General features: G+C 35.4%; 2 protein-coding genes and 3 long non-coding RNA genes across 6 annotated transcripts; 1 reads left to right on the top strand and 4 right to left on the bottom strand.

Annotated features, from left to right (window-relative positions):
* Window positions 1–29220: 29220 nt before the first annotated feature.
* Window positions 29221–30496, top strand: LOC113333638. Its single transcript, XM_026580062.1, has 2 exons — window positions 29221–29889; window positions 30104–30496. Exons 1-2 carry the CDS (start codon window positions 29221–29223, stop codon window positions 30494–30496), a joined length of 1062 nt encoding a protein of 353 aa, XP_026435847.1.
* Window positions 30497–40297: 9801 nt separating this feature from the next.
* Window positions 40298–46450, bottom strand: LOC113333710 (7-hydroxymethyl chlorophyll a reductase, chloroplastic-like). 2 transcript variants are annotated; one of them, XM_026580140.1, is made up of 20 exons: window positions 46268–46450; window positions 46115–46193; window positions 45962–46046; window positions 45689–45800; window positions 45529–45613; window positions 45359–45400; window positions 45139–45217; window positions 44887–44938; window positions 44729–44791; window positions 44464–44561; window positions 44289–44324; window positions 44140–44201; window positions 43906–43933; window positions 43563–43642; window positions 43358–43427; window positions 43209–43266; window positions 43049–43113; window positions 42877–42971; window positions 42673–42782; window positions 40298–40567 (listed from the first exon to the last, which is right to left on the bottom strand). In XM_026580140.1, exons 1-19 carry the CDS (start codon window positions 46353–46355, stop codon window positions 42692–42694), a joined length of 1368 nt encoding a protein of 455 aa, XP_026435925.1. In that variant the 5' UTR covers window positions 46356–46450; the 3' UTR covers window positions 40298–40567; window positions 42673–42691. The 2 variants fall into 2 exon arrangements, with proteins under 2 accessions (XP_026435925.1, XP_026435926.1); XM_026580141.1 differs by lacking the exon at window positions 40298–40567 and adding an exon at window positions 41196–42503.
* A 2559-nt stretch (window positions 46451–49009) lies between these two features.
* LOC113333779 lies at window positions 49010–51907 on the bottom strand. Its single transcript, XR_003352352.1, has 4 exons — window positions 51678–51907; window positions 51068–51509; window positions 49530–49625; window positions 49010–49428 (listed from the first exon to the last, which is right to left on the bottom strand). It is a non-coding gene; the product is annotated as an uncharacterized LOC113333779 (long non-coding RNA).
* Window positions 51908–55166: 3259 nt separating this feature from the next.
* Window positions 55167–55793, bottom strand: LOC113333708. Its single transcript, XR_003352229.1, has 3 exons — window positions 55728–55793; window positions 55568–55626; window positions 55167–55354 (listed from the first exon to the last, which is right to left on the bottom strand). It is a non-coding gene; the product is annotated as an uncharacterized LOC113333708 (long non-coding RNA).
* A 10767-nt stretch (window positions 55794–66560) lies between these two features.
* Window positions 66561–67922, bottom strand: LOC113333767. The gene is made up of 2 exons (XR_003352334.1): window positions 67496–67922; window positions 66561–66819 (listed from the first exon to the last, which is right to left on the bottom strand). It is a non-coding gene; the product is annotated as an uncharacterized LOC113333767 (long non-coding RNA).
* Between the last annotated feature and the right edge of the window lie 4167 nt (window positions 67923–72089).

Here is a 72089-nt window from a genome sequence, read left to right as displayed (position 1 = left end):
TTTCATTATATTTTTTGCGACTAGGGCAAGGCCATTTTACCACGAAATCGCCTGTCAAAAACTCACCATAAACAGGCGTATTTTCATCCTCCCTAGTTTTGTTTAGAGTTTTTTTTTGTGATCCTTGGTTACTTGTACCCGGATCATTTTTACTCTCTTCTCTTTTCTTTGTCTTTTCTCTCCCCTTTGGATGGGTATAATATTTTTGTACTTTCCTTTTTTGATCTATAAAATCTTCATTATCGTTTAAAAAATAAATAAATATGGTTATGAATCTTGCTCTTCACAACTACAAAATCTTGTGTTTTCATAAATATGATGTGGCATGCATTGTGAACCCTTTCAATGTACGTCATAAAACCTAGTCTTAATTTAAGCATCCATGCATGGATTAATCATGTTTGCCAATTTTTATGTTTTGAACATAGTGCTAAGTGATTTAATGGTTATCAACATTGCAATGAAATATATAAAAAGAAAAAGAAAAAATTAAAAATGCATCAACTTCTGTATTTGTGCTTCGACTAGTCCTGCATGGGCTATTAACAATAGCAAATTGCTAATGAAAAAGCATCCGGTGCCACTATAGTACGGTGGTAAAGTCACTGGGTGAGGATACCAGCGGCCTGAGTTCGAAACTTACTAGCATCAAATTCTTTACCAATAAACAAAAATTTGTTATAGAGAAAATTCAGCCATTCTTGCACTTCCATATCCTTCTCGATTAATCGTAGGTAAGGTCGCTAATGACTTTTGCAGGTGGAGGTACTTTAGACCTAGTGAGATGTGGTTCAATTACAAGAATGGCAAGGAAGTGAAGAGTACCGACAACATTCAAGGAAGGATGTAGACCCATCAGACAGGATGATCCCGTTGCGCAATTTGTATCTATATGCATTAGTGAAAAAGCGAGGGTCTAACAACCTCACCAAACATTTCTCTTAGCAATCTGTATGGACTAACTCAAATATACTTTCAAGAGAATCAACTAGACAGTCAGACTCAATCTTAAGAAAAGTATATCAAAGAGTTATATCTCAATCTCTTAATTTAATCCGCAATCAAACAAATAATAATTTGTGATCCCGATTGAATACAAGAGAGATAAACTTGAACGGTACCAAAGACCAATGTTCAAGGATAAATCAAGTTCAATCAACAACCAAAGGTTGGATTTACGAATTGATCCCAGTGATATTTCAATTTTATAACAAAATATAATGCGGAAAAAAATAACAAAGACACCAGAAGTTTTTTTAACAAGGAAACTGCAAATGCAGAAAAACCCCGGGACCTAGTCCAGATTGAACACCACGCTGTATTAAGCCGCTACAGACACTAGCCTACTACAAACTAACTTCCGCCTGGAGTGTAGTTGAACCCCAATCAATCTCACACTGATTCAAGGTACAGTTGCACTCCTTACGTCTCTAATCCCAGCAGGATGCTACGCACTTGATTCCCTTAGATGATCTCGCCCACAACTAAGATTTTTTACGACCCAAAGTCGAAGACTTTAATAAACAAATCTGTCTCCCACAGAAATACCTACAAGTTTTGTTCCGTATTTTGATAAATCAAGGTGAACAGGAACCAATTGATATACCAGGACTTATATTCCCGAAGAACATCCTAGAAATATCAATCACCTCACAACAATCTTAATCGACTAGCGAAACAAGATATTGTGGAATCACAGACGATGAGACGAAGATGTTTGTGACTACTTTTCTATCTTGCCTATCGGAGAAATTAATCTCAAGCCAATCTTACGATTGTACTCAAACGATAGAAACAACAAGATCAGATCACGCAACTACAGAGAAAATAGTTGGGTCTGGCTTCACAATCCCAATGAAGTCTTTAAGTCGTTAACCTACATGGTCTCGATAGAAACCTAAGGTTAAAGGAGAATCGAATCTAGCTTACAACTAGTATCACACAGGAGGTGCGGGGATTAGGTTTCCCAGTTGCTATAGTTATCCTTTATATAGTCTCCAAATTAGGGTTTGCAATCTAAGTTACCTTGGTAACAAAGCATTCAGTATTCACCATTAGATGAAAACTTGATAAGATTCAAGCTAATATCTCTCAACCGTTAGATCGAACTTAGCTTGTTATACACAAATGAAATGTAGCTTCATTTAGGTTTGAGTAACCGTACCTAAACGTGTACACTTAGTTGGTTCAACAATAGTTAACCAATGGTTAGCCATATAAGCACTTTCATATCAACCTTATTCATCTTCATAACTAGTTCAGATGACTCAAAAGAACTAGTTAGAGAGTTGTTCAATTTCTTAGATATCATAGAAGTATACAAGACACAATCGAAGCAAAAATGGTTTTGATTCACTCGAATCGATTCATGAACATTATAGCCACGGTTTGCAAAGATTGCATTCCTTAATTTATAAATGTCTTAGTTCACGAATAAACTATTTTTAGAAAATAACCCACTTAAGTACGCATACTTAAGAACCCGGATTGAGCTTGTTTTTGGTTCACAAACTCCAGCAGAAATTCACGGGATGTGAATTTCCAACAGTACGCGTACAAGTACGTGGACTTAGCTCCAGACATCTTAAGCCAGTAAAGTACGCATACTTTGGTTCAAGGATTTTGGACTTACACAAGTATGAGTTCACATACAATGTTTATATCCAATCATGATTATATATTATAAACTCTCATTTCAATCATTGAAACTTTCTTAGAGGATGTTATATAGTTGTTATTCTCAAACTTTTTTTCATCAAAGTGATTTTCAAGTTATTGAAATAATCAACATAACTTTCGTCACGAGTAAAGATGAACTTGGACAAAGCGAAAGCTTACCAACACAGATTTTGAGTAATAGATAAGCGAGATAAACTCGGCTCGAGATAGCAAATGTGTATAATCGAAGTCTATATAGCAATACGACTTTTGTCTCAAGATGGGAGATAAATTAGATAGACTTTATAGTGATGGATAAGTTCAAGTCTCCACATACCTTTTTTTCGATGAAGTTCTACCAGTTCCTTGAGTAGTTATTCGTCTTTGCATGATGAACGTCGTGGAGTCTAGAGCTCAACTACACGTACTATCCTAGTCCGAGACTTAGCTATAAGTAGACTGGATATCAAGACTTATAGTTTTGGCAAATAAACTTGAAAAACAAGCTTGAGATAGCAACGCTTGCGAGTTCGACCGATCAGTACTCTAATAATACCCACCTTTGTCAATTTTTGTGACAAAACTATCACTACATATGGAATACAAAATAAGTAAACTTTGCAGCTTCTCATCCACATGCTTGATCTCCTTGGTTCTTTTACATTTCTCGAAATCTTCGTCACTTCTAAGTACTTCAATGATTCCAAAGGTATTCAATTCAGCATCATCGTTGTTGAAGATCCGTAGCCATAATAATGAGAAAACAATAGCTCTCAATCATTTTTATACAGTGTCATAGCATTATTACACAGCATCAAAGCTCAATTGTATCACAACTTTGACAACAATACTATGGTGATATGTATCACTCCTCCTTAGTAAATACTTCATCTCACATGAAAACCGCTCCCCCTTACTTAATGATCCGAAAACCATATGTATTTGTAGTGTGAAGTACACATTAGTTCTCCCCCTTTTTCTCAATAAAATTGGCAAAAGTACGAAAACTAGTGGGATCCCAATGAAATTTCTATAGAGACACTTCATGACCAAAAGAAAGTACATATCAACTTTTTAGATGCAATCATATAGTCGAAACTAAATGCATTCATCAAGGAGTTTACAAAGATACAAGATAACCCCTATAATATTCCACAAACGTACTCCCCACAAAGTAAGAACTTTAAAAGTTATTAATTGACCTTCCCTATACGTTCAATTAAGAACTCTCCCCCATAAAATGTCGTTCCCGAAAAAACAACAAGAGCGAACTTACTTTCACAAGAAAAGAAGGATTTCTTTGGAAATTAACAAATTAAATAAGAATATGAATTTGTATCCAAAAATCTCAATTAAATTAACCACAAGAGAACCTATGATTAATTCAATCGGAAATGTTCACATAAGAGAACTTACGGAGCTGCACAATATTAACATAAAAAATATGGATCACGGAAGATCAATATTGCGGAATAAACAAAGATTCATTCTGTTTCTCATCATCATTTGCAAAATGACATATAATAGACTTAATCTTTGTAAACAAAAGTTCATCCTTTCTTCTATCAATATTTGCATAATGACATAAAAGGCTTAAGTTTTGTTTGTCAAAAGTTCATTCAATCTTTTATCGATACTTGCATATCGACATATGAAAGACTTAACTTTTGACCACATATGGGACAATCATAGTTCACGGACGCAAACACACATATCCCATAACAAGTTGCAATATATGAAATCATAAAGATTAATACTGAAATATCATCTTCCAAATCAACTTTAGAATTTAAACAAATAAATCTAAAAACATTGCAAGACGAAAACGTTGGACATAACTATGTGTAATCACAATAATGGATATTCCAAACCCTGGTTATCCTTCTTAAAACACAAGAATAAATTCTCATAAGAAGTTTTCCTAGACAAAATCAAAACGACTCTAAAATCAAAAACTGATAAAGCACGAAAAACTAATCATCATCTTCATCATCGGAGACCATAAGAGTGGCTTGATTCTTATCCATGTCATCCTTGATTTCTGGAAACTTAGTATCAATCACAAGTAAATGTTCTTGCACACACCTTACCTTGGAACTAATCTTATCAACACCTTTCACAATTTGATGAAGAAGTTTCATGGAGGAAGTATCACATGAGTGTCATATACCTACATCTTGAACTGTGGTATGCCCTGAGTAATCCATAAGGGTGTACTCAGTATTAGTTAGTGGCTAGTATTGAAGCGGCATGTGTCACTATTAGATTAGTCAAACTAAGGACAGGTGTCTTGCCCGGATTAGCCACTTCCGATCTGAGATATTTCCTCTTTCTTCTTTATTAGGTGTAAGAACCATTTTTTTATCTTAAGCTTGAATTATTGAATTGTTCCGAGGCTGCTTAAGAAGATTGTTACCATTTTCATTCTTCTTCAATTCCAGTTCAGTATTTTGATTATTGATAGCACTAAGTATAGTACAATTGGTATTCAGAGCTGTTCGTTGCTACCCACACATCAAATTTAGCTCAAATTTTTTTTCTCATCTCACCATGGTTGCTCAAACTTGTAAAGAGCTTACAGAGACAACTAATAAATTACAGCTTCAAATCGATACCATCAATCTCCAACTAGAATCGAAGCTTTCCATAGACGACTTCGATAACAAAATAAAAGCTGGACTGGATTCACATATGTTGTCAATTAAAACGATGATGGAGGAGCTCTTGTCTACAAAGCAATTCCACCAAGGTGATCATAGTGAAACTCAGGGACACAATCTACAGGTTGGGAAGTCGTTTCACAATCATTCATGGGCCGAGATTACAATCCTCATCATCGTCTTCCCAAAATGGATTATCCACATTTCGATGGCGACAATCCTAAAGGATGGCTTAATAAATGTGAGTATTTCTTTCAGATGCATGAGATTCCTGAATTTAACAAAGATAGAATGGATACGATGCATTTTGATGGCAAGGAAGCTAAATGGTTTGAGAATTTTAGATTGAATAGACCTCATATTTCTTGGCAAGACTTAAGTAATAATGTTTGTCTTCGTTTTGAAAATCCTGCTCATGAAAACATTGTGGGTATGTTCAATAAATTGTCCCAACTTACAACTGTGGATGCTTATTTTGAGGAATTTGAACATTTGAAGGCCTTACTGTTAAGCAAACATAACATATTTACTGAGGAGTATTTCATTAGCAGTTTTATTGGTGGGTTAAAGGAAGAATGAAGAGAGCCAGTGCTTATGTTTGATCCTACAACACTGTTAACTGCTTTTTCTCTAGCTAGAATGCAAGAGAAAACATTAGCTCTCCAACAAAAGTCTGTCAGACCTCCTACAAGAGCACATTCCACTTCCTTTTCCACTACTAGACATTTTACTCCACAGCATGCAGTCACACCTGCTTCTTCCACTCAATCATCATCTTCCACTTCAAACCCATTACCAAAACATAACACATTTATTCACGTTAAAAGACATACCCCTGAACAAGTGCAGGATAGAAAAGCCAGAGGTCTGTGTTATAATTGTGATGAGGTATACAAAAGAGGTCATATTTGTAAACAACGACATTTATGCTTAATGATTGGAGCTGAGAGTGAAAACAATTCTCTAGATACAGAAGAAGCTGCTCCTCTTAAAGAAGAGGACTCACCTATGGAGAGTGACATGGAAATATCCCTTCATGCCTTGACAGGTAATAATTCAGGTGAAACTATTAGAATTCCTGGCCTTATTAATAAGAGGACTATTTCAGTACTTATTGATACTGGTAGCACACATAGCTTCATTGATAGTGACATTGCTAGGAAACTCAACTGTAATATTGAGCCAACTGCTAGCATGATAGTCACTGTGGCTAATGGTGATAGAACTGTCAGTAATAGTGTTTGCTCAAACTTAAATTGGTCTATGCACAACCACAAGTTTTCTGGTAGTTTAAGACTCTTACCACTTGGTGGTTGTGATTGCTTTTGGGAGATGATTGGCTAAAGCAATTGGGCGATGTGATTTTTAACTTCTCCAATTTGAGTATTTATTTTAGACATAGATTACACTTACTGGTATTCAAGATAAAGCTTCTTGCAGCATGATGAGTGGCAATACAGCTACAATATTCTTCAAAACACACACTAATGGCCTGATGGGCCACCTATTTTCCATATCCTCTTCAACAACACCTACTCCACCACCACCACCTCAAGTTTCAGAATTACTTAATCACTATTCTGATGTTTTTTCTGAGCCAAAATCCTTTCCACCTCAGAGAAATCTAGACCACTTCATTCCTCTTAAACCAAATTCTGAACCAGTTAACATGAGACCTTATAAGTGTCCCTACCTTCAGAAGTTAGTGGTGGAACAACTAGTTCAAGATATGCTTCAGTCTGGAATCATTCAAAGCAGTCACAGTCCTTTTGCAGCTCCTATCCTTTTGGTCAAAAAGAAGGACAACACTTGGAGATTTTGTGTTGATTATAGGAAACTTAACAACATCACAGTCAAGGACAACTTCCCAATTCCCTTCATAGAGGAGTTGCTGGATGAATTACATGGTAAGAAAATTTTTTCCAAAATTGATTTAAGAGCTGGATACCATCAAATTAGGGTCACTTCTGCTGACATCTACAAGACTGCATTCAGAACCCATCATGGGCACTTTGAATTCAAGGTGATGCCATTTGGACTGAAAAATGCACCTGCTACCTTCCAAGCTCTTATGAATGACATATTTAAAGCACACTTAAGGAAATTCATCTTAGTTTTCTTTGATGATATCCTTGTGTATAGTTCTTCTCTGGAGGAGCATCTGTTGGACTTGCAACTTACACTGGATATATTGAGACATCATCAGCTATTTTCCAACTTTACCAAGTGCTGCTCTGGACAACAGGAGCTAGAATATTTGGGACACTTCATCACAGCTGAAGGAGTTAAAGCTGATCCTTCAAAGATTTATGCTATGCTCACTTGGACACTTCCTCACAACTTAAAGAGCTAAGAGGATTTTTGGGCCTCACTAGCTATTACAGGAAAGTTGTAAAGGACTATGGCCTCATTAGCAGACCAGTCACTGAATAACTCAAGAAAAATGCATTCCTTTGGTCCCCTGCAGCTACATCAGCTTTTCAACAGCTCAAGGAAGCCATGTCCTCTACTCCCATACTAGCTCTACCAAATTTCAATAATACATTTTTTGTTGAAACTGATGCTTGTGATACTGGTATTGGTGGAGTCCTGCTACAAGAGGACAAACCATTGGATTTGTACAGTAAACCTCTAGGACCAAAAGCAGCTTCCATGTCTACTTATGAAAAGGAATTGCTCTCTATTGTTCAAGTTGTCACCAGATGGAGACAATATCTTCAAGGCAACCACTTCATTATCCAAACTGACCACCAGAGCATCAAGTATTTTTTAGAGCAGAAAATTTCTTCTACCTTACAACAGAAATGGTTAGTGAAGCTTATGGGTTTTGATTATGAAATCAGATATAAAAAGGGGTCTGACAATGTTGTAGCTGATGCACTTTCTAGAAGACCTCATGAGAGTGGTACTTTCCATAGTATCTCTATTTCACAATCAGCTTGGTCTCAAGAAATTATTGATAGCTACTCTTCTTATGCAAAGGTACAGGCTCTCATTCCGCAGCTTGCACTACATCCAGCTACTCTTCCAAATTACTCCTACACTGATGGTGTTTTGAGGTTTAAGTCAAGGATCTATGTTGGCTCTTCAGTAGATGTTAAGGCCAAAATTTTGGACTGCATTCACTCTTCTGCAGCTGGTGGCCATTCTGGTATTCAAGCTACTTATATGAGAGCTAAATCCACATTCTTTTGGCCTGCAATGAAGAAGGAAATCCTTTAGTTTATATCGGGTGACCATAATTTTCCAGCTGGCTTGTTGCAACCCTTACCAATCCCTGACCATGCTTGGCAGCACATCTCTATGGACTTCATAGAGGGCCTTCCAATGAGTGAAAGAAAGTCAGTTATCATAGTAGTGGTGGACAGACTGACAAAATATGCACATTTCATTGGCTTGCATCATCCTTACATTGCTGCTTCTGTGGCAAGAGAGTTCCTTGCTCAAGTTTATAAACTACATGGGTTACTTGCATCAATTGTGTCTGACAGAGACAAGGTGTTCACCAGCCACTTTTAGCAAGATTTATTCAAGTCTCTTGGTACACAGTTGCATTTCAGCACTTCTTACCATCCATAAACTGATGACCATACTGAGAGGGTGAATCAATGTTTGGATAATTACCTCAGATGCATGTGTGGACATCAGCCAAAGAAGTGGCATCATTGGCTTCCTCTTGCAGAATGGTGGTACAACACCAATTACCACACCAGTCTCAAGGTGAGTCAATTTACATCTCTTTATGGTTACAACCCTCCTCACTTAGATTTTCCTTCTACATCCACCACTTTTGTTGCTGCTGTTGAAGAGTACTTGAAACAAAGTAGTGCTATGTTGGAATTACTGAAAGACTCACTACACAAGTCCCAGGAGAGAATGAAGCTCTATGCAGACAAGACTAGAGTGGATAGAAGTTTTGTTGTTGGTGATAGAGTTTAGTTAAAACTCCAACCTTACAGACAAGCCTCCTTGGCATTGATAAGGAATTTAAAGCTTGCACCAAAATACTATGGACCCTTCAGTGTGCTTCAGAAAATTGGCAGTGTAGCCTACAAATTAGTATTACCTGCTGAAGCGAGAATCCACCCTGTTTTTCATATCTCTCAGCTCAAGAAACAGATTGGCGCTCAACATATCATCTTTCCAACTCTACCAGTCATCAACAGTGAAGGTCAGGTACTGGTCATCCCTGCAGCTGCATTGGATTCCAGAATTATTGTCAGAAATGCTGTCTCAGTTCCTCAACTGCTCATTCAATGGACCAATGCCTTAGCTACGGATGCCAGTTGGGAGGATGCTGGAAACATCAAGAGCCATTTTCCAAAGTTCAATCCTTGAGGACAAGGATTTGGTGGAGGGGAGGGTATTTGTCATATACCTACATCTTGAACTGTGGTCTGCCGTGAGTAATCCATAAGGGTTTACTCAATATTAGTTAGTGGCTAGTATTGAAGCGGCATGTGTCACTATTAGATTAGTCAAACTAAGGACACGTGTCTTTCCCGGATTAACCACTTCCGATATGAGATATTTCCTCTTTCTTCTTTATTAGGTGTAAGAACCATTTTTGTATCTTAAGATTGAATTATTGAATTGTTCTGAGGCTGCTTAGGCTGATTGTTACCATTTTTATTCTTCTTCAATTCCAGTTCAGTATTCTGATTATTGATAGTACTAAGTATAGTCCAATTAGTATTCAGAGTTGTTCGTTCCTACCCACGCATCAAATTTAGCTCAATTTTTTTTTTCTCATCTCACCATGGTTGCTCAAACTTGTAAAGAGCTTACAGAGAAAACTAATAAATTACAGCTTCAAATCGATACCATCAATCTCCAACTAGAATCGAAGCTTTCCACAGACGACTTCGATAAAAGAATTAAAAGCTGGACAGGATTCACATATGTTGTCAATCAAAACGATTATGGAGGAGCTCTTGTCTACAAAGCAATTCCACCAAGGTGATCATAGTGAAACTCAGGGACACAATCTACAGGTTGGGAAGTCGTTTCACAATCATTCAGGGGGCCGAGATTACAATCCTCATCTTCGTCTTCCCAAAATGGATTTTCTACATTTCGATGGCGGCAATTCTAAAGGATGGCTTAATAAATTTGAGTTTTTCTTTCAGATGCATGAGATTCCTGAATTTAACAAAGCTAGAATGGCTGCGATGTATTTTGATGGCAAGGCAGCTAAATGGTTTGAGAATTTTAGATTGAATACACCTTATATTTCTTGGCAAGACTTAAGTAATAATGTTTGTCTTCGTTTTGAAAATCCTGCTCATGAAAACATTGTTGGTATGTTCAATAAATAGTCTCAACTTACAATTTTGGATGCTTATTTTGAGGAATTTGAACATTTGAAGGCCTTAGTGTTAAGCAAACACAACATATTTACTGAGGAGTATTTCATTAGCAGTTTTATTGGTGGGTTAAATGAAAATGAAGAGAGCCAGTGCTTATGTTTGGTCCTACAACACTGTTAACTGCTTTTTCTCTAGCTAGAATGCAAGAGAAAACATTAGCTCTCTAACAAAAGTCTTTCAGACCTCCTACAAGAGCACATTCCAATTCCTTTTCCACCACTAGACATTTTACTCCACAACATGCAGTCACACCTGCTTCTTCCACTCAATCATCATCTTCCACTTCAAACCCATTACCAAAACATGGCACATTTATTCCGATTAAAGGACTCACCTCTGAACAAGTGTAGGCTAGAAAAGCCAGAGGTCTGTGTTATAATTGTAATGAGGTATACAAAAGAGGTCATGTTTGTAAACAACAACATTTATGCTTAATGATTGGAGATGAGAGCGAATACAATTCTCTAGATACAGAAGAAGCTAATCCTCTTGAAGAAGAGGACTCACCTATGGAGAATGACATGGAAATCTCCCTTTATGCCTTGACAGGTAATAATTCTGGTGAAACTATTAGAATTCCTGGCCTTATTAACAAGAGGACTATTTCAGTACTTATTGATACTGGTAGCACACATAGCTTCATTGATAGTGACATTGTTAGGCAACTCAACTGTAATATTGATCCAACTGCTTGCATGATAGTCACCGTGGCTAATGGTGATAGAACTGTCAGTATGGTGTTTTCTCAAACTTAAATTGGTCTATGCACAACCACAAGTTTTCTGGTAGTTTAAGACTCTTACCACTTGGTAGCTGTGATTTGGTTTTGGGAGCTGATTGGCTGAAGCAATTGAGCGATGTAATTTTTAACTTCTCCAAGTTGAGTATTTCTCTTAGACATAGATTACACTTACTGGTATTCAAGATAAAGGTTCTTGCAGCATGATGAGTGGCAATGCAGCTACAAGATTCTCAAAAAACACACTCATGGCTTGATGGGCCACCTATTTTCCATCTCCTCTTCAAAAACACCTACTCGACCACCACCACCTCAAGTTTCAGAATTACTTAATCACTATACTGATGTTTTTTCTGAGCCAAAATCCCTTCCACCTTAGAGAAACCTAGACCACTCCATTCGTCTTAAACCAAATTCTGAACCAGTTAACATGAGACCTTATAAGTGTACCTACCTTCAGAAGTTAGTGGTGGAACAACTAGTTCAATATATGCATCAGTCTGGAATCATTCAAAGCAGTCACAGTCCTTTTGCAGCTCCTATCCTTTTGGTCAAAAAGAATGACAATGGAGATTTTGTGTTGATTATAGGAAACTTAACAACATCAGAGTCAAGGAGAAATTCCCAATTCCCATCATAGAGGAGTTGCTGCATGAATTACATGATAAATTTTTTTTTTTCCAAATCAGGGTCACTTCTGCTGACATCTACAAGACTGCATTCAGAACCCATCATGGGTACTTTGAATTCAAGGTGATGCCATTTGGACTGAAAAATGCACCTGCTACCTTCCAAGCGCTTGTGAATGAAATATTTAAAGCACACTTAAGGAAATTCATCTTATTTTTATTTGATGATATCCTTGTGTATAGTTATTTTCTGGAGGAGCATCTGTTGCACTTGCAAATTACACTCGATATATTGAGACATCATCAGCTATTTGCCAACTTTACCAAGTGCTGCTCTGGCCAACAGGAGCTAGAATATTTGGGACACATCATCACTGTTGAAGGAGTTAAAGCTGACCCTTCAAAGATTTTTGCTATGCTCACTTGGCCACTTCCTCACACACTTAAAGAGATAAGAGGATTTTTGGGCCTCACTGGATATTACAGGAAATTTGTAAAGGACTATGGCCTCATTAGCAGACCAGTCACTGAATAACTCAAGAAAAATGCATTCCTTTGGTCCCCTGCAGCTACATCAGCTTTTCAACATCTCAAGGAAGCCATGTCCTCTGGTCCCATACTAGCTCTACCAAATTTCAATAAGACATTTTTTGTTGAAACTGATGCTTGTGATACTTGTAATGGTGCAGTCCTGCTACAAGAGGGCAAATTATTGGCTTTCTACAGTAAACCTCTAAGACCAAAAGCAGCTGCCATTTCTACTTATGAAAAGAATTGCTCTCTATTATTCAATTTGTCACAAGATGGAGACAATATCTTCAAGGAAACCACTTCATTATCCAAACTGGAAACCAGAGCATCAAGCATTTTTAGAGCAGAAAATTTCTTCTACCTTACAACAGAAATGGTAAATGAAGCTTATGGGGTTTGATTATGAAATCAGATATAAAAAGGGGACTGACAATGTTGTAGCTGATGCACTTTCTAGAAGACCTCATGAGAGTGGTACTTGCCAGAGTATCTCTATTTCACAAGCAGCTTGGTCTCAAGAAATTAGTGATATCTACTCTTCTGATGCAAAGGTACAAGCTCTCATTGCGCAGCTTGCACTACATCCAGCTACTCTTCCAAATTACTCCTACACTGATGGTGTTTTGAAGTTTAAGCCAAGGATCTACGTTGTCTCCTCAGCAGATGTTAAAGCCAAATTTTGGAATGCATTCACTCTTCTGCAGCTGGTGGCCATTCTGGTATTCAAGCTACTTATATGAGAGATAAATCCACATTCTTTTGGCCTGCAATGAAGAAGGAAATCCTTCAGTTTATATCAGTTTGTGATGTCTGCCAAAGAAATAAGGGTGAACACAATTTTCCAGCTGGATTGTTGCAACCCTTACCAATCCCTGACCATGCTTGGAAGCACATCTCTATGGAATTCATAGAGGGCCTTCAAGTGAGTGAAAGAAAGTCAGTTATCTTAGTAGTGGTGGACAGACTGACAAAATATGCACATTTAATTGGCTTGCATCATCCTTACACTGCTACTTTTATGGAAAGAGAGTTCATTTCTCAAGTTTATAAACTACATGGGTTGCCTGCATCCATTGTGTCTGACAGAGACAAGGTCTTCACCAGCCAATTTTGGCAAGATTTTTTCAAGGCTCTTGGTACACAGTTGCATCTCAGCACTGCTTACCATCCACAAACTGATGGCCAGACTGAGAGAGTGAATCAATGTTTGGATAATTACCTCAGATGCATGTGTGGACATCAGCCAAAGAAGTGGCATCATTGGATTCCTTTTGCAGAATGGTGGTACAACACCAATTACCACACCAGTCTCAAGGTGAGTCCATTTACATCTCTTTATGGTTACAATCCTCATCACTTAGCTTTTCCTTCTATATCCACCACTTCTGTTGTTGTTGTTGAAGATTACTTAAAACAAAGGAGTGCTATGTTGGAATTACTGAAAGCCACCTTGGCATTGAGAAGGAATTTAAAGCTTGCAGCAAAATACTATGGACTCTTCACTATGCTTCAGAAAATTGGCAGTGTAGCCTACAAATTACTATTACCTGCTGAAGCGAGAATCCATCATGTTTTTCATTTCTCTCAGCTCAAGAAACAGATTGGTGCTCAACATATCATCTCCCCAACTCTACCAGTCATCAACAGTGAAGGTCAGGTACTGGTCATCCCTGCAGCTGCACTGGATTCCAGAATTATTGTAAAAAATGGTGTCTGAGTTCCTCAACTGCTCATTCAATGGACCAATGCCTTAGCTACAGATGCCAGTTGGGAGGATGCTGGCAACATCAAGAGCCATTTTCCAAAGTCCAATCCTTGAGGACAAGCATTTGGTGGAGGGGAGGGTATTTGTCATATACCTACATCTTGAACTGTGGTCTTCCCTGAGTAATCCATAAGGGTGTACTCAGTATTATTTAGTGGCTAGTATTGAAGCGGCATGTGTCACTATTAGATTAGTCAAACTAAGGACATGTGTCTTGCCCGGATTAGTCACTTCCGACCTGAGATATTTCCTCGTTATTCTATATTAGGTGTACGAACCATTTTTGTATCTTAAACTTGAATTATTGAATTGTTCTGAGGCTGCTTAGGCAGATTGTTACCATTTTCATTCTTCTTCAATTCTAGTTTAGTATTCTGATTATTGATAGTACTAATTATAGTACAATGAGACATCAAGGTTGTCACATTTTTGTCTCTTTCAAGCATTCTCCTTCATACGTTTGAAAGTACATGGACGAACAAGCTTGGGAGTTCCAATGGAGTTGCCAATCGGAGGAATAAAGTAGGTGCGACAAATTTGCTCAATCAAGCATGGATAGCCTAACTTCTTGTTGGGATAAGTCATTGACAACATTTGATAAATTATAAACCCACAAATGTCGAGACTTTGAGTCCCAAACTCAAGGAAATTTACCAACTATGCAAACTCACGACTCCAACGAGAATTCTCAATCGTGGAGGGACAAAGATTAGATATACCAAGTTTTCCAAAGGACATCAAAGGAAGACTAAGATTATTGTTAGGAAATTTTCCCATATTCCAATCAACACTCTTACCACAGAGACCAATAGAAATGGTTTCGTCAGAAGGTCTTTCATGGCTAGGTCTTGGTAGGCGAAAACTCCCAAGGGGAATTTTGGTAATCTTTGAAATCAACTCTCTATTTACATGAATCCTTTGTCTATTTATCATGGTCTTGAATTCCATGTCATCACAATTAACATCATAGATGTTAGCATAGAAGATTCTTTTAAGAGTGTCAAAACCTTCACCAAGTCCATCAAAGATATTTCCAAGATTGAATTTTTCAAAACAAATCAAATCCTCTTTGTGACCACTAGTAAAATCCAACTTCTTTTCTAGAATAAACCAATTAGAAGAAATTCATTCAAAAACCTTTCCACAAGAATCATTGACAAATCTAATTCTAATGGTATTTTGATCAATTGGTAAGTTCATGCTATAAGAAGATGAAGAACCCAAGTTTTTTGAACCCTCTTTTGAAACCTTGAAATTCTTCATGAGATCTTAAAAAAATCAAAAGATTAGTGGAAGAGATAACTTACTTGATATGTTTCTTGAAAACACCTTTAAGCCTTTTGACCTTTAAGAAGGATTAATGGAGAAAACACACAAACCCTAAAAATGTTCACAAACGCAGACAAGATGGGAGGAAGAAGAAGGTACGCGTACTATCCTTTTATACACCCACTAATGGGCTTGGACCCGTTTTAGAACCACGACCCACAAAAGAAATGTGGGATTTCTTAGGTGATCAAACACCATGGTTATGCAACTCGCGAAGGCACACAAACGTGCGAAGCGACAGTGCATAAAAGGAAGGAAAAAAAATTAACCCGGGTACAAAAATATCAACCCGTTTCTTACCCCATCTTAAGATATATACAAATGGGGTAATTCCAACAAGTTACTAGGTGGCGAGATGTGCAGAGAGATACTCATGCACTATTTTCGGTTGATATCTGTGAACAGTATCAATGATATAATCATAGTAATGATGATAATCAGGGTTAACGAAATTTTCTAATTTCCTTTTCATATGACCAGAAAGGAGATTTTTCCGATGTCTTAAACCTGTGACAACAACATGAGAACCCTTTTTATTGGACCCACTTGTGTTGACAACGAGTTTAGTTCGTACATCATAATTGCATGATTTTACATGTACGAAAATTTTATCGGATCGATTCTTATTCTTAACGGAGTTAAGATTTTCTAATAATCTAAAAACGTTTTCAAATGCTCTAAATAGATCTTTTTCAATTGATCCATCACGACAGTATATCTCAAAAAGATTAAGAGTTAATCTAGTGAGATTCCATATCTTTGAGCGTAAAGAACGTCTTCTCAATCTTCCTTTATTTTTAATTTTTCCTTTAGATTGTTTCTCATCATCTAAATTTTCCAAGGTCTTAGATGGAATGAGATTATCATGAGACACCAGAGGTCGGGTCCATAAGAATCTCTGAAAAATCTTTAAGGAGTTATGGCGTGCGTTACAGATGTCGAGAGAAAGTTTCCCAAAGAAATTTCCCATAAGGGAAAACTTTAAGGATCGGTCAACACACAAACTTATTAGGTTTATAGGGTTTTCCTGCTATGATACTAATTGAAAAAGCGGGGGTCTAACAACCTCACCCAATATTTCGCTTAGCAATCTGTATGGACTAACTCCAATATACTTTCAAGAGAATCAACGAGACAGTCAAACTCAATCTTAAGAAAAGTGTATCAAAAAGTTATATCTCAATCTCTCAATTCAATCCGCAATCAAACAAATAATAATTTGTGACCCCGATTGAATATAAGAGAGATAAGCTTGAATGGTACCAAAAACCAATGTTCAAGGATCAATCAAGTTCAATCAATAACCAAAGGTTGCATTTACCAATTGATCGATTCAACACTTAACCAGTGATATTTCAATTATATAGCAAAATATAATGCGGAAAAGAAATAACACAAACACCAAAAGTTTTATTAACGAGGAAACCGCAAATGCAGAAATACCCCGGGACCTAGTCCATATTGAACACGACACTGTATTAAGCCGCTACAGATACTAGCCTACTACAAACTAACTTCGGTCTGGACTGTAGTTGAACCCCAATCAATCTCACACTGATTCAAGGTACAGTTGCGCTCCTTATGTCTCTAATCCCATCAGGATACTACGCACTTGATTCCCCAGAGCTGATCTCACCCACTACTAAGAGTTGCAACGACCCAAAGTCGAAGACTTTAATAAACAAATATGTCTCACACAGAAAAGTCTACAGGAATAGATAAATCTGTCTCCCACAGAAATACCTACAAGTTTTGTTCCGTCTTTTGATAAATCAAGGTGAACATGAACCAATTTATATACCGGACTTATATTACCGAAGAACAGCCTAGAAATATCAATCACCTCACAATAATCTTAATTGACTAGTGAAACAAGAAATTGTGGAATCACAAACGATGAGACGAAGATGTTTGTGACTACTTTTCTATCTTGCCTATCGGAGAAATTATTCTCAACCCAATCTTACAATTGTACTCAAATGATAGAAACAACAAGATCAGATCACGCAACTACAAAGAAAATAGTTGGGTCTGGCTTCACAATCCCAATGAAGTCTTTAAGTCGTTAACCTACATGGTCTCGATAGAAGACTAAGGTTAAAGGAGAATCGAATCTAGCTTACAACTAGTATCACACAGGAGGTGCAGGGATTAGGTTTCCCAGTTGCTAGAGTTCTCCTTTATATAGTCTCCAAATCAGGGTTTGCAATCTAAGTTACCTTGGTAACAAAGCATTCAATATTCACCGTTAGATGAAAACCTGATTAGATTCAAGCTAATATCTTTCAACCGTTAGATCGAACTTAGCTTGTTATACACAAATGAAATGTAGCTTCATTTAGGTTTGAGTAACCATACCTAGACATGTACACTTAGTTGTTTCAACAATAGTTAACCAATGGTTAGCCGTATAACACTTTCATATCAACCTTATTCATCTTCACCATAACTAGTTCAAATGACTCAAAAGAACTAGTTAGAGAGTTGTTCAATTGCTTAGATATCATAGAAGTATACAAGACACAATAGAAGCAAAAACAGTTTTGATTCACTCGAATCGATCCATGAACATTATAGCCACGGTTTGCAAATATCGCATTCCTTAATTTATAAATGTCTTAGTTCACGAATAAACCATATTTATAAAATAACCCACTTAAGTATGCATACTTAAGTAACCGGATTGAGCTTGTTTTTGGTTCAAAAACTCCAGCAGAAATTCACGGGATGTGAACTTCCGATAGTACGCGTACAGGTACACAGACTTAGCTCCGGACATCCTAAACCAGTAAAGTACGCATACTTTGGTTCAAGGATTTTGGACTTACACAAGTATGAGTTCACATAAAATGTTTATATCCAATCATGGTTATATATTCTAAACTCTCATTTAAATCATTGGAACTTTCTTAGAGGATGTTATATAGTTGTTATTCACAAACTATTTTTATCAAAGCGATTTTCAAGTTATTGAAATAATCAACATGACTTTCGTCACGAGTAAAGATGAACTTGGCCAAAGCGAAAGCTTACCAACACATATTTCGAGAAATATATAAGCGAGATAAACTCGGCTCGAAATAACAAATATGTATAATCGAAGTCTATATAGCAATACGACCTTTGTCTCAAGATAGGATATACAGTAGATAGACTTTTGAGTGATAGATAAGTTCAAGTCTCCACATACCTTTTTGTCGATGAAGATCCACCAGTTCCTTGAGTAGTTCTTCGTCTTTGCATGATGAACGCCGTGGAGTCTAGAGCTCAACTATACTTACTATCCTAGTCCGAGAATTAGCTATACGTAGACTATAAATCAAGACTTATAGTTTTTGCAACTAAACTTGAAAAACAAGCTTGATATAGCAACGCTTTGGAGTTCGACCGAGCAGTGCTCTGACAATTAGGATCCCGATTCATAGATCTCTCGGTTCGAGAAATAAGAGGATCGAATCATTTCTTCTGACTCCTTCATTTGTTCGAAGGCCTCCGAATAACTATTTGGTAGAAGTGGTAAAATGATTCCAATGGTTTCCGCAGCTATGTACGTATTCAATTTTCCCAAGGGAGATCTCCTTCTTGCATAGCTCAGATCGTAGCAAGGTTCACTTGTTTCTACAACTAACGGGTTTAGGAGGCCCAGTCATTATAACCTATTTTGTGCTTTGTTTCGTTGTTTACAACGCATTAACGACAATATGATAACAATTATTTGGTATTAAGTATTAAAGAGATTGAATTCCTTAATGATTAAAAAGAGAAGTTGTGATATATACATCATTCGAATTAAATCTCGATTTATTTCCAGAAAGAACCGAAGAACTTTTTCTAACGCGATATCAAATTGGTTATAAAAGTCACACAGTTAATATAACTGGTTTTCTCAACCAATCGGTTTTATTAATTTAGGGATTTTCTTTTGCTTGGAGTTTTTGTGGCTAATAATTTTTAAACTATAAGATTCTATGGATTTTATTAAAATATAACCAAGGGTAAAGAGATTCCATAACGAGGTGAAATTTCTATAAAGCCTAGGCTTATAGAAAGATAAAAAATACAACATAGATAATTGAATTATTATGATTAATTTATTTATAATTTGAAACATGACCCACTTATATTTGGTTTTTTTCTTCTTCTTGAAATCATAAAGGAATTAAAAAATGTTTTCTTAATTAGTCTTATCACTCATTCTTCCTATTTAATATCTAGAATAATGGAAAGGAATGTATCTTAAAAATTGAAGCTTCTAAACCTAAAAGAATTCTAGTTAAACTTTAGTTAGATTCGACATTCATCATTAGTATAGGGCCTCATTAATTTGATTTCAAAGGACTTCTCTCCCTCACGATATTTTATACATGAATTAGGGTTACGATCCATATTAATGGTGGTACTCATTGCATCCACATCTTCCAAATGTGTACTTGCTCGATTATTGATACGACTCAAATTTCAGACCTCTTAAAAAGACTTAATTTTTTATTTTTCTAAAATTCATTCACCTAGGTGTATATGTATACAAAGTATATATTGCCTCATTATCTTGATTTCGAAAATCTGAGGATCCAAATCCACCTCCTATCTACCATGGAATCTCTGTTTCAAACCGAAAACATGTATTTAGGGTGTTTGTAAGATAACTAGCTCTCTCAGAAATAACATCATCTTGTAGTGTGTTTTCATACAATGATGAGTTTCATGCATGCAAGCTAGCCGCACTTCCATCTGAAAAATAAACCTTAAATGTTTTTTATCTGCAAAGATAAACTTATTGATTAAAAAAATGGGTACAAGAATCATGTACCACCCTAAAACAAAAATAGAAAAATCATCCCTAAATGTGAATGTGTTAATTATACAATAATGTATTTTTGAAATCATATTTCATACTTGCGAAAAACACTTTCAGTATTATGAATTTAAGAGACATTTTCTTTCTTGTAAATCAATTAGAGAAAGCAGTATGATGGCTACATTGTACAATGTAGAAAAGAGCAATACAATGGTGTGTTTTTCTTTTACAATGCGGCAGATAACAAAGATTTAGGTATACAATGCGATATACATGTAAAATCTATTAACAAAGTCATGACACGTGAAAAATAAGTATCACCATCGAAAAATATGTTTTTAGGTCCACCATTACTCATGTATATTTCTGAATTTAGTGATCATCATATTTGTCCCCAGTTTAAACTTTAATCGGATATTCAACACGTCCGAACAAATAATTAGATGCCTTTTTCTTATAGAACCTGAAAAACGGGATATAACAACCACACCCAATAATTCGTTCGGAAATCTGTATGGACTAAATCCAATATAATTCCGAGAGCACCAACTTATAAAGCGATCTCAATCAAGAAATATACTAAAGACTTATATCTCAATTTCTCAATACAATCTGCAATCGCACAGATAGAAATTTTTGAGCCCGATTAATACGAGGAATAACTTGGACGGTACCAAAGACCAATAGTGTCAATAAATTTATATCAACAACCAAAGGTTGTATTTACCAATTGATTGAACTACGTAAAACCTGTGATATTTCAATTATATAAACAAATATAATGCGGAAAAGAAATAACAAATACACCAGAAGTTTTGTTAACGAGGAAACCGCAGATGCGAAAAAATCCCGGGACCTAGTCCATATTTGAGCACCACATTATATATAAGCCGCTAGAAACACTAGCCTACTATAAGTTAACTTCAGACAGGAATGTAGTTGAACTCTAACCAAGTCTCACACCGATTAAGGTACAATCGCGTTCTTTACGCCACTGAATCCCAGCAGGAATCTACGCACTTGATTCCCTTAGCTGATCTCACCCACAGCTAAGAGTTTCTACGAACCAAAGTCGAAGACTTATAAACAAATTTGTCTCCTACAAATAAGTCCATCCTGATAGATAAATCTGTCTCCCACAGAAGTACCTATGAAGTTTTTGTTCCGTCTTTTGATAAATCAAGGTGAACAGGAACCAATTGATAATCCGGTCTTATATTCCCGAAGAACAGCCTAGAAATATCAATCACTTCACAATAACTTAACTATATGGTAGTAGAAAAAGTTATTATGGAATCACAAAGAATGAGACGAAAAGCTTTGTGATTACTTTTTATATCTTACCTACCGGAGTAAATCTCGAGTTAATCTTAGATAAGATAATACTCAATACGATAGAACAAGTAAGATAAGATCACACAACTACAAAGAAAATTTCTGGGTATGGCTTCATTAATCCCAAATGAAGTCTTCAAGTCGTTAACCTATAATGGTTTTGGAAAAACCTGGGTTAAAGGAGAATCAACTCTAGTCGTAACTATGACACATGAAAGTGTCGGGATTAGATATTCCAGTTGCTAGAGTTCTCCCTTATATAGTCTTTCAAATCAGGGTTTTTTTTCAATCAAAGCTAAGATAGCTTAGTAACAAAGCATTCAATATTCACCGTTAGATGAAAACTTGATTTAAGATTCAAGCTAAGTCTGCTTAAAACCAAAGCAAGTATCTCTACACCGTTAGATGGTCTTAGCTTGTTACAGACAAATGAAATATACTTTCATTTAGATATGGGTAACCGTACCTAAACGTGTATATTGAGTTGGCTCAATAATAGTTAACCGAAGTTAGCCATATGAACACTTTTGTCTTAACCATATTCATCTAACACTTCTAGATCAACTATGATGATCAATCAAACATGAAAGATAATCAAATTAATCTAATTGTATTTCAAATAGAGTTGTTCAATTGTTTACTCTTTCACAGAAATATATATGAACCGATTGAATCAAATCGGATTGATTCATGAGATTCAATTCATGAACACTAAGCCACGGTTTGCAAAGATTGCATTCCTTAATTCATAAATGTATCTGTTCATGAGTATGAAAACATACTTAACCGATTTTAGAAATTTAACCACTAAGTTTGCAAATGGGTACGCAAATTATAGTTTCCGGACTTTGGTCTTGTCCAGCAGTTTGCAAACTGGTATGCATATTGTTGTCCCGGACCTTAACTTAGGTAGAACCATTCGCATACTGGTATGCAAACTTGGTTCACGGACTTTAACAGTTAAAATCGTTCGCATACTGGTATGCAAACAAAGTTTCCAGACCTGGATCATACCACAACAGTTTTCATACTGGTATGCATACTGTGTTGTATCCAGACAAAGGTTAATTCGTTCTAAACTCCCATTTCAATCATTGAAACATCCTTAGAAAACGACAGTAACTGTCTTAACAAACTATTACCTTATAAGTAATTTTCAAGTGATTGAATGATTAATATGAAACTTTCCGATTCAACATCAAATGATTGTCTCACATAAATCATGTAAGATGTTTCAAGGATATTTTCACATGATCATCTTTTGACTTACTATTTAGTTTCCAACAAATAAATTGTATCCAACTAAACTCGTCAAGAATATGATGAATGTATCTAAAGCAAAAAGATTCCAACACATATTTCGAGAAATAGATACCTGAATTAAACTTCGCTCGAAATATCAAATGTGTATAATATAAAAATCTATATAGTTATACGAATTAGTCTCATTAGGAGATAGAATATAATATACTTCTGAGTGACAGATAAGTTTTAGTCTCCACATATCTTTTGTTGATGAAGTTACTCCAAGCTCTCCTTGGTAGATCTTCGTCTTCAATCGATGAACGTCGTGAAGTCTAAAGCTCAACTACACATTATATCCTAATCTGAGACATATCTATAATAAGAGTAGAAATCAAGACTTATAGTTTTGATCACCTAAACTTTACAAACAAGCTTGAGATAGCAACGTTCGCGAGTTTGACCGAGCAATGATCTAACAGAACCGAGATATAGCCTGAAACCTTAATTGTAGCCAAGGCATTACACATCCACATAAGTAACACTTAAAAATAAAACACAACGACTTCTCAACTTATCTCCAACTTTGGGGAGCAATCCCAATTCCCAAGGGGATATCAAAAAGTGTATTTAAGTTACAAATCACAGAATTCGAACTAATAACATGAAACAATAATCTTCATTTATCTTTCCCATCAGGGACATGTAAAAAGTGACAAGCTAAGATTTTTTATCGTGAACCGAAAGGATTTTGTTGTTCAGATGAGAATGTTTTTTTACCTTTTGTTGCCCCACCGATTAAACTTTTGGAAATGTATGATGACCAAACGGAAATAGGGGTACACTTTCGAAGGTACACATGACATTACAATCAATGTTTCCCATTAACGTCGATTTGGGTGAATTATGACAGAGAAATGGATGATAATAGAAAAGGTGTATATACATTTAGTGTTCAAGGAGATATCTACTTTAGAAACGGTCTTCTACCTTCCGTGGTTGAAAGTGATACAAATCCTCCAAGAACCGTTCGTCAAAGATATATACAGATAACGGGATTAACTGGAGAATGGAAGAAGGTGGTGAAGATTTAGACAGAGAGATGATGGAGAAGTTGAGAATAATCTTGGATACACATAATAGGTTCGTGCATGTAATGAGGCCACTTTCACAACGAGAAGACATCCAAAGATGTAGGTTGGTAATTAAAGAACAATTTGCGACCGAGAAGCAGTACACGCTTCCAACTACTTCACAAGTTGTTGCAGTTGTAGTCGAAGGAGATGGGTCTGGAAAACCTGGAAAGCGAGATATTGTCGTCCGAACAACGACAGGACAGTTATTATTTATCAACGAAATAGCAGGTTATTATGATTCTCTACAATATCCACTTTTGCTACCTTATGGGAGTTACGGATGAGAATGGCAGATAATTTACATGCCTTGGGTATTATTCCTTCATGCTACAGGTATATATGATATAAATGTTTAACAACTACACTTTACAATTGGACTTACACATATTATGTTGACACATATAACATAAATGATTGATATATTTGCTGCACGTAATTGATATATTTGACACACTTTACAATTGGACTTACACATATAAATGTTGACACATATAACATAATGATTGATATATTCACTACACCTAATTGTTAAAAGATTCGAAGTAATGACATGTTGTTTTTTCTTCGAGGTGGAAGACTACTACAACAATATGATCTGGATAACTGGGTGAAGATTGATTCGTTTAGACTTAGATGGTTATGGGATCATCAAGAGGAGATAAGAGTTGATTTCCATCAAGGTCTACAAGATGCACGAATAGTGAGTGAAACCAATGCAAGTAAGTTAATTGATAATCACTTCCCTTTTTGGGCCAGTTGGCTGCAAACAACTAATTGAACCCTTCATAAAAGATTCAATATTTGATATCTTGCATTCTCTGGTTTTATTTTTCATATAACCTCAAGCTGAGTTTTGTAGTATCATTTCTATCGAGTAGTTCTATGTTATTGGTCCCAATAATCACTAGAAACTATCATTACAGTAGTATTATCAACTAACAACAAGTGACTAAGAAAATATGATTATAATCTGCGATTGCTTTTGACTAACAACCACACCCAAAAATTCGTTCGACAATCAGTATGGACTAAACTCCAATTTAATTCTGAGAGCACCAACTTAAAAGCGAGACTTAATCAAGAATTATATCAAAGATTTTTTTATCTTTTTCTCAATACAATCAGCAAATCAAACAGATAGAAACCTGCGAGCCTGATTGATATGAGAAATAACTTGGATGGTACCAAAGACCAATGCCCAAGTGTCAATCAAGTTCTATCCAAAAAACAAGGTCGGATTTATCACCTGATCGAACTACGCACAACCTGTGATATTTCAATTATATAAACAAATATAATGCGGAAAAGAAATAACACAAGCACCAGAAATTTTGTTAACGAGAAAACCGCAAATGCAGAAAAACCCCGGGACCTAGTCCAGATTTGAACACCACACTGTATTAAGCCGCTATAGATTCTAGCCTACTACAAGTTAACTTCGGACCGGAATATAGTTGATCCCTAACCAAGTCTGACACCGATTAAGGTACAGTCGCGTTCCTTACGCCTCTAGGACCACGCTAGATTCTGCGCACTTGATTCCCTTAGATGATCTCACTCACAACTAAGAGTTGCTACGTCCCAAAGTCGAAGACTTATAAACAAATCCATCTCCCACAGATATGTCTATTCTTTATTCGATTTTTGTTCCGTCTTTTGATAAATCAAGGTGAACAGGAACCAACTGATAATCTGGTCTTGTACTCCCGAAGAGCAGCCTAGAAATATCGATCTCCTTACAATAACCCAATCGATTAACATTAAAAGTTATTGCGGAATCACAAGAGTCTGAGATGAAGAACTGTTGTGATTACTTTTTATATCTTACCTATCGGAGATAAATCTCGATCAAATCTTAGAGAAGATAAAACCAATACGATATAACAAGTAAGATCAGAACACGCAATTACAAAGAAAATAGTTGGATTTGGCTTCACGAATCCCATTGAAGTCTGCAAGTCGTTAACCTATACTGGTTTTAGGAAAAACCTAGGTTAAAGGAGAATCGACTCTAGTACGCAACTATGAACATACAAAAGTGTGGCGATTAGGTTTTCCCATTGCTAGAGTTCTCTCTTATATAGTATTTCAAATCAGGTTTGCTTTCAATCAAAGCTAAGATAGCTTAGTAACAAAGCATTCAATATTACCGTTAGGTGAAAACCTGATTTAAGATTCAAGTTAAGTCTGCTTAAAAATAAAGCAATGAATCTCCATCGTTAGATGGTATTAGATTTTTACACACAAATGAAATATACCTTCATTTAGATATGGGTTGTCGTACCTAAACATGTAGATTGAGTTGGCTCAATAATAGTTAACCGAAGTTATCCATATGAACACTTTTGTCTTAGCCGTATTCATCTAACACTTCTAGATCGAATATGAAGATCAATCAATCATGAAAGATGATCAAATGAATCTAATTGTGTTTCAAATAGAGTTGTTCAATTGTTCACTATCTCATAGAAATATATATGAACAAATTGAATCGAAATCGGTTTGATTCGCAATCGTACAAAGTACTTATACAAGAATAAATTCATGAACATTAAGCCACGATTTGCCAAGATTGCATTCCTTAGTTCATAAGTGTTTTAGTTCATGAGTATGAGAATCATACATGACAAATTCTAGAACTTTACCATTGTGTTCGGCAACCAGGTACGCGAACAACAGCTCCGAACCTTGGCCTGTCAAACCATTCGCAAACAGCCGTCCCGGACCCAACTCAGGTAAAACAGTTCGCTTACTAGGTACGCAAATAAGGTTCCTGGACCTTCTCAGGTAAAACCGTTCGCATACTAGGTATGCAAACAAGGTTCCCGGACTTGAATCATTACGAAACAGTTCACACACTAGGTATGCACACCGTGTTGTATCCAGACATGGGTAATTTTTCTAAACTCTCCTTTCAATCATTGAAACATCCTTGGAATACGACAGTGATTGTCTCATACAAACGATTAGCTTCAAGTAATTTTCAAGTAATCGAATGATAAATACGAAACTTCCCAAGTTAACATCAAATGACTGTCTCACACAAATCATATAAGATGTTCAAGGTAATTCTCACATGATCAGTTTTTTGACTTATATTTAGTTTCCAACAATTAAATTGTTTCCAACTAAACTCGTCAAGAATATGATGAACATAGCTAAAGCAAAAAGCTTCCAACACATATTTCGAGAAATAGATAAGCGAGATAAACTCGACTCGAAATATCAAATGTTAATATAAAGGTCTATATATCTATACGACTTAGTCTCATTATAAGATAGAATAAAATATACTTCTGATTGATAGATAAGTTTTAGTCTCCACATACCTTTTGTTGATGAAGTTCCTCCAAGCTCCTCAGTAGATCTTCGTATTCAATTGGTGAACACCATGAAGTTTAAATCTCAACTACACATTTTATCCTAATCCGAGACATAGCTATAAGTAGACTAGAAATCAAGTATATAGTTTTGATCAACTAACCTTGACAAACAAGCTTGAGATAGCAACACTTGCTAGTTCGACCGAGCAGTGCTCTAACAACTTTTACGGAAAACAATTAAAGTAAAGCATTTACATGAAATATGAAATCTGTTTTTTTTTCATGACGGAGAACCTTGGTCAAAGGAAAGTGCTTCCTTCCTCATATATGGGCATCCCCCGAGATATATACCAGCAATATTATGATGCAATGGCACTGGTGCAAAAGTATCGAAAGCCTGATTTTCTCATTACAATGACTTGCAACCCACTTTTGGATGAAATCGTGGACAACCTAAAACCAGGTCAATCAGCATCGGATAGACACCATATAACTATAAGGGTGTTCCATGCAAAACTTGATGAGTTGAAGGTAAATCTTTTTACCAAGTCGATATTTGGAAGAGTAGCTGCCCGTGTGCATGTTGTTGATTTTCAAAAAAGGGGTCTACCTCATTTTCATATGTTAATTATATTGAGCGAGCAAGACAAATTACAAGGTCCCGATGATTATGACTAGATATGGAGAGCATAATACCTGACCTTGATGAAGAGCCAGAACTACACGAGTATGTGGAAAAGTGGATGATTCACGGTCCATGTGGTAGTAAGTGCATGGGAGATGGTAAATGTAAGAGAAACTTTCCAAAACAGTTTTTTGAGTGTAGTATGCAAGGAAAAGATGCATACCTTGTTTACAGGAGACCTAATGATGGACGACGCGTACAAAAGAGTGCAAGTTTTGAAGTAGACAATAGGATGATTGTGCTTTATAACCCTTGGTTATTACAGAAGTATGATTGTCACGTAAACGTAGAAATTTGTAGTAGTGTGGAGTATTAAATATCTTTACAAGTATGTGTATAGGATACAGATTATGTATCTTTTGGAGTGCAACCAGAAGACCATGACGAGGTAACAAAGTATATTAATGCAAGATGGGGTTTTGCTCAAGAGGCAATGTGGAAGATCTTTAGCTTTTCTCTTTACAAGGTCGATCCTTCGTTAGTGAGATTACAAATACATCTTCCCAACAAACAGAGTGTTAGGTACTATGATTACCAAACATTAGGTGAAATTTTGTATGATGAAAGGAATTTGAGAATAATTTTGACAAATTTCTTTGTGAAAAATGCTCGCGATCCTAGAGCGAGAGAGTTGTTATACCGTGAATTTTCGGAATGCTCCTCTTGGGATACAAAAACCGAAGAGTGTAGAAGAAGAAGGAGTACACAAAATGCGATTGGAAGGGTTTATACAGTACCTTTATGTGTATTAGAGGTGTGGTTCTTAAGGCACATTCTGAACCACGTTAGAAGTCCGACTTCTTTTGATGATATATTGTTTATTGATGGAGATAGATGTCGGACATTTAAGAGAACTGCTGAAAAGTTGGAACTCTTAGAGAATGACTAGAGTGCGAGAGCATTTTTGGATGAAGCAAAAACAGTCAAGATGTCGTCGGCTCTAAGAAGAAAATTCGCCACTATCTTGGCCTTTTGTAATCCGACGGGCGTGAGATAATTATGGGATAAATTTCCCAACAACATGGTCGAGGATTACTTGAGTTCAAGCAATACAAACACGACATCCTTATCAGTTCGTATTCTTCATGAGTTAAATTTGATACTTAAGCAGCACGACAAAGTAATATCCATGTATGATATTCCACCGATTGTAGGCACATTGGATGAAGACTTTGAGATTTCAATTTTGATTCAAGAAGATTTGTCGATTCCTATATTCGAGGAACACCTATCTTTTGTCAACAAGTTGAATGAAGACCAATATAGGGCCTACAGTACAATTATGAGATCAATTGAGCGAAAAGAAAGCAAGGTCTTCTTCATATATGGTCCGGGAGGTACTGGGAAGACATTTCTGTATCGTGTTATTTTGGCGACTGTCAAGAAAACTGATGGTATTGCAATAGCAACAACCACGTCGAGAATTATTGCTACTATGTTACCTGGTGGGAGGGAAACACACTCAAGGTTTCATCTTCCGATGACACTGACGTCAACTTCAATATGTCGTACGATAAAGCAATCAGAGAAATCTAAACTTCGGAGACATGCTACCGTCCTTATATGGGATGAAGCTACAATTGTGCATCGCTACTCTTTGGAAGCATTTTATCGGACGATGAGAGATATCACATACATTACTAAACCATTTGGTGGAAAGATTTTAATCATGGGAGTTGATTTCAGCCAGGTACTACTGGTGATTCTAAGGAGTACAAGGGGATAAACAGTCGATGCATTTCTTAGCAGGTAAAAAATTCTACATTAATATGCGATAGTAAGACATAATATTTCTTGAACTCTGATAACTAACTTTTAAACGAATAATTCGAAATGACATTGATTTACATTATATTCTTAATAGATCACATTTGTGGAAAAAATTACATGTTTTACATCTGAAGAAGAATATGCGTGCAGACGGGGATGCATCTTATTCAGAGTTTTTGATTCGTGTTGGTGATGGAGACGAACCTTGCATTGCTAATGAGATGATAAATGTTCCTGAAGAGATGGTCATACCATGGGTTAGTGACGATTTATTGTCTCAGCTTATAGATGTAACATTTCCAAACTTGGTGGAGAATGCCGGAGATACAGACTACATAGTCAACAAGGCACTGATCACACCATTGAACGAGTACGTCGAGAAGATTAATGACCGAGTACTTGGCATATTTCCTGGAAAAGAGGTTATATTCTACTCATTTGATTATGTGGACGTCGATACACACGGTCTTTACCAACAAGAATACTTGAAAACATTGCTCCAGGGGGTTTACCATCACACATTTTGAAATTGAAGATCGGTGCACATATTATGTTATACCGGAATGTTGATGCTAAGAATGGTTTATGTAATGGTACCAAGTTAATAACCAAAAATTTCTTCCAAATTGTATAAATGTTGTAGCTATTAGTGGAATTCCATAGGTACACAAGTCTTCATTCACAGGATGTCACTTGAGCCACCTGAAAATATGAAGCTTCCATACAAGTTTAAACGTAAACAATTTCCGATCCGTTTGTGTTTCGCCTTTACAATAAACAAGGGGCAATGATAAACGATCGAAAACACATGTATTTTTTTCCCTGTACATATGTTCAGCCATGGTCAACTGTACGTTGCTGTCTCGAGAGGAGTGTCAAGTAGCAACCCGAAAATATTAGTGATTGAAGGTGTCGTTACAAAGAAGAAGGGAACGTACACGAAAAATGTTGTGTATAAAGAAGTCTTTCAGTCTTTGAAAGCTATGAGTTACGAGTACACATTCTTGATGTAATAGGATATTTATGATTGAAATGTTATTAAATGAAACATTTCGATCTTAGTTGTAATTAACTTTTACAGATTAGCTTGAAATGACTTTTCACCACTTGGCATTGATTGTTGACTTTGACCATTGACCGAGTGTTGACTTTGACTATTGACTACTACACGAAAAGAAAAAAAATTACTGAATGAACGGAACGGCAGGCGCATCACGCGTGTGTGTTATACTAGTGATTAACAAAGAGAAGTTGTGGTATGTACATCATCCAAATTAAATCTCAATTTATTTCCAGAAAGAACCGAAAAAATTCTCTAACGCGATTGTAAAAGTCACTTAGTTAATGTAACTGGTTTTCTCAATCAATTAGTTTTGTTATTTTAGGGATTTGTTTTTTTGTTTGGAGTTTTTGTGGTTAATCCTTTTTAAACTAAAAGATTTTATGGATTTTATTAAAATATAACCAAGGGCAAGGAGATTCCATAATGAGGTAAATTTTCTATAAAAACTAAGCTTATCGAAAGATAATCAATACAACGTAGACAACTGAATTATTATAATTATTATGATTAATTTATTTATAATTTGAAACATAACCAACTTATGCTTGTTTTTTTTTTCTTCTTGAAATCATAAAGGAATTAAAAAGAAGGTTTCAAATAATATATAAAATAATAATGCTACTAGAAAAATAAAAAATAGGTTTCATATATATTAATTCAGAATCAAGTTATATTTCATCCCTAATAGTTCTTAGTACGCTCAAAAGACCCGGAGTTACGTTATTGTATTACAACAGAAGTGTTGAAGTGTGATTGATACTTGGAGTGCTTGTATTTGCATTGTATTTTAGTCAATAATATAATATGACTACAAAATTATTATTCAACTCCAAACTAGGAATTATTCTTTATAACTATATAAGATGATATAATATCTCTTTAAAATATTAAATTTTTTTGGTCGAATATTATTTTTTTTGATGGAAAGAGGGGCTTTAAAAATCCCTTAGAATTAATTATTAGATTACCTCATTCAGATTGAGGTTTGGATTGTTATATAGCAGAAGTGGTAGATAAATATACCCTTCTGTTTCATCATAATACATTGGACACTGATATAACCAATATAGAATGTGAATTCTTTGATCTACATGAAACCAAATAAAATGGAAATGACAAATCTGAATACTGGTATTTTGATTATTCTTCAACCATTCAGAGACTTCTTCTTCGGTGAGATGAAATCCGTCAAAGCAGTTTCTGCTAATCATTGTAAGCACGACCCATTCCGATAGCCATTAATCTTCTTTGTATAATTCTTGATCATCGTCATGTCGGAATCGATCTTCTTCAAAGATATGCTTGAATCTCCCATTGGATTTCAATTTAAGAGCACATAGGCTATAATAAAACGCACTAATGGCGATTAGAATTGAAATTATGACAAGGCATGAAATAGCCATTAAAATAACAAAAACAGAAGAACAATAACATAAAGGAAAAATTCTAAAACCTAATCACAAAGTGATTTTTATTGAAAGCAGGGAAGTTAACTATAAAATTACAAACCCAAATTTACTTGAAAAATCTGATATATCATATTAAATCCTAGTAAATCTAGGTTTGAAGAAGAAGAAATTTTTTGAAGAAACTGGGTTTGGATAGTTTTTTGGAAAAAACGGTTATGGAGAGGATTTTACTGTGAAAGAAAGAAGAAGTGGGTGGGGAATTTTCACATGAGCTAATGCCTAATGGAGACCAATACATATTATTCTATAGAAGTTATACTGTAGTTTCTTCCTCTAATTTGTTGAAACTTTTTTTTTGTTAACCTGATTAAAATAAGTTTTTTTTTTAATTATTGGATAAAGGATATATTTACAAGAAACTAGTTGGAAGCCTAGTAAGTTGAGCTATAACATCGTAAAACATTAGTTGAATAATTGATATAAAATAAAACTGTCGGTTTATATTTAGATGTGAGAGATGCTAATGGGATGGGGAAAATTACAAGAAGGACTACCAGGTAACATGAGAATACTTGACGAAGAAGAATATGGTATATGAGTAAAACTAAACCCTAAATCCTGGATTACATCCATCCATATATCTAGAATACAAAACAAAGGTTGGCTAAGTTAGGCTAGATAAAGAACGGCCGAGATTTGTCTAGGAGGGATAAATTTACGGCCGTGGTTTTTTCAACTAACCATTATAAATACTTTATTAATTAGTGTCCTATTAATTGCTCATGGTGAATGATTAATTAATTTTTGGCGAGTTTCAAACTCAGGTAACTGGTATCATCACCCAATGACTTTACCACTGTACTACAGTGACTCCTGTTAAAAATCATATTAATAATTTTTAATGGTGGTAGTGAAAGAAGCAGTGGGGTGTGGAAATAGTGGCGGGTATTTGTGAGTGGTGGAGGTGGTAACATTACTGATGGTGGAAAAAATAGTGGGCGTGACTAATTTTTACGTAAGGTGGTGGATGTTAGTGAATAGTAGTGGACAATAATAGTTCTGTGTCTTTACAAAATGGGTAACATTTTATTGTGATAGATGTAGTTGGATTTTTTTAACACAACTGGTAAGCACAAAACACAAATATTTTGAGGAGGATACTAAATCATATAAGACAATATGATCATGACCGCTGTATCACCCAAATGGGATCCCAGCTATTTATAGTACCCGATCGAATAAATAACGGTTTTTAGTATTAAAATAAAATTGATTACATTTCCAGAATACAAAACAAAGTTTGGACAAGTTAGGCTAGATAAAAAACTATCAAATTTATACTTGCAAAATCTACCGCTATAAATGATCACGTTTAATTAAAATTTAATAATAAATGTTCAATTGATATTTCATAATAAATGTTTCTTTAATTAATCAAATGAATATATTTTGGTGATACATAATAAATTTATTTGATATTAACCATATCATTAAGCATTAATGGTGGTTGTGATGGTGAGCAGTGGTGGGGATAATGGTGGTGGGTATTGGTGAGACTGGTGGGGTGGTGACGATAATGTGGTGTGGAAGAAGTAGTGGTAGTAGGGTGAGAAAAGGGGTCCTAAGATAGGTAAATTAAGCACTTATGGTGGTTGTGATGGTGGGTGGTGGTGGTGGATCGGCGGTGGGGAAAATGGTGGTGGGTATTGGTGAGACTGGTGGAGTGGTGACGATAATGTAGTGGTGGAAGAAGTTGTGGCAGTAGGGTGAGAAAAGGTGTCCTAAGATACGTAAATTATTTGGTCACCCTTGGTTAATTTTTCTTTGTTTTGTTCTAATTTGATTATAGTTTTCAATTTTTTTTTTCTTTTTTGTAATCAATTTTTCAAGTTGTTTTTTTTTTTATTTATTAAAATTAAAACAATTTTTAAAGGTCAGATTTTTCCAAAAAACAAGATGTTGTGATTTTAAGATTTGTCGGGTAGAGGGCAAGAAGAAAAATGAAACCTATACAAAAATTGACCAAACACAAGGCTACACACCAATTAATTGTAATCGGTTCAGTTTCTCACATCTCTCTTTATTCCCGTTTTTTGTCATGGTTTCTCTTTCTTTCATTATTTTTCCCCTACTTCATGGGATTATGCAAGACTACGCGTGAATTAATTGTAATCGATTAAGTTTCTCACATCTCTTTTATTTTGCTTTTTTCGTCATGATTTCTGTTTTCGTCATTTCTCCCCAACTTCGTGTAATTATGCATGCTTGAGAAATAATTCATGATAATAGGTAAATAGACAAGAAAAGAAATGGATCAAGAATTAAATATTATTATAAAATTTAGAAAAATGAATAAACACAAATCTATGTAAATTGGGAACCCAACAATTTATATCAAAGAGAAAATTAAATTCTAATGCTAACATATTTTACAAGATTAATCTAATTGATTTTAAAATAATTTTAGGTGTTTTTAGTTTTGTTACAAGTTTGGTGAATGACCTTTGATGATATTTTTTTTAAAGTAGTGAACGAAGTAATGTTCTATTTCCCATAGGATTTACTCTAACGATTAACTATGTTTGTCCCAAAGGGTTGTATGACTTACACAATATTAAAAGATTTGAGGATAAGGACATGTTTATTAACCAACTCCTCAGAATATTTAGACTTGGATCAATCGGTTCGATTTTTCTCATACAATTACGACATGTATAAATCGATGGATACATTTGAAACACGTATCTTTTCCCGTGCTGTTATGACACGGGTTGAGACCTACTGTATATATAATATGATGACCATCATTAGCGCACCTCTACGTTTGCTCCTTTTCCCATCATCATGTGTTTGTATTCTCTAAATATATTTTGACTAACTAATAATAAACCTACTAGAAATGACTCATTGATTTTATAATTATATAACTAAATCTAATTAATGAGAAAATCTTATATTCTTCCTCAAATATCTTTTAGGAGATGGTTTTATTCCAAATCATATGAAAGAAATAGAACCTTAAATTAATCCTACCAACAAATATCTTTATCGATTGAGACATATTTATCGTTCTTTTATTTTTATATCGTCAAATAAATTCAAAATTTTATGGGATTAACATTAATTGCAAAGTAAATGGCGGAGGAAATAGATTTTATATATCAGCACAAAGGAAGCCATTCTGTCGGAGAGTTCTGAGCATATCTTTCTGGTCAAAATCTTGCAAGAATATATACCACTCGATACCGTAAATCTAGTAGAGTTTTGCGATTAATTCCCACTGGTATGGACATAAAATTAAAATAAATATAGAAAAGAAAGGAAGTATAAGCCACAAGAAAACACTAAACTAAATGATAGCGGATCAAACATCAAATTAAAACCTTTCTCTTCAAGATAATTTCTTTTAACCCATTTTTAAGAATCGACAGACTATACAACAGGTGCTGCTGACACAGACGCAATAAGCGTACCTCCACTAGCTTTGAGCTCGAAATTCTGAGAAAAGATAAGATACCGTTAACTTAAATTATTGGACGTGCGAAGGTAGTCCTTCTGCGTGTTCCCTATACGGCTAAAAACACAATTGCATGCAATACTTTTTATTTTATTTTTCCGCAAAAATTGAACGCCGATTGGTCTTTTTTCCACTATATTAGATCGGCAATCGGAGAGTCATCAATCCCGGGTATGGTTAGGCACAATACAATCGGAAGTCGAGCCGATTGACGGTAATTACGGCGTGGAAATGGTAAAAAACCGCCACCTAAACTTTTAATTTTGATCCTGACCGTTGATTACCAGCAAAATTCAGCTACACCATCTAAAGCTGCTGTTGTTATTACAAAATTGTTAGAAAACAAGTATCACATAAATATTACACTTATAAATGTTATTAAATAAATGTTACAAAAATTGTTGCAAATACTGTTACAAAACTATCACAAAAAACCCTTACGATTCCACCGTAGCACTCTGAAACTTCGGTCGGCCCCCAACCGCATTGCGGTAATCTAGTTTTAAACAATAATATTGTGAGTTTACTCATGCATATTTTACTAAACAAGAGCTAAAAAAATGGGTTAATCCGTAGAAGATGAATGCAATATATAATCTGATTAAAAATCATTAACCAAAATGGGTCGGTTTTAATAGTAATGCGGATAATGGAATATATGATTCAGTTTTAGTTTAAAAAAATGTTTGTAATTGAATAAAAATAAATACAAAATGCTTCAAAAAAAAAAAAGAGAAGGAGAATAAACTCGAGTTGAATTTTTGTTGTGATGCCAGTGACAAACATTATTAGTTCAAGAAAGGACAAAATTAATTGGATATCACATAATTAGGAACAAGATTAATAGGTAATTTGATGATTTTGAATAATTAATGGAGAATGATAACGAATGCGGGAGACCTGGACGTTCTATCTATTTTATTTTCTGATTTCATTCTAACTGGTATTGACCAGTCTCCCAACGACTAGATTCGGTTTAACAGGGTCGGTAGAGACGGTTTGAATGGATTTTCAAGTCATCATCGTCTACATGATCGTCATCGTTATTCTTTGATTTTACAATAACCAACCACGTTAGGTGCTTACACTTGTTGCTGCTACCAAAGCATTCCATCAGCTGCCTAAGGAATACGATTTATTTGTTCGATATAATATTTGCAATCTCTCTTCCCCAAATGCGATCCATAAGGTGCCGCCCATTCCATGCTTTAAGCACACAACACACTCCTTCATTCTCTATCTAGCACAAAACAGAGAAAATTTTAGTCTCTCAAGTAATTTTAGTGTATTTGTTTAGAGCTTCAATGGATAGAATTAAAACAAGGGAAAAATAAAAGCCCAAATCTCAAGTAGGGTTATTGATTAAAAACGGAGGAATTAGGGTTGTGAACATGGACTAACTAGTGAGATGTGTTTTAAGTCACCCACATATATCTAAACCAGTTTTTTAGGCCTTTTCACATGGATTTTTCAAACTAACAAATAATTTAGGTTAGTTATCGAATAACTTCTTTATGATTAAACACTTTACTTAGAATCACTCAGGAGCGTGATACAACGTTTAAATGGGTCCCAATTCAAACTTCATTAAACAAAATGTCAACACGATCGAATGATTGCAGCGGTTCGATCGGTTGCATTATTTCTCGGTTAGGTGCGATCAGGTCAGATGTCTAGGACCACAATATGTTCACAGCAGAAAACGTATACAAGCTGTACATATGGACGGCTGTGATCATCCACCCATATTAAGGTGACTGATAGCGTCGGCGCTAACTAATTCCCAAAGTAGTATTGGAAGTTAAATAGGATTTGAGAATACATCTGCTAACTGATTTCCAAGAGTTCTTAGATAATGTTCTTACCATGGTTTATAGCACTACTTTTCATATGTAATCAGAAACATTAGCAAACGTGCGTGAAATGTTGTGCTTTGGTGTGCGTGTTATATTTTTTGATGCAAGTTTTTTAGGTTTTCTAGCTAGTTACTACGAACGGGCGACCTTTAGGATTATGCAATTCTAGGTTCCTCCCCTTTAAAAGAGAGGAATCACATAGTTGGGACTTAGCATTTTGAGGATGAATGCATGCATTCCACGTCTGCAATCGCTCGGTATCCATAAAGTGATCCTTCCAAAAACAAAGGGCCAATTTTTTCACTTCTGTTTCTTTTCTTGGAAACTTGAATACAGAAGTAGAAGTGTTTGCAAGGTTTTTACTTCTAAGGAAAACTATCTATTATTATACTAATTTCTTAAACACATGCCTTGCACTAAACTCCGGTCTCTTCTTCCTACCGGGTTATACATCGCTTACCGACACTCCATCTCAAGCGTTGATCATAATCCTTCCATTTATCAGCACTACCATCAACATGCAATATAGTATATATATATATCATATTCCAACGCTAGCGAACTACCAACAAAAACAATTATATTTAACTAACCATAACTAACTGTATTTTGACCAAGAAAGAAAGTACGTAGAAAACATAGAAGAAGTTGATGTTCGTGAATAGTTATCAAGTGGGAGAATTAATAAAGCACCTTACGAAAACAAGAACATGTCAGAGACTAATAGATTCATCATTTCAGCAATTTAGGAAACAAAATTTAACCTAAAATCCATAGGTCATATGTTATACTAGATTCAGAGTAAAACAACTTATTCAACATTGAGATCGAAACACATGAACAGCTTTAATAATAGATAAAGAAAAGATCAAACCACGTGAGATTTCGCCATATCATATGCATGTAACCAAATTATCATCATACAATAGTGTACAGAACTTACAATAAAGAATGATTTTACCTATTTCCTAACCCAATTTTTCCTAGTTCCCATCCACATTAATTCTTATCCCTAGTTTTCCTAAGTACCATCCAAATTAATTTTAGAATATCCTAAATCCCAACCTCTTTTGTTTTTGACTTTGTTTCATACACCCTACGTATTTTCTATCCACCCACAACTAAAAACCCTAAGATCAAAACAAAAACCCTACTCTTTGTTTCCACCACCGTCTTCTTCCCAACAGATCCACCTTCTTCTTCCCCAACTGGCCATCACGCCGATTTTTTTTTTAATCTAATTATTCAAACCTACTACCGTATTTTGATGAACGTGTGATTGTGTAACGAAAGTGCTGTTCAAAGTCTGTTTTAATGTTGTTGTCATAATCGACGGCCATTAACACTTGTCTAAGCATCCCAAAACTGAAACATACTATATAAATTGTATTGATTTATTTCCCTACGTTTTTGTTCCTACTGTGAATAACAGAATAAGTAAACCGAATTTAGGTTACTGTTTATGAAAATATGTACAAACAGAGAACGTGTTTTAAATTGTCCATTACCATGGAGATTAACTTTCCATACAAGATAGTGGTATATGCTAGCTAGTATAAGTTTGGACTGGAGGTGATGATGTATGATCATTTACCTAGCTACTTTTATTGCATTAGAAGATTTTGATTGTATTAAAAGATGAACCAGTTTGTACATAGAAAAGACTAAACTTTATAATAACAGGAAGAACTAGTCGTTCATAGATGAAAGTATGAAACGATTATGTCTGAACTCGATCTTCCATATTTAGTCTACGTCGAGATTCTACGTCGACATTTTTAATTGCCAATTGATTCTTCTACGTCTCTAAGAATTCAATAATAAAAGATGGAGAATAGGCGTATCATAATAATTAAAGTCTAATTTAGGGTTTAATTTTTAGGGTTATCGAAAATAAGAGGTTAGTAAAGAAGAACAGTAGTAAAAGGAACAACAACAAACGGAATAATACTCATAGTTAGAATTAATTTGACTTTTATAGGTGGTACATAGGAAAAATCAAAAATGAAAATTAGATTAACTTTGGAAATTGTGAAGAGGAGAGGAAGTAGGAAAAATGGGGTTGGGAAATAGGGAAAACCTAAAAAATTTGGTCCATACTCCATGTCTCCATCACTTGCCACATTGTCCTATCTGGATTTATTTCACCACATAAATACACAAATCTCTGATTCACCTACACTAAAAACTTAGCTTAGTCATATACTTCGAGTTCGAGCCGAATGATAGGAGAAAATCTTAGTAGCATGCTACATAGGCCCATTTTAATCTTTTGAGTCCGCTAAACAAATCTATTTTCAACAGCTACAAATTTTAGTCACAAATTCGTTGGACTATCGGTGGGAGTAAACAATCAGTTGGTTAGTAGAATTGAGTGTGTGACACGTGATTTTTTTTTTTATTTTTTGGGAAAAGCTTAATTATATTATTTTTTTTTCGAAATGGAAAAATTTATATTAAGAAAAAAAAAGAAGAACCCATTATAATATAACAACTATATTAATATTAATATAGTTATGAACGAAGTCTTCCCAATTATATTAACATTACCTTAAATCGGGTTGCAGAGTTACAAGATTGACTCAGTTTAGAAATTGCAGCGGTTATAAGAAAGACTAGATAAACAACAATTACAATCAACCAACTTAACATAACAGTTACCGACTTTGATTTGATGAAGAGATCTAACCATTCCTTCGTGAACAGATAACCCTTAAACTGTATAAAACTCTGATTCGGGATACATTAAGAACCTAATGAACAGTTAATGAGGGAAAAGGGTCAATTAGGATTACCAAAAATGCAATAATAGCATGTGCAAGAAATAATTTAAGTAGGTTTCACTAGTGAGATATCTCAACACTAAATAATACTTGCTTTTGACCAACTTAAATTAATTCATAAATGATTATTTAGTACTTAATAATATTTAATTAGTGAAAGTCTTATGGTCCCAATTAATGAACCCACTAGATCAGTAAATCTCCAACTACCATCTAATTTTGATCCAATGAAGCAAATTGACGACACATCGACCATGATATTGTGGTCCGATACCTAAGAGTGGGAATTGTTTGTGTAAATAAAGGATTTGGTGAATTGAGAACAAACAAATGTGGTGCCGATAGATGAATTTTGACTTAACGGGATTTACAATTTTACATGAGTGTTGATGAATTGTATCTACATATCTATCTAGCTAGCTTGCTAGCTATCAGACAATCTCTCTTAGACTATTAGCTTTTTAAGGACAAAAAGATGCTGTGCTCATTAGACTAAAACTCGGTAGTAATGAATGAGTCGACCCAATTAGATATGGAGTAAACAGTGGACTAATTTTGTTTTCTACAATTGTCAACTGATGAAACTGAAAGCATGAGAGTATCCTTTGCCACCACTGAGTTGTCTACCAAACCAGTGAGTCAATTCCATTTAAGGAACAGCCGAAGTTGGTCGAATCAGTTATAGATATGTTATGAAAGAAAGTAGTGCAGAACCATGATCAAGGCTAGCTACCGTTATATGCATAACAACTGTTGAGAATCGATAGGTGTGAACATTCTTTAAACAACAAAAAAGATGAAGACACGTGGCGAATGTCAACTCTAAACAGCATGTGAGAACATGTGAACTGACTGTGTTTGTTCTTTGTTTGCCAACACTATTAGTTAGGCAAAGACAGTGAGATCCATGAACTGAAAGAGAGGAGATATATTACGTTTGCCTAGTTGTAACTTTTTCTGTTAAATTAAATAAATACAGAGGCCAGAGGAAATCAAGCAAATGTTTCTAGGCCTAGATCAAAGTTTAAATTCTTTTATAGATTGCATCTCATATTTGTTGAGTGAAAAAGATTTATCCATCCCTAATCAGATATTTATTTAAGATCCAGGCTGAGCAAACCTTCCTGGTTAAGATTATGCAGACAAGGTAATCGTAGTTGGATCTTAGAACACCCTCCCTAAGTTTTGTGTTTTTCTTGAGCTGGACTTCTCATATTAGGAGTTTGGTTGGTATCTACTTGGACTTGGAACAACCTAATTCTCATGCCTTGTCACTCAAAAAGAAGGCAATCCCATATCCATAACTGCACGGCAAATAGCCCATCAACAAGAGCAACATCCAGTTTCCAATAGCTTAGGCTGGCCTGTTGGTTTTGATATCCATCCCGGAGTTGTGGTCTCTTTGCCAACCATGTCCAGTCAAAGTCATGAGACTCCATCGGCACATGTATGGTAAGAATATAGAAGGTTGTATGTGGTTGCAGAGACTGAAGCTTATTGATCACTTGTAGTATTTCCTCCGCTCTCTTCCTTGCATGCCCTGCAAACAGAGGCAACCTCTCCGTCCCACATCGTGTGCCATCAGTGAGAGAGAGATCTGAGGAGGTGGCTAACAAGATTTGAAGCAAATCCTTGTTGGGTAGAGTCCTAGGACGCCAGTTATATATACTATATTGTAAAAACTTATCTCCTTGTTGGTTGAGTTCTAGGATGCTACTAACAAGACTTGAAGCGAATCCTTGTTGAGTAGAGTTCTAGGATGCCAGTTATATACCTCCTTGCCGGTTGAGTTCAAGGATGCTACTTATATAACTTACTGTATACCCACTCCTTGTTGGTTGAGCTCTAGGTTGCAACTTATACAGCAATAGTGTAAACTCATATCACGAGGTTCTTCAGAATTCCACTATGGCAGTAAGGTAAGAGGGGTTTTACGTGTCAGAACATGGTGGTCATTGATATTTCATAAAAAACTATATTGCGCACCTGGAATTCAAACATGCTTCTAGAACACCTATTTTGGAAATTATGTTCAGAAACATGAAACTATTTCTGAAAGGGAGGACAGGGCTTACTGGATGTTTTGTTGAGTAATTAGTTGTTGGAGAGAAACCGATCAATCTCCCCATTTTTATTGTACCGATCTACAATCTTTTTGGCATATGAAGGCATATGTTTATCAGCTCTGTATCATCAAAACTCAAAAATATCAAAAGATGAGGTGGTTTCAATCGCTTTATGCAATTAAACTGATCTGTGCTATACCAGACTTTACTCACCTTTGTTTTCCCCAAGTGCGGTTTACATACAAATAGTTACGTATTGTATGGTAATCCAACGAATAACGCGCAAATTCCAAACCTTTTGGACCAATCTGAGGAGATAAACCACATAAGCATTAAAACTGGATTTGGGGCTAGCAACTGATAGTTCTGCTTCTAGTGTGATTACCAAGTTAAGAATAAACGCGATTAGATTCCCAACAAACTTAGGCGCAGGTTGAGAAGGGCCTTTCCCTGAAGACCAAGAATAAATGTTAAAGAAAAAGCACTTGGGAGAGAATCTGCTTTACAAGGTAAAAACTGAAGGAAAAAAAGTATGGTGCTAATACCCATTTTTGCAGCATCATCAGCTTTAACTGTCTCCATGACAAATGGGCGGCGATCACCCTGAAATTGGATATTCAAATTTCAACTCAGTTCTTGTCAAGCTCCACTTACATTTGTTTTTTAGCCCCAACAGAAATATTAGCAAACATACAGTGCTGATTGTAGGTGTAATCTCCAATAGATTCTTTACCAGATTAAGCATTTTCTTACCGCGTTGGTTTCTGAATTCAAAAGTAGTTATTAGAAAAAGCTTATCCCAAAACAGCGTGATCAGTGTGAGATAAATAAAGAAATAAAAAATAATAGACTAGAATAAAGCCTAAAAAACAATTGAAATTTGGCACGAGCGGGACTACCTGACCGTTATATACTGTGGATGCTTTGGCATGCTTACTCCTGAATACTTAGGAACACCCATGTATCCCACCACCAAATCCTGTGGAGTATAAAACATATGAGGATATCCAGTAGATATTTTCATTATTGATAAAAAAAGAAGACACAATTCCATCCAGGTTAGCAGCAATCCACTGCTCTGTGTCTGACATACATATACTGCGAGATGTCGTCTCTGTAATTCTGACCTAGAGTGCCAATCAGGCTGCACTGGGGGTAGGTCAGGTTGTCCTAACCTGGAGGTTTCAATCTCAAAAACATGTTCAACACTTCAAAGAGAATAAATTAAAATGGAAAACTTACTGCTAACCCATTTGTGTAGTCAAAGCAGCTGCAAAGGGAAATACATGAACGGGAGAGTAAGTTTTAATAGCAGTTAACTGGAAGTTCAGAACTACAACCTTACAATAGCCAATTAACCAATCTGAATGCAAATTATTACTTGTATCAGAATGAACTTCGGCTATATGCGAGATGTAAATTATTACTTGTTCCAAGAGTACCAAATACAACAAAAATAAATAACAAGAAACTCACCTATAGCAAGACGGGGCAATAACATCAACTAAGTCATTTGCTGGTAGACAGAAATAAGGAACCTGCGTCAATCGTTATGATTATTGGGTAAATGAGCGTTGAAGAAAGACTTATTATTCTGGAAGAGCAGAATCTGCAGGCAAGATTACCTCTTCGATGTGGCCATCCAAATGCTTCAAGTGTACCTATTAAAGTACGTTAAGTCTTAAGTAAGGAGAAAAAAGAAGATACAGTAGATTACATATGCCAACTATGGTTAGCAACAGAAGCTGAATCAAAATAAATCATTAAGGGTGGCGGCCAGAAAAGGTTGATTAGTGAGACCTTGTAATCTTGCATAAATTCATAATGAAGAACTGTTTCCGGCTCAGTGCTAGCAGCATTAAGAAACTTCTCCAGGCCCTCCCTAGTTCCATTATCCACTGTAAGAAAAGGCAGATTTAGTATCAATAGGACATATAACCAACATGTGGGTACAAATTAAACCAGCACCCCTTTTTTGTTTTACATGTAACCTCTCATCTCCCAATGCCCCAGATAATCAATGAGTATAAAAAGATGATGAACTGGATGTAAAAAGAATCATTACCACAATTCGTGCCAAGCACGTAAAGCTCTTCTAAGTTCAAATGTTGCTCTACAGATCTTAATGCTGCAGGTTAAGAAACCAGTCTGCATTACCATGGTACAAGTCACAAAAAAGGAGAAGAAACTGAGCATAAAAACATGTTGATAAAACAAACATACCTTGCACTTGGCAACCCACACCGCAAAAAAGAAGCCGATTTACACCTGCGGCCTGTTCACATAAATAATAAAAAAGAATCTCATAGTACACCAACCCAAGTTCAGGATTCTTTGCTATCACAACATAGCAAAATATTAACTCATATTGCTGTCGACTTTATTTATACTAATAAGCCATTTAAACAGAGCAACCAATAAAGATAAGGAAAGTTTTGATATTCCTATACATAACCGCAAGGGAAGTTGAAGCACCTCTACAAGGGCAAGCGTGTTTAAGTTAGGAGATAGTGTTGGCTTTACACCTTTTGCCGCCAGCACTTCTTCTGGCGTCCTATTCAAGACGAAAGAACACTTGAACAGAATTTCAGAATCTCAAAAGAACATGTAAAATGATCAAACAATATTGGGAACAAAATCTCCTTCCAAATACAGAGGAAACATTTCATTTGAACAACAATTTTTTTTAACATACCTGGCTAAGACAGGCCTAGGAGTAAATCTGTCCTCTGGGTCACTGCAAACAATTGTCACTATCCACTCAAACTAGAAGAGCCATCCAATTAAAAAACAACGACTAAATTGGTTTAAACAAGTAAATGAAAATCCAGTTTCACCCAATGTTCACCACAGTGTTTTCGATACCTCTGCACACAAATCACAGCATCAACCATGTTTGCTTTCAACATCTCTATCGCGATGGTTGTCACTATCCCTGTCCACTGTGCTCCTAGAATTCAAACTCATAATCAGAAAACTAAAAATTGCTAGTCTTTCTAAACAAGGATAAAAAGCAAGAAAGTACCTTCAACAGGCTCAGTTTTACGAGCATATAACAATTCCTCGTGAACCCCTAAATAAGTTTCATCAAGTGAGTCTTCATCCCTCCCTCTACCATGAACCACAGGTTCCAAACCCTGATACGAAAAAATATTGACAAAGCTTTAGATGCTAGAGCTTAAATTTGCTATACTTACTGCTAAGTAGTGCAAGTTTTGGAAAACGTAAGAACATTGAATAAGTGCAAGTCCAAATTGAATAAGAACATTGAAATAACGAGTGAAGTTGAAGTAATTACTTCAATTCTAGACATGCCATCGCCTAAGAAAGCACAAGCATTCTTCACATGAGCGATGTAATAAGTATCGCATAATCCACATTTACTGCACAACAAGTAACGGTTTCATGATTGGAGAAGAAGAGGGGTTTACGAGAGAGAGAGAGAGAGCACCTGCACTGATCTTTAGCAGGATAAGTACCACCAGGAGGTATAGGTTTTGAACGGTTTCTCCAATCTTCTCTCAATTTAACTGAAAAACATCATGAACACCATGTCAGGAGTAAGTCGTGATGATTTAAAAAATGAATTCTCTTATTTCAATACCTTGTTTTGGTGGTGGTGATGATGGAGAAGAAGAAGAGGATGAAGCAGATATAATTGAGGAGAAAACAGGGAGAAACAAAGAAGCCATGGAACCGAAACAAAAATAACCCTAAAAATGTTTTCTCTATAATCTGTTGTTCATAGTTCCGTTTCCTTATCTTCTTTTTCGGCGCCAATAATAATGGGATCGGATGAGGTTAGAGCAATTTAATGTTTGATTTATCTTTTCTATCCCTATCTTATTTGGGGTAAGATTCATTGACATGGTTATAATGACATAATCTTGACATTTTAGTGTCGTTTTTTTATTTATCCAACCGTCAATGAATTTGAAGGTAAGATTTTGTTGACATGTTCTTCTTATAAGTTCTACACTCCCACCAAAATGAGAGCATTTTGAGATGTATACCACCATCATCTAGCATTTTGAATATCAACCGTTGAAGATTAACAGTTGAAATTCAAATTTGTGGATGGTGAAGTTTTGTATTTCGGAATACTTCATTTTTGGTAGGAATGTATAGAGATTTATAAGAAGAAAATGTCACCAACATCTTAACTTCAAATTCATTGTTGGTTGGGCTTGGTAGAAAAAATGACGCTAAAATGTCAAGATTATGTCATTATAACTAGGGTTGCGCATGGGCCGGTACAGTCCGGGTTTCTTATGAACCCGGTACCTGGAGTTGACCGGTACCTCATTTTGAGGACCGGTACCTGTACCTGTACTCGTAACACCGGTCCGGTACAAGTCGGTACCGGGTTTTTACCCACTGCAGTTATGTCTCCATCTAAAGTCATTGATACTCATAAAAAAAGTCCAAAATTCCAAATCCATTACAGTGATTAATCAATTTAAGAGATAATTTTGATTAAGTACTGAATCACAATGAAATAAATTCACACTTTTATGTGTGTATTCAACAAGATCAAGAGATAACAAAATCCATTACAGTAATTAATCAATCCATTAGAGCAAAAACCCATCTATCCTCATCTCATGAACACCACAAATCCATCTCCACCTAAATCAAATTTCAATTTCATACACAACCCAATCTGTATTTCCTTCTCGACTTCAAATTCGTAGCTAAACCCTTCAATTCCATACACAACAACATCATTCTTCCATTGCAGCAACAAGCCAGCATCAACAAACCCCAAATCTCCCAGAAATAGAATCACAAACCCTAAAATGCGATTAGAGATGGTGAAGAAGAAGAAGTGATCATAGATCTAAAATCAATTTGAACAATTTAAATAGACATGCAATTAATTGAACAAACTCTAAATCAGATGAATAAATTTTTACCTTGACTTGTTGTTATTGATTGAATATTCAAGAGAAGTAAAACAATAACTGATTTTCTTCGTTGATGGTAACTGGTAACTGGTGGTGGTGGTGAAGAAGAAGGTGGTGGTGATGAACAAGTGAAGCATAGATTAGTTGAGAGAAAAGAAGAATCGTGTCTGTTGAAATTTGAGAGAAAAGAAACCTGAATGAATAGAATAGAATAGCAGAGAAGAGAGTAGTCGATAGATAAATAGATTAGACCTACTATTAATGGCTAAGATTAACATATCTGGACGGCTTATATTCACCGATTTTTTATTTTTTTTAGTCCGGTTCCTCCGGGAATTCACTTAAAACCGGTACCTGTACTCACTCCTACACCGATTCTATTTTTGATTCTCGTTCCCTGTACCGGCTATATTGGTACCAGTTCGGTTCCGGACCTTTTTTTCCGGTTCTAGTCCGGTACACCGGTTCCAGGTCGGTTCCTGTGCAGCCTTAATTATAACCATGTGAACGGATCGTATTTTATATAACATTTCATTTAATTTGTCAATAATAAAAATAAATATTTAATAAGTACTTAATTTTAATTTGACTTTTTTAATATATATATATATATATATTAGGATATGACATGGCACGGAATTTTGTTTGTCATCGGAAATAGGATTTCTTTTGCGTTGAACATCGAAAACCCCCTCCTTTTTCATCTGGTTGAGAATATGGCCAATTTTAGATGTCAATTAATATGTTCACATTGTGCCTGTAATGGTTATGCCCTGAATATATTGGTTGTCAGCGGATTTTATATGCTCGCATTGTGCGTGTTTGAATCAAAATTAATTTTCGATATTAATTAAATGTTTCTCTCGAGAAGGTGTAGTTCACCGATAGCCAACTGAGTGTTTACCTTCTTGATTTTTGATCTTATCGTAATTCTTATTTGTGTTTACATTCCATTTTATCCATAAGTATCGATTCCATGGTAGAATGTCGGTATATTATTGTGTGTTGATCCCAACCTCAGATGCCAAATATGTTTTGTACTCCACTGTTGTATGTCTTTTGGATTCGAATGTGTTGAATGTTAAAACTCAGATGGCAAATGTCACAGGTAAATCCCTTGATAAAAGTAGTATCCTGATCGGTGAGTGTCATCCAAAAGAAAGTTCTAAAATGTAAGTGAAAAGGTAAAAATTGTTTGTTATATTTGTATGCGTATGCTTAAAATTACCTAATTTTTTTTTCAGAAGGGATATACCTCACTACTAAATCCATTAATCAGGCAACCAAGCACTGGTACCAAATACTATTTTTATTCTGTATGCATCATAGAAATCTCATAATAAAAATGCATTTGTAAAATTTCCTAAGCTCCTAATGGGTTCGAACAATAATGGACGCAGACATCTCGCACAGAGTCTCCATGTATACTACAAAAGTACTTATGGAAAAATGCTATCTGTCATTAATAACTTCATTCTTCTAGCTGTTATATAAAACTTTAAATGACTGTAAACCCTGGTTTCGTTGCTTTAAACTTTCATAAGGAGATCCCATATTCCCAGTCAATCCAATCTTCAAATCCTCTCCCACCCACTCTGCCGCCAAGTAAGAGTGATACAATCCCTGATACATCTGCATCATTATATGCAGGCATTTCTTCATTCCTCGAGGTAAGGATAGTCCATTCCGTTAAATGCAGAGTAGTGTTTCACGGTGTCTACATTTGGCACCCATTTTGCCTAACGAATGGCATACCTATGAATGTGATGTTATATCCCGACACTGATTATTCGAGTAGGGTACGCTATAGGTTCTTATGCCGTCTTTATCTGAAGGACTTTTCTCATCCGTGATTTCGCTGCCAATGCATAAAAAGTGAATGCTTAGTATATTTAATTCAGCACCGCTGTATATATGTTTATTATAAGATACGGAAACGCTAAAATAGAAAATTCTTACATTTCATATAGAAGCCCATTGCTTAGGCCTGAATAACCGATACCTGATGTGCAATGTTGGTCTCCCATGCTGGCGAGTTTGAATAAATTCAACATTCTAGATTTGCAAACACATAAATGTCAATTAAGTTTCATAATATCCTTGGCTGCTTCACATTCGATATACAGCTTTACCTATTAAAATTGATAATACAAAGGATGTATCACATCATGGTCACAACGCGACTGATATTAATTTTACTTTATTTGTTGCCTCAATAGTTATGTTTCCACAGTATATCTTGGTTTCTTCAAATTCATTCGCGTGTCTTTTTTTTTTAATTACTATATAACCTCTCACTATCCTAACAATCAAATTTGTGTTCTTGTACATGTTGGCTCCCTGCTGTCCAGACTCTTCCAGAACAATGAATGGTTCTACCACTTGCAAGATAGTAGAACAAAACAATTTTATGTGGAGAAAATTCACACTACCTGAGGGGGTAATGTTCCACTTTTATCCCACTTGTATACAACATGTATAGTCATTAGTCAGGTAATGAATTAGAGGTGGCCATACGATCCCGACTTCCAGTTGTAGGATTGTCAGAGTCCAACTGGGATACGGGTGCATGGCGAGATATCTTTTTCTCAACAAAAATTGTGAATTTGGTTAGGGAATATATGATGAAGTTTAAGCGTTTGGGAGAATAAACACTCTTCTATTCATGGTTATCCTATAAAGGTGCTCGATCTAAAAACTGCAATACATAAACCCAAATTTTCCTTGATTTTCAATTAGAAAATATACCAAAAACCAAATTCAACATAAACAGGGAAAAAATCTCATCTTAACGTGATGTTAATCACCAAAGGTGAGATAGTTAAGAATTTCTTCTCGGTCTATTCATATTCATAATATACGACCATCAGGTTCTTCTATTAAGAAACCTAAAAAAAGCAAATGGAAACATTAAGCATAGGAAATAAAACCATTAATACAAAATAATAAGAACACAAAATTACTATTAACCACCGAGACTACTTCACACAAAATTGTAATTCTAACAGTCCACAAAAATCAGCAATCCAAGATTAGCACTAATACTTAACGGGAAAAAGAAAAATCAGTGATCAAAAGTTACAAACTACTACGATTTGAATTAGATGTCCACAAACTTAGATCTAACCTGGGTGAGAAGGTATCTCAACAAAAAGAAGAATGAATTGATTAATATAATAGCTAAAGAATTTGTGGGAAGCCATTTTGTTGAGTTGGAATCTCTTTCTATTTTTCTAACATATAAGATTGAGCAACCATTGATTTTACTGCCATTATTTGGAAACTCATTGAAGTTAGTTAAAAGTAGAAAACCTGCGAATTACCACCGCCAATCACAAATTCATGTCAGTAAAAATAAACCAAAGAAATAGTAAACATACTTATCTACACAACAATCCATGAAATGGGAATCAAATATATGAACAGCGAAATGAGAATCAAAAGCTTTAAAAACAAAAAAAACAAAACAAAAAGTGAATCACATATCTAGGGCTTACCTCGTTGATTCCACAGAAAGTAAATACCAAAAATTACGAGAAAGATATCTTAATCCGTTTGGGTGTAACGAAAGATGAACGCTATGAAACTGGGTATAACCAAATCTTCAATTCCACTAAGTACCTTAGAAGATGAAACGTAACTCTTTGGTGCGTTTTTTTCTCAGCGTTGGGTGAGGAAGAGTTATGGAGATAGCAATTATTGTTGAAAGTCAAACGGGAAAGTGAACCGTCGAAAGGGGGATAAAAGGAAGGTAGGGATCCTAAAAGTTGGTAAAATATGGACCATTCCTTATTGGAAGCCATTTTGTTCAATTACAGAATTTGTGGGCAACCATTTTGTTGAGTTGGAATCTCTTTCTATTTTTCTATAAGTTTGAGCAACCATTGATTTTACTGCTATTATTTGGAAACTCATTGAAGTTAGTTAAAAGTAGAAAACCTGCGAATTACCACCACCAATCACAAATTCATGTCAGTAAAAATAAACCAAAGAAATAATAAACATACTTATCTACACAACAATCCATGAAATATATGAACATCGAAATGAGAATCAAAAGATTTAAAAACAAAAAAACAAAAAGTGAATCACATATCTAGGGCTTACCTCGTTGATTCGACAGAAAGTAAATATACAAAATTGTGAGAAAGATATCTTAATTCATCTGGGTGTAACGAAAAATGAACGCTATGAAACTGGGTATAACCAAATCTTCAATTCCACTAAATACCTTAGAATATGAAACGTAACTCTTTGGTGCGTTTTTTTCTCAGCGTTCGGTGAGGAAGAGTAATGGGGATAGCAATTATTGTTGAAAGTCAAACAGGAAAGTGAACCGTCGAAAGGGGGCTAAAAGGAAGGGAGAGATCCTAAAAGTTGGTAAAATCTGGACCATTCTTTATGTCCCCTAAATGTAGATTATATCCGGACCATTCCTTATGTATCCAAAATGTATATAACCATCAATGTAGAAAAACACCATTATTCCTTATAATATAGATTAGGGAATCACACGTACCGCAACGGTACGGGCTATTTCACATTGTCCAAAGCTGGGTCATTTAACATTTTCTAAATATCAATCGGAATGTATCGACACTTCTATATTTGCCTGTTCTGGTAGAAAAAAAAATTCTCGATACACATATTGGTCCTTTAGAGCATCCACAGTGGGCGAGGAAGACTAAAAATTTGGGTTGATTTTCTAACGCAGCGGGACGGAGTAAAGATCAAAACCCAGCCCACGATCAAAACCCAAACCATATTTAGTCGCGACCAAATCCCAAATCCTAATATAGTCGGGCGTAAATTTAAAATCCGTTTGTTGTCAGGCGTAAACTTAAATTGCGTTTGTTAACGGGCGTAAACCAAATTTACGTATGTTCAGGCGGACACCAAAATTCCGCCTCTCTGGGGCGGACACCGAAATTCCGCCTCTCTGGGGCGGACACCAAAATTCCGCCCCTCTCAAACGGACTTTTTTTTTACGCCAAGTAACTGTTATCAGAAAAATTATGAAACATGAAATGAAAATTTTCGAACGTTAGAATGATAAATTTTTCGAACGTTGGCGTTGGAGATTGCGTAGCAGATTTTTGACCGTTGGTAAGATATTTATCTTTTTCGAACGTTTGAAATTGAATGTTAATAACGGGTTTATTTTATACCTATATATACCAGATGAATTCCTTTAACATTTTCATATCATTCGTTGTATTCGGCAAGAAAAAAATAGTATCAGGAAGAAAAAATAGTTTTCCATATTTCAAATCATTTTGAAAATTTTCATCGAATCGTTTTTAATGGCACCACCACGAATAGCAAGAGGTCCAAATTTTACGACAATCGAAGATGTCACGATGTGTAAAATTCATTTATCAATATCTCAAGATCCCGGTGTTGGATCCGATCAATCAGAGATTGCGTTGTGGACTCGTATCAAGGATGATATTGAAGCTCATTTACCGGATAAACCAGAGCGGTCTTGGAGTTCCTGGCAAAAACGATTACAGGGAATAAGTAAAGAAGTTGCGTTGTTTTCGGCAAAACAGGCGGAAGTGGAAGGTGAATATCATACGGGATGGGGTCCGGAAATGACCGTGAGTATTCTCTCTGTTTTGAAACAATTATTTTCTAATATTGAGATGCCCATGAACCTAATTGCTTTTAAAAACATTAACAGCTCGAAGAAGTAAACAAACGGTTAACAAAAAGATAAATTAACAAAAAGATAAATTAAATTAAATCACGTAACTAAATTAACAAAAAATAATTATCCAATTAACTATATTTATAACTATTTATAATTAACAAAAAAATAAATTAAATTACGAAATTAAATTAACAAAAAAATATATTAAATTAAATCACGTAACTAAATTAACAAAAAATAATTATCCAATTATTAATATTTATAACTATTAAATAAAACAAAAAATTAAATTAAATTCCGAAACAGTAACAAAAGTAATAACATTAACATTAACATACTATTGGATTAAGACGTGATTAACCCAATTTTAATAAGATTTGATTAACCCAATATGAATATCCAATTAGTAATAAAGTCTGATTCAATTTTCAACGTAAAAACCCTAAATAAATTCGAACAAAAAAATACAATACATGATATTATTATTACACAAATTGAATAAAGAAAGTAGAAAATACATACCTTATAATGGAGTTTTTAGGGTTTTTGTGGAGTTTTTAGGGTTTTTGTGCGGTTGGTAGATGGGAATGGAGAAGAAGAATATGAACTGAAGAGGGGCGGTGAAGAGAAGAAGAATATGAACTGTGGAAGAATATGAACTGAGAAGAAGAAGGCTCGTGTAGAAGAGATGGGTTGTGGTTGGGAAGGAGAGGCGGTATTTGTGGAAGGGGCGGTTGCTTAAGAGTACGCCCGATTTCATCAGACGGACATGAAGAGTACGCCCTAATGAAAACCTAATGGGCGGAAATTTTGGATACGCCCGTCTCAGGCGTAAAAATATTTTACGCATGACAAATTCATCACGCGGACAGCAGATGTCCGTCCGTACAATTCATCACGCGGACACCAGATGTTCGCCCGTCTGATCTCACACGTGCTGTGTGACCGTGTTTAACTCGGGCGGAATTTATTTTTACGTTTCTTCGAGTGGTCATTTGGAATCCGTCTGATCAACGGGCGGAATTTAAGATTCCGCCCCATACGAAACGTAATTTATATTTACGCTCGATAACAGACGTGATTTATATTTACGCCCGTTTGAAACGTAATTTATAATTCCGCGCAGAAATGAAACGTAAATAATACTTCCGCCCGTCTTCATGCGTAAAATTGTTTTACGCGCGACCAAATTTGGTCTTCTCCCCATAACGTCACAATACAGATTAAACTCATATTTAATCTTTTTTTTTGGTCTTTGATCTTTGAGTTTAGTCGTACCATTGCAGTCGCTCTTAGTCATACATTCCTAATAAAATAGCTTTGCATTACTTTCAAAAGTTTACCCAAATTAGCGGTTATACACCACAAAACTATTATTTCCGCCACCATTGCACTCATAACCTGGCTTCCATAAACATCTCTGAATATTACAGGGTGTCCTACATCTTCAATAGAACCCACCAACGAATATCAGTGTCAGCTACACATTAGTGGCACCTTAAACATCTCTTGATTTTTAACGTTCCATTTCACAGCAGAAAGACCGTGTTCAAAACAACAACGCATGACTGTATTAAGATTTAATCACTTGTGTTTAATTCTTATTTAATTATTATAGTGGATGTACCTAAAAAAAAAAAATAACTTGTATGGCAACAATCCACAACACTTGTGATTCTTAACAGTTTTAGGCTTAGACACATACCAAATGTTAATGCATACAAATGTACTTGTACTGTATAACAACTTCGATCATCACGTTGGTTGTAGTTACTGTAATTCAGAAAAATGGGGCGGCACTTTGATCAGCAAATTAGATCTCATATTCATCGAAAATTGCAGCACCTTCAACAACTTATAATAGCACGACAGTGGATGGTTTGAACCTGAAACACTGGATCTTACTAAGGAAGAAACTTCGACAATGGCCTTTGTATTTCCCCTTTTAACAATAACAGTGGAAACATATATGCTGTAATTACTGCGATGAACTTAATATCATATACATAACCATATTGAATGGAAAGAATCAGAAAAACCGAAAAACAAAGTGACCCAAAGTGCAAAGAGATATTAGACCTAGGTTTTGTACTTGGTAGTCCAGAAGCAGAGACTTGTATGTGCTAGTTAACTGCCAAAAAAAAACACATATTGTCATCACCTTCAGATTGGTATTTACTCGGTCTTATTTATGCTGAACATATCACTTGTAAGTGTTGTTACAACGTCTATATTAATGTATGAATACAGTAGTCATAACCAAATAGAGGTAGGTATTGAAAAATAGACGGTAAGCAATACTAATTAAAACAGTGAAAATCTAGAGAGTTTTATGCATGCATACCTTAGGTTGTGAAGAGTGAGGTCGTGCATCGTGCAATGACCATTGGCTCTATTCATATCCTGTAAATTTGGAGAACTAATTAGTACATCCATGACAATTCTTGAGAAACGTAAACAATCATATCTTAACAAAGGATTTGATGGCTATACTCAAAGAATACCTATAAGATACATGTTTGAGGACCGCGATTAAAAATCTTCAAACTGGCAGAGATAACTTCCAAAACTTTCTTGCAGGCTTGGCATCATCTTTAATGATACCTCACATCTGACTAAAAAGCTTTATCTACTTATGGTTCATGAGTCTCTGTTGCCTATTTATAGTTCTCGCGTCACTATTGGTTATACGTTGTTTAAAGTAGGATTTCGTCATTTTTTGTTAGTAAGTTTACATACTGTTCGTATTAAATTGGGGTAATCCATTTTTTTTCCCTATAAGCCAAAGAAAGGAATAGATGAATTAGGGATGCCTGCATTTGTCCCTTCGTGTCATATACTCACTGACACGAAGTTAGCAATTTTTTCATAAAAAGAAACTTGACAATTCTACCGTCGTTTAAGTGCTTGTTATCTTAGGGACCGATAGATTCTTAAGTACAAAACACAGTTTGGCTAAGTTAGTTTGTGTTAGTGGTGGTCCAGATTTGTCATCAAAAAGATAAATCTACGGAAATAGTTCTCCTAACCACACCCTCATCTCGCACGTGTAAGTGGTGGCCAAGATTTCATCTCCCAATTGATAAATTTATGGCTGTAATTTATCCCACAAAACAAACATTTAATGACCCATTAATGGAAATCTAATAAATATAATAAATGCCTAACTAATTAGTATTTCATACTAATTGATGATAATAAATGATTTATTAATTGCTCATAATAATGTTTGTTCACTAATTGCTGATAATAAATAATGTTTCTATTTCTGTTTGCCCACCAACAAACATAATAAATAATGTTTGCCCACCAACAATGTGTAAAATCCATTTTTTTATTAATAAATAAATAAATATTTATCTTAATTAAAGTAATAAATTTGTATTTCTGTTAATAAATAATTTTGATAAAAACAGAAACAATATCAATAGATCTTAGTTGCGATAGTAAGTTGTGGAAGCGGTGGCGGAGGTCAAATGAATCACTAATTCAATATTATCAGTAGATATTAGTTACGGCATGGGTTGAGCCCTATACACAAATAAATAACCACTAATTTAAGGAACAAGTATAAGAGATATGGATCTTCCGGTAACTCATATAATGGAACAATTTATGTTTTGTTTGTGCAATCCCATTAAGCAAAATCAATACTAATACTTTGTTACTTCACTTTCTTATTATTATCATCAAAAATATAAAGCACAGTTTGGATAGTTTTTTCTATGTAGGTGGTTCAGATTTGTCCTCACAAGAGATAAATCTAGCTAAGGATGTAATCGTTTGTCATAAGTGATAGTTGTGATTGGGATTAAAAATGCATCTAACGGACAAAATTTATCATGTCATTAAGGTTTCATAATTCTTCATAATAAATACTCCATTAATTTTCCATGACAATATTTTATTAAATGTCAAATTAAAAATGATAATATATAAATTATTCTACTAATGATGATAATAAATATATTTTTTATACTCAGGATTAGTTTGGTATTACTGCGAGCTTTACAAAAGTGCTTTTCCGATGTACGTTACTGGGCCGACCTATGTAAAAAAACAATTTAATGGTTTCCGATGTACGTTACTGTGCCGAGATCTGTAGAAAAAAGCAATTGAATGGTCGGAAATCATAAACTAAAGCTAAAATTTATTCTAATGGGAAAATATCAGGTTTAACTATAGTTGTGAGAAAATGACAAAAGCAGACATATATGTAATATTAAATTTACTAATTAGTATTATTACTAAAAAGTATTATTTTTCTTAACCACCTTTTAAAAATCAATAATTGCTTAATATTTATTGTCGATAAATTAAAGTATATTTCAGTCGTAAAGTATAACATAAAATGTAGCTTGAAAATAAAAAATAATTATCTTTAAAGAATAAAATATAACGAATAAAAATTGGTAATATATATCAAGGATAATTGTTGTCAGTTATAAAAAAAGATGAGATAAAATTGGAAATAAAATATGAAATTAGGGTGAACTATAACATTTGCTTTTGAAGCTTTTAAAAGCTCCTTCTCCCCCACTTTTAAAATTATAGATTTTGGAAGTGTTTTGCATAAAAAACACTTTATGAAATCTTTGCTAAACACTAGGATGAAAAAATATTGTTATAAATATATTTTCAAAGAAAAAAGCAGTACCAAACTTAGTTATATTGGCTAACAATTATATAAGTGGGTCATAATAACGGTGGAAAGTATTGGTGCCCAGTGAGTAATTTTGTATCGTCTCACGTATTTCTTGATAAATGGTTTCACGTTATTTTTATTCAATGATGATGGATAACAGAGTTTATTGTTAGTAGAACATATTTTTATTATGTTAAGTACTTAACGATTTTACTTACTAACTAATCATGATTTTATTATTTTTATGCAACGAATAGCCTCACATTTGGAAGCGTAATGTAGTAGAATGTAATGGCTGACCCGCTACCGATAATGTCCTCACTTAGCAACTGCGGTCATCTGACAGTATGTGGTTTTCAACGGGCACCGTTGCGGTCATCCAGCAGCAGCTTCTCAGGAGGTCACCCATCCCAGGATTACTCAATACCGAGCATGCTTAACTATAGAGATTTTTCGCCAAATATGAAGCCAATTATGCTGAAAAGGTCTCGGTGTTAGGAAAGGACAAACCATTACCTATATTCCATTTGACGAATCCTACCTGCCGAGTCGGAGTACTATAATATCACCAACTTAATTTGGAGCCGTCCTCGGCTCCGAAATATGTTCAATCCTTGACTCTGGCATTTTTTCTCACTCATGAGACCCTTTCCCGACAAAATCCGTCAAGCATACTCTTTCACCCTCGACAGGTAACCCGTGGTCGACTATAATTCTATTTGTAAGAACCTGATCCTCCGCGAATATTGTCCCACTTAGTCATTGCGGTTATCCGACAGTTTGAGATTTTCAAATGACACTGATGCGGTCATCCATCGGCAGTTTTCTGGGAGGTATCCATACCTAGATTACTCTCACCCGAGAACGCAAAATACATTGCTTTTTACCAAATCTGGATCCAACTATGTTGAAAAGTCCACAATGTTACGAAAGGACAAGTCATTACCTATATTCCATTCTGTGAACTCTTCCTGACGAATTGAATTATGTACATAATATATCTGAAAAATTTGAAAAACTAGAACTACATCGTATATGATTAAAATGGTTGTCATCGGAAATGACTTAACATTTTAAAATATAATAGCTTAAGTGAATGAATTAGCTTTTTATTATGTCACTAAAGTAGTAAGAATATAAAATGCGTTATGTATTGTTGATTCAATTTCGAGTTTTACTCTTTTCAGACTATTCTTAAAAGGGAAAAAAACAACAAGGATCCTAACATTGTTAATATCTACACAATTATTCTTGAGAAGAATGAGTTCAGGTGCTGCATTTTTTTTACATCTTACATAGTTTAATGTTTTGGTTTCGCTCGGTTGTTGGAGTATGTGGCGCGATAAACCGTATATGTATAGCTAGGGATAGTCCCTCATGGAATAAAAAGGAATACATGTGGAGGTTAATAAGCTTGGGCATCTCCATACATATCACCAAGGCATTTTAGTTTAAAACCCCACACCTCTTATCACAAGGTGGCCAAGTGGGGTTCAGGGTTATGCGGACGGGCCCTGAGTAGTGTCCAATGGTCCGTGAAGATCCTAAAAATTGATATCAGGTCAAAGCCCATGGTTGGTATACTGTCCGAATGTAGAAGTGGTTGTGGATGTCACCCGGTTTAGGGCGCAAGTGGAGTCAGACTCAAGGTGAAGCAGACAAGGCCTAAAGTCGAACTGGTGCTCAAGGTGGAGTTAGTGTCTCATCATTAACTCAGGTGGAGCAGGGTTCTAGATCGGCAAGGAGATGATCAAGGTTGAGATGATGCTTAAGGTGGATTTAATGTCTCACACATTAACTCTAAAGTGAAGCAGGGTTCTAGGTGGGCAAGAAAATGCTCAAGGTGGAGTTAGTACTTTCCTTCTCATTAACTGAAGGTGAAGTAGGATTCCAGGGAGCATAGTGACAATAATCATGATCGATGGGTAGCATATATAAATGGTAATCATATGATGGAGTCTGATTGGAATGGTGAAGTGGTTAAATCTCGCCAAGGTGGAGATTGTTGGAGTATGTGGCGCGATAAACCACATATGTATAGTTAGGGATAGTCCCACATGGAAGAAAGAGGAGTACATGTGGAGCTTAATAAGGTTGGGAATCTCCTTACGTATCACCGAGGCCTTTTACATTAAAACCGCATACCTCTTATCCCAAAGTGGTCAAGTAGAGATATCATCATTGTTATGTGGTTGGGCCCGTATATAGTAGGTTCATATGGTCCATGAAGATCCTAACATCGTTCACTAAAATAAGGAAGATGCAGAAAGGTAATACCATTTCAAAGGATCAATAAGGTATCTTTGTAAACTAAAAAACATATAAAATAATATATTTTTTTTTGGGGGGGGGGAATATGTGAGAATTAATTCCGATATAATTTCATGGCTGGCTTGAGAATGCAACTCGAGAAAAAATGGGCATTGTATACCAGAATGTCAAGGCGAAAAATGATGAAAAGGATTTGTGGAGTAAAGAGTAAAAATATTTATCGGGTTTTTCTTTACTTTTGTAATGATAAGAACGGTAAACTTGATATTAATAAATATTATATTTAATATTCATATATCGGAAAATACATAACTAAATAAAAATTATGTCCGTGTCATTACGGCACGGGTTAAACCCTAATGAACTTACAAAACAAAGATAAAGCGTGTTGCAAACCCTGTCATGGACTCTCTTTATTCTAGATTCACCAATTAAAATGTAACCATACGAATACATAAAACATATCTAATAAAGAAAAGAATTATACCCGAAGCCATTAATTCACGTCAATGAGAAAAGGATAAAAGGTCACCAACATATCAGACCCATCCAATTGTGTTTGGTATATCGATTTGTATTAATTGGTACTCCGTTAAAAGATGGGATGATGGAGAAGAAAATACGAACGGAAGAAAAATGGAGGGGCGGTGGCGGTGGAAGTATAATAACATGCGAGTGAGATAGAGAAATGTCAGCTAGGAACTTCCTATAAGACAGTGAATTATGATGGACAACCAAGTAGGGGTGAAAACAACTGCATAGTGTATATGGTTGTTTTAGAAACAAAGGTGCAAGTAAAACTGTCAAGTTCTCGACAAGTCTTAATTTTTTCATTCATTGTTTAGATATTTATACATTCATATGTATTGTTTATCAAGACATAAACGTGAACTGCACATATCTAGATTTCCTAAAATACATGACTCAAATATAGACTATTTCTCAATACCCTCCCTCAAGATGGAGCATGCAGATCACAAATGCCCATCTTGGACAAATGAAACTTAAAGTGAGCTTTTCCTAAGGCTTTTGTAAAGATATCAGCCAATTGCACCGTTGTAGGCATGTAGGAGGGTGATATAATCTTCCTTATGATGGCATCTCTAACAAGATGACAATCCACTTTTATATGTTTTGTTCGTTCACGGAATACTGGATTCTGAGCAATATATAATGCTGATAGACCATCACAAAAGAGATTCATCCCATGAGTATGATGAACTCCTAAATCACCAAGCAACTGTTTCAACTACTTCAATTCACACGTTACTGTTGCCATAAATCTATATTCGGCTTCTGCTGAGGAACGAGAAACTGTATGTTGCTTCTTAGTCTTCCAAGAAATAGGATAGAAACCAATAAGAACAAACCATCCTGTTAATGAACGTCTAGTCAATGGATAGCTTGCCCAGTCTGAATCACACCATCCTTTTAAACTAAGACCACTATCAGAGCGCAACAAAATTCCTTGTCCTGGAATCCTATTCAAGTATCTAACCACACGAAGTGCTGCTTCCCAATGCTCCATTCTAGGTTGTTGCATAAATTGTGATAAAATGTGTACTGAATAAGCCAGATCTGGTCTTGTAACTGACAGATAAATCAAACGGCCAACTAATCTTCTATATTTTTCCACATCAGCAAGTATATTTCCTTTTTCCAATGCCAGTTGGTGATTCGTCTCTATAGGAAATTCTGCAGGTTTTGCACCCAATAATCTTGTCTCCATTATAATGTCCAATGCATATTTTCTATGGCATATATAGAAACCTTGTTTACTACGAGCCACCTCCAATCCTAAGAAATATTTCAACTTCCCCAAATCCTTCATCTTGAAACATTGTCCCAAGTAAGTTTTAAAATTGTGAAGTTCAACAAGATCATTACCTGCCACAATCAAATCATCAACACATACTAAGACATTAAGCTGTATCCTTCCCTTTGTCATAGTAAAAAGAGAGTAATCTGAATATGATTGCTTAAAACCATACTTCTTCAAGGTTGTTGATAACTTTGCAAACCAACACCTAGGCGCCTGTTTAAAACCATATAACGATTTTTTTCATTCGACATACCAAATTGGAATTTCCTTTGGCAAACCCTGGAGGTATCTTCATATACACTTCTTCCTCCAAATCTTCATGCAAAAATACATTATGAACATCCATTTGATGCACTTCCCAATTCTTAACTGCTGCAACAGCTAGAAAAGTATGAACTGTTGTCATCTTTGCCACTGGTGCAAATGTTTCATTATAATCCAATCCTTAAACTTGATGATTCCCAAATATCACCAATCTTGCATCTAGATGTATCAAATTCCCATTTTCATCAAGCTTCTCTGTATAAGTCCATTTGCTTCCTAATGCCTTCTTACCAGGTGGTAATTCCTCAAATTCCCATGTTCCTTGTTCCTTCAGAGCTCGTATTTCTTCAGCCATGGCTTTTTGCCATCCTGGATGCTTCATAGCTTCTTTGAAGCTTTTGGGTTCATTCCCAGCCGTTATAGCTGCAAGATATTTTCTATGCATAGCAGAAAAACGATCACAACTAACATAATATGTCAAAGGATAAGGTGTACCTGAGGATGATGATTGTGTAGGTTGAGTGGAAGGTAGACTATTTTCACGTACTGTGTGCGTCACAAATCCCTTGAGTCTGCTAGGAGGAATTTTCTGACGTTTTCCTTTACCGATCTCACTGATGGTATTATCTACTGCAACTTCCACCAAAGTGTCATTGGATGAAGCATCCTGTTTAGTCTCCTCAGGAAGTTTTTGAACACTTCCTTGCAATTCTTCTGTTGCACATTCAATACCAAGATGTGTATCATCATTTCTTTGTTGTTGCTGCATCTCAGGCTGCCGAATTTCAATAACTTCTCCAGGCAACCGTACTTCTTCTCTATCCTCATCATCACTCCAACATGTTTCAATACTTGATGGAGTAATATTATTTGACTGCTCAACAGTGGATGTCATATATGGAAACTTGTTTTCATAAAAATCTACATCTCTTGACACCAAAAACTGTTTTGTGCCTAAGTCATAAACTTTCCATGCCTTTTTACCAAATGGATAACCAAGAAATACACACCTTCTTCCTCGACTTGCAAACTTATCTCCTTTACTATCCTGATTGTGCGCATAACACAAACATCCAAACACTCTCAATTGATCATATGAAGGTAACTTTCCAAACATAATTCCATATGGAGTCTTATTATTGAGCAAAGGTGTTGGTGTTCGATTAATTAAGTATGTTGCAGTCAATGCACACTCCCCCCAGAATTGTATTGGCAAATTATCTTGGAATCTCAAAGCTCTTGCAACATTCATTATATGCTGATGTTTTCTCAACTCTCCCATTTTGTTGGGTCGTACCAACACAAGACGTCTCAAATATGATTCCATTGGTCTTAAAATATCCACACAAAGCATTAAATTCCGTTCCATTGTCACTCCTAACATTTTTGATTTCCTTGTCAAACTGACGTTTAATAAGAGCAATAAAGTTAAGAAATACCAATTCAACTTCAGTTTTATTCTTGATCAAATAAATCTACACACCTCTTGAAAAATCATCAACTATTGTTAAAAAATAATGAGTTCCACAAGACGAAGGTATCTTATAAGGCCCCCATAAATCCAAATGAACTAACTCAAATATGCATCTAGCTTTACTCTGACTATTAGGAAAACTACTTCGACGATGTTTTGCTCGTGGACAAATATCACAAGCATTATTATTCTTCCTAACTAACTTACTCACAACTGGTATCTTTTGTAATACTTTCTATGCCGGATGTCCCATTCTTTGATGCCATAGCTCATACAAATATCCACGAACTGCAAGCACTTTAACTGAAGGTACACCATGAAACAAATATAGTCCACCTTGTCTCTCACCCACTCCAATCACCTTCCTCGTCAACCGGTCATGTATAAGACATAAACTGTTAGTACATTGCACAACACAAGCTAACTCATCGATCATATGTGTGACCGAGATTAAGTTACATGTTATTTGAGGTACATTAAGAACATTGTTAAGCTTCAAACCACCAGGAAGAATCACAGTCCCTATTTTATCAGAGTTCGCAGACTTTCCATCTGGCAAGCCTACTGAGCATGTCGTAATTTCTTTTACTTATATCATGTCATCAATGTTACATGTGACATGATTCGTAGCCCTTGTATCCACAATCCAGGAAGTACGATTTTGTTTACCTTGCAATTGTAATTTTGATTTGTTTGAACTCAAATAGTCCATCACTTGTTGAAGCTGAGTCTCCGTTACGCCAACCAAGCCAGCTCCATATGCAGGTGTAGTACCACTATATTGCCGTGCTGCTGGTACATTCAGATTATTTACATGCACCGTATTGGTGTTGCCATATCCTCTTCCACCTCTGCCAGGCACATAATTACCTCGACCTCTACCACCAGTTCTGCCGCCTCTAACAGATCCTCTACCACCACGAGATCTTTTAACCCACCATTCAGGAACCCCCATCTTCAGCATGTCCAACTCTGTTACAGTGCTTACAAAACTTTGTAACATCATAAGTGCTTGTAGTTGCAGTCTGATCAGGTTGCACTTTAAACGCCATCACATTCTCCTGCACTTCTTTGGATAGAAGACCATCTCATATTCTTAATATCTCAGAGTTCACCACAGTTTGGTACGCAACATCAATAGTTGGTAAAGGATCCCGTGGTAGAAATTGTTCACGCAGTGAGCTATACATACCGTCCAGGCCAATCAAAAAATAGTGGAGATAATCTTTTTCTCGTAAGCTAGTTACCTGAGTTGCAATGTTACGGGTACAAAGACCACACTGACATTGTGGTATTTTCATATATATCACCAGCTCATCCCAGATTTTGTTTAATCTTCCATAATAGACAACAACATTCTCAGACTTCCATTGTTTACACTCACTCAAAGAAGATTTTAGTTGACAAATTCTTGTGCCGCTGACAACACAAAATATCTTCTTCAAGTATGTCCATAGAAGACTCGCATCATCATAATCTCCTAACATGGATCTGATTGAAGAATCCAGCGTGTTATTAATCCAGGAAACCACCATTAAATGGACATCAATCCATTCCTCCAACTGGTCAGGGTCTTCAGGTTGTTTAATAGTACCATCAACAAAATAAAACTTCCTCTTAGCTATCAAAGATCTTCTAATGGCTCTAGGGCATTTATCATAATTTGTGCCTTTCAAAGTAATCGGAGTAATTAAAGTATCAGGACCATCACTTGATCCAAGATGATATACCGGAGTTTTCTTCGGCGAATCATAGACTATGTCTTTTCCCTTTGTTCCACCTGATGAGTTTGTTCCATCTCCTTCTCCCATCGCTTATAAGAGAACTTGAAAAATTTAGGGTTAGGGTTTTAACCAAGCTCTTGAGACCAAGCATTAGTATTCTTCCTGACTAACCTACTCACAACTGGTATCTTTTGTAATACTTTCTACGTCGGATGTCCCATTCTCTGATACCATATTAGGAAATAGTCTATATTTGAGTCATGTATCTAGATTTCCTAAAATACATGACTCAAATATGGACTATTTCCTAATAAAAACCGACCTTACTCATCTATATACAATCTACAGTCTTCTCCCAAAGCCTCAACACCAACCTTCACATATGCACATAGGATGAAAAATATCGTTGCATCATTGTTCCCTGGAAATTGAAGTTTTAGTTAGTTGAAAAAGAACCGTTTTTGTTCATTCAGAAATGGAAGCGCATTTTGTAGTCGAGATTCTAACTGCATGTGCCTCAAGGTTTGGTACCTGACAAACATGTCAGTATGAGTATCTCAAGATAGTCGAGGTTACATCCAGGATGTATTCTCACGCAACGTCGCATCGAAGCTACCTATCATGCGGAGGCTGAAGCAGCCATCTAAGCGATATCCTACACATAGTGAGTTTGAGAATAAGAAAAAAAGAGTAATAATCTTGGGAAACACGTAATTAATAGTCACAGGTTTACAAAACGGGTTAACCGGTTAACCCTGAGGTCGCAATATATCTACTGGCCGTGTCTTGATAATATTTAGAACTTTCATGAAAACTTCTCTTTGATGCATGTTTTCCAGGCGCAGATATCAGTAGGCTTGAAGCCAGGACATACTTAAGATACTGTGCAGAAATAAAAAATATGAAAAGCAAATAATCCCAAGCTTTAATGCATGTAAAGAAGTTTAGTATAGGGAATGATTTGTTAGTAATAAATGTAGAAGGTATTCAATGGGTGATTATATTTGCATGATCCAGTGAGGATTTGCTTTTACTGACAGAGAAAACAAAAGAAAAAGTTGAATGTGCTTCATCTAGGAATTTAACGTGTCTTGATAATATAGCAATCAAATCGAAGAACCCAACCCTTAAACAATCAAACTGAATATTTAAAGATAAATTAAAAGATGGAAAATCTTTTCCTACACAAACCAAATAGCTCCAGTAAAAGCATCCATGGCCAGCATTGACTGTTTGAATATCAACATATTACATGTGTTTTGATACTACTTGCACCAAACATTAATCATTAACCGGATTCAGAAGGATGGATCCACTTTAGGGAACTTCTGCATGAAATTGGATTGAGTTTTCTTCCATATTCCACTCAAATATCTTCCAACCTTCTATTTAGATTCTGCAGACATTGTAAAAATTAACATGAAATCAGCATAAAGCACAAAATAAATTAGTAGAATTAGATAGTAAGTTTTGTACATTGAAATTTTCTTTCCGTGAGGGAACTGCAAAGCAAAGGTAATATCTCTTTCGGAAAAGAAGAAGAATCAAAAGTAATATATTGAAGATAATCGGCCGACCAAAAGGAGGCCTTCTATATGATGAAAAATATGCATCTGTCCATCACAATGTTTGTGCAGAGAATTTAAAATCAGATTTTCCAATATCACAATCTCATCAAATTGAGATATAATTTTATATAATCAAACAAATTGATTACAGATTTCCATCCAACATAATCAAACAAACAAATTATATGTTCATAGTTACTGAAACTAAACATCAGATCGATCTTAATCGATTAATTTCAGTTCGTTTTTGTTCTAAATGGAAAAAAATTCAACTTCCAATTTGAACAAATTTACGTAAATGATTAGTAACAGCAAAATCTCCTTCATATTTCATTTAAATAAAAACAATACGAGTATCCATTTCAATAATTTAGTCTAATTGTTGACTGAATCTAGATAAAACTCGGATTTAATTGAAATTTGCCTGCAAAAACAGAGAAAAACACAGTCGATTAGGATATTTCACGGTTTTGAAGACGACGGGTATGGATCTGATTAACCGACCCTTTATTCTGACCCAAACAACATTCACAAATATCCATTCGTCCCATTCTCTTTAATTTAACTTCACCCAAGAACGCATCTGCTACCCATTTTGTTTATACTCACCGACTAATGCTTTCATTTGATTTTCCATTTTACCTAATCATATTTCATCAAATTTGATCCAAACCAGACCAGTATCAAACCTTTTTTCTGCTCTCTTTTTCAAACTTAACCTTCCTTATCAGTTAATCTTACATGCCGTAAAATTGGTGGTACCAAGATACCGAAATTTTTGTTAGATAAAATGTCTAGCTATCGAGAATTTTGTTTCATGTAGTAGTAGTGAGAGAAAGAATAATTGTGTTCTTCATTACCAAACAAGAGTTCGTACACTGTGTTAAATACACACAGAGTCCGACAAGAAAATAACAGAAGTCACACACTGTGGAGATCACAACCACACAAACAAATAAAGATTGTGTGTAGAACATATACACAGAAATTTTTTTGTTCCATGCAGGTCATATGCACCCCAAAAAAAAAAAATTAAAAAAAAATGAAGGGGTGTTAAGACCTTCAGTTTTGATTTGAGAAACTCAAAACGTGGTGTTGCAAGGCCTTTGGTGAATATGCCAGCTGCCTGCTCCAGTGTTGACAGATAGATGACCTGTAGAGACTTAGATTGAACTAATTCTCTAATAAAATGAAAATCTAAAGCCATGTGTTTCATCCTGCTGTGAAAAATAGGATTAGAAGCCAAGGATATGGAGATTTTATTATCACAAGCTATAGTAGGAGAGTTAGGCAGAAAGATGTGTAAATCCCTGAGAAGATTGCATAACCAAACAACTTCAGCTGCAGTGGATGCCAAATACCTGCATTCAGCTTCGGTACTTGACCTTGAAATGGTTGCTTGCTTATTGGCTGACCAACTAATAGGATTGTCACCAAAAAATATGCAGTAACCACTAGTTGATTTTCTGTCATCAGGATTACCTGACCAGTCTGCATCTGAAAAACCTTGAAGAGCAGTGAAGCCTTTAGTGAAAAGAAGACCATGATCAATAGTACCCTTGACATACCTGAGTACTCTTTTTGCAGCTTTTAAGTGAGTTGTGGTTGGAGAGTGCATGAATTGACATATTTGATTCACTGAAAAGCATAGTTCAGGTCTTGTCCAAGTTAAATATTGCAAAGAACCTACAATAGATCTATACTCTGTTGGATTAGATAAAATGTCACCATCAGTAGCACTCAGTCTTTGAGAGCTAGAATAAGGAGTAGAACATGGTTTGATACCAACTAGATTTGTCTTCCCCAATAAGTCAAGAGCATACTTTGTTTGACTTAGAAAAAGACCTTTGTTGTTCCTTTTAACCTCAAGACCTAAGAAGTAGTGTAGTGCTCCTAGATCCTTCACTGGAAATTGAGTGCATAGATAAGCAATAATAAAGTCACAATGATCTGAGTTATTCCCTGTGATGATGATATACATCAACATACACTAGTATAATAGTGAGTTTAGAGCCTAAATTCTGAACAAACAATGAAGAATCTTCCTGTGAAGGAATAAAATCAACAGTAATGAGAGCATCCATGAGCTTTTCATACCAAGCTCTAGGAGCTTGCTTAAGACCATATAAGGATTTATGTAATTTGCAGACATAATCAGGATGATCTTTATCTTCAAAACCAGGAGGTTGTTTCATGTAAACTTCTTCTTTTAAATCTCCATGTAGAAAAGCATTATTTACATCTAATTGTTTAATATTCCAATAAAAATTAATAGCTAGAGAAAGCACAAGTCTAATAGTTGTAGGTTTCACAACAGGACTGAAAGTTTCAGTGAAATCAAAGCCTTCAACTTGATTAAATCCCTTAGCTACTAATCTAGCTTTATGTCTCTCTATAGTACCATCTGGTTTGTATTTTATTTTAAAAACCCATTTGAATCCTACTACATGTTGAGTATGATCAGGTGGCACTTTTGACCAAGTACCAGCTTCTTGTAAAGCTGTATTTTCTGTTTGCTTAGCTTTCAACCAAACTGGAATTTTAGCATCTTGAGTATAGCATGTAGGAGTAATATGATTAAAATGAGATATATGAGAAGCAGACGATGCATATTTTGTAGAGAAGAATACCTTTGGTTTGAAAGTACCAACTTTTGATCTTGTAAGCATTTGATGACTATTCAAAGATGTATCAATAGAAGTTGATGTTTTTGTTGTAGATGAAGTATCAGAAATATGAACTAAAGTATCAGAAGTATCCAAAGTAGCAGAAGTAGTAGTTGTAGAAGTATTGTTATTATCACTGAGTGTAGAAGTATCTGTAATATCTGTAGAAGTATCCATAGTATCAGAAGCTCTTGGAAAATCTAAAAATATTGGAGAATTAGAAGAACCGTGTTTAGAAAGTGTTGTATAAGGAAAAGTTTCTTCATGAAAAGCAACATGTCTAGAAACAAACACTTTTCAGTAGATGGATCTAAACACCTGTAACCCTTGTGTTGTGAACTATAACCAAGAAAAATACATTGCACACTTCTAGGTTGTAGTTTGTTATGAGTGTAAGGTTTCAACCAAGGAAAACACAAACAACCAAAAGACTTGAGAAAGAAATAATCTGGTGCTTTGTTGAACAGAGACTGAAAAAGAGTTGAAAAAGATAGTGATCTTGTGGGTAATCTGTTGATGACATAATTTGTAGTTGATAAAGCATCAAACCAGAACTCAAAGGGAAAATTAGCTTGATATAAGAAATTTCTTGTAATCTCTAAGAGATGTTTATGTTTTGATTCAACCACACCATTCTGTTCAGATGTGTGTGGACAAGAAATTTCATGAGAGATACCACTATTAAGTAAATACTTTCTTGAGAGCATGATTAACAAATTCTCCTCCTCCATCAGTCCTTATAACCTTGATGTGTAAATTTAACTGATTTTCTATATAAAATTTGAAGTTATTAAAAGTAGTCTTGAAATCAGATTTAAGAGTCAAATGATAGATCCAACAAAATTTTGTAAAGTCATCAATTATATTGACATAATATCTGAATCCATTTACATACATAACTGGTGCAGGACTCCATATATCCATGTGAAGTAATTGCAAAGGAGCTGTAGTTACAGACATTGTAATATGAAAAGGTTGCTTATGAATTCTACATAGTTGACACTCAGTACAAGTAAGACATTTTTCCGAAATATTAAGTATCCTAGATAGCCTACTTAAAGATTGAAAAGATGGGTGAGCTAATCTTATATGACAAATTGTTGAAGAAGCTTTATGACATGAAAAAGATGTTGAAGAGAGCGGTGAAGCAATGTTTCCCTGTAGAGGATAAAGTCCATTCTTACCGGGACCTTGAAAAAGAATCCCTCCTGACCTCACATCCTTAATAGTAAAGTCATTTGAAATGAAAGTCAGAGAACAATTGTTATCTCTAGTAAATTTATGAACTGAAATTAAGTTCTGTGAAGCTAGAGGAACATGAAGTATGTCTTTGAGAGTAAAGTTGTTATTAGGTACTTGCACCAAAGAAGAACCAGTTTTAATAATTTTCATAACTTCACCATTAGTTGTAGTGACAGAGTCACAACCTCCATAAGAAGAACTAGAAGCAATATTGGCAGCATTAGCAGTTAAATGATGTGTTGCTCCTGTATCCACATACCAAGAATTTTGACCCATTATATTTGCAGATGAAAGCATAGCCTGTAAATTTCTTGGAGGATTTCTTCCTTGATAAGAGAAATTCATCCTGTTCCAACATTCATCAGCAGCATGACCATATTTATGACATATTTGACAAGTTGGTCTCTCCCCTGAAGAAATAGATGTAGAAGCAAAGGAAGGTGGTCTTGGCACAGAAGTAGGATAAGAATTTGATGTTGTAGTTGGTGGAGAAGGTAGAATACCAGCACCTCTACCAAAACCTCTACCAGAATTAGAATTACGACTTCCCCTGTGAAATCCTCTTGAACTTCCTCTACCATTATTAGGACCAGAAGTATAGAATGCTCTATTAGTAGACTCAATGGAAGAACTTGCAATTTTACTGTTAATGACCAATTCTTCACGAAGGAGAAAATTATGCAATTCAAGACTAGATACAGGAGGAGTTCTCATTCTCATAAATGTAGCAAAAGAATTATAATCAGCAGTCAATCCTCCTAAAGTAACAACTACAATTTCATCATCAGAAATAACATATCCAGTAGCATCCAATTGATCAGTAATAGTCTTGATTTCATTAGTGTAGGCAGCAATAGTAGAATTTCCTTTCTTGATATTCATAAGCTTTGTTCGTAATTGTATAGAATGAGTAGAAGAAAGTCGAGCAAATTGATCGGAAATACCTTTCTAAAGTTCATAGGAAGATGTTGCAGTAGTAAAATAAGAGATGATAGTGTCTGAGATTGTTGAGGTGATCCACATCATAATCGTCGCATCTCATCCATCCAATCCGTGTGTAATGGATTCTCAACTCCATTATTTGCATTAGTACAATTGGTGAATTGCGATGGACACTCAGAAGAACCATCAAGATATTTCATTATCTTGAATTTTCGAATCACATGTAACATTAAAGCCTTTCAGATAAG

The sequence above is a fragment of the Papaver somniferum genome, unplaced genomic scaffold (assembly GCF_003573695.1).
Source record: "Papaver somniferum cultivar HN1 unplaced genomic scaffold, ASM357369v1 unplaced-scaffold_133, whole genome shotgun sequence".
NCBI lineage: Eukaryota > Viridiplantae > Streptophyta > Magnoliopsida > Ranunculales > Papaveraceae > Papaver > Papaver somniferum.
This window is presented reverse-complemented; position numbering and strand designations above follow the sequence as displayed.

What these genes read in the sequence shown, in the direction of transcription:
- LOC113333710 (XM_026580140.1), bottom strand. Translation starts at nt 46,355, where the DNA reads ATGGCTTCTTTGTTTCTCCCTGTTTTCTCCTCAATTATATCTGCTTCA. An exon ending in ATCACCACCACCAAAACAAG is followed by an intron (nt 46,194 to 46,267) that starts GTATTGAAATAA and finishes GATGTTTTTCAG; the next exon opens with TTAAATTGAGAGAAGATTGG. An exon ending in AATTTATGCAAGATTACAAG is followed by an intron (nt 44,325 to 44,463) that starts GTCTCACTAATC and finishes GTACTTTAATAG; the next exon opens with GTACACTTGAAGCATTTGGA.
- LOC113333638 (XM_026580062.1), top strand. Translation starts at nt 29,221, where the DNA reads ATGGTCGAGGATTACTTGAGTTCAAGCAATACAAACACGACATCCTTA. An exon ending in TGGGAGTTGATTTCAGCCAG is followed by an intron (nt 29,890 to 30,103) that starts GTACTACTGGTG and finishes TTACATCTGAAG; the next exon opens with AAGAATATGCGTGCAGACGG.